A 59,669-nucleotide genomic window follows, 5' to 3' on the forward strand; every position below is an offset into this window, starting at 1 on the left:
ATCGGTCTTCAAGATGGCCTTTTAGGTTTGCTACTAGTGATCTCTTTGCTACTCTTTTGTCTCTTCCTTTTTTTTCCATTGACTTTTCCAACAATGATTAACTGGAAATTGTGTCTCCGCATGATACATCCAAAATATTACATTGCCTGGATCATTACTGTTTCCTGTGAGAATGACAGAGGATTTGTTCTGTGGCCCATGTGTTTGTTTTCCTGGTTGCGTCTCTAGCGCCAAAGTTCAATTGCTCGTTCTGTCTTGTTTCTTCAACGTTGCAGCTTTCACGTCCATACAATCTGACAGGGGGAAAAAAACCATGTTGCCTGAACCGTTCTGAACTTCACTGGTGTTGGAAGAAATGTCCATCTGGGTTCAGTTCCAAGTGGGGAGAAAGACACTTGGTTTAATGATGAAGCAGGATCATATGGTTTGAGGTTTTTGACACTGCTGCGCATGCAAAGGACAGCTGATCATCACGCGCACATGCGCACCAGAAACCCAGAAAACAAACAGGCAAGGCCGTGTGTGCCGGGCGGCATGCCTTCGCGTGCCACTTTGGCCACTCATGCGATAGGTTCACCATCACAGCTCTAAGCTATGCAGTAGAACAGAGGTCTCCAACCGTGGCAACTTTAAGACTTGTGGACTTCGATTCCCAGAATTCCTCAGCCAGCTGGCTAAGGAATTCTGGGAATTGAAATCTACAAGTCTTAAAGGTTCCAAGGTTGGAGACCCCTGCACCAGAACAGGGGTCTCCAACATTTGCAAGTTTAAGACTTGTGGACTTCAACTCCCAGAGTTCCTCATCCAGCTTTGCTGTTTGAGGAACTCTGGGAGTTGAAGTCCACAAATCTTAAACTTGCCACAGTTGGAGACCCCTGCACTAGAAAATACCCAATTACTGCTCCCATTCCAAGCTGTGACAGTTGCAGGCCCACTTTCTCCAAACATTAAACCACCATTTTGTTATACAGCATCATTTTTTAGAAAACAAAACCTCCACCAGGTTGTAGGAAATGCTTGAATTGGGATTCCGGGTTTTACAAATTGCCATCTTGAAATTTCTTTCCTGCTGAACAAATGCTGATTGGTTGGCTGAGTTCCATCTGCTCAAGAATCCTATCCTTCTTACTACTATCAGAAAAGCCAAGATAACCATCTTATCTGACCATTGCCACAAAAGATCCAAGGTCTTCCACTCCTGGATTCCATTGACCCTTATCAAGCACTAACTTAGTGCTGTTCCTTGCTTAGATTCCTATAGCAATAGCACTTAGACTTATATCCTGCTTTACAATGCTTTATAGCCCTCTCTCAGTGGTTTAAAGAGTCAGAATATTTGGGACCTCATCTTACCCACCTCAGAAGGATGGAAGGTGGAGTCAACCTTGAACCTGGTGAGATTTGAATTCCTACCCTCAAAACAACGCTACAGAGCACTGCACATCAGAACAACTAGACACAAGAACAGTTTTTCCCCGAAGGCCATTACTCTGCTAAACAAATAATTCCCTCAACACTGTCAAACTATTTACTAAATCTGCACTACTATTAATCTTCTCATCGTTCCCATCACCAATCTCTTTCCACTTATGACTGTATGACTGTAACTTTGTTGCTGGCAATCCTTATGATTTATATTGATATATTGACCATCATTTGTGTTGTAAATGTTGTACCTTGATGAAGGTATCTTCTTTTATGTACACTGAGAGCATATGCACCAAGACAAATTCCTTGTGTGTCCAATCACACTTGGCCAATAAAAAATTCTATTCTATTCTATTCTATTCTATTCTATTCTATTCTATTCTATTCTATTCTATTCTAAATTGCAGGCAGCTGGCAGTCAGCAGAAGGAGCCTGCAGTACTGCAGTCTAACCACTGCTCCACTGCGGCTTGTATAGGCTTGACTAATAAATCTTTCTGAAATGCTACTTAGCCTGTGGTACTGATCTTTTGTGACTGACACCCTATGTCTAATTAGAGTGAGTGAGTGTGTATGTGTTTCCAAAATGTGTGATTAAAAATAAACAATATTGGAAGATCCCTACTGTGGCTGGATGATCCAAAAGTAGCATTTGCCATTTCTTGTTTCCCACAGTGGGACTTGATCATTAGATCTTGGATCTAATCGCTTAACGGGGTGGGGTCTCTTTAGAAGACCATACAACTCTATTTCTTCATATAGGAATCCAACTCTGCTTCATTTGGTAGTTGAACTCCTAACATCTGCCTCAAAGTTCAGCTGTGGTACCTTTCTTCTTCTTCTTCTTCTTCTCCTTCTTCTCCTTCTCCTTCTTCTTCTTCTTCATCATCTTCATCTTCGTCTTCTCTTCTTTTTCCACCTCCTCCTCCTTCTCCTCTTCCACTTCTTCTTCCTCCTCCTCCTCCTCCCTCTCCCCTTTCCCTTCCCCTTCCCCTTCTTCTTCTTCTTCTTCTTCTTCTTCTTCTTCTTCTTCTTCTTCTTCTTCTTCTCCTCCTCCTCCTCCTCCTTCTCCACCCTCCACCACCACCACCTTCTCCTCCTCCTCCTCCTCCTCCTCCTCCTCTTCCTCTTCCTCCTCCTCCTCCTCCTCCTCCTCCTCCTCCTCCTCCTCCTCCTCTCCTTTTTCTTCCTCCTCCTCCTCCTCCCTAGGCAGGGTTTGTTTTCTGTAGTGTTCCTGATTGCAGGAAACTAGACGAAGGCTTCCATGAACTTGTTCAGAAAAGTTATGGAAGTTCTTTTGAAACTCATTTGTCATCCTCAGTGTCGAAAGACTCATTTTCCCTCTAGATGTGCATCTGTGGCTCATCTGCGAGAAGTGGAGAATGACAGATGATCTCAAATCCTCATCCATCTTGACCTGGTGTGCTGGAGTACCTTATTGTTGCTTGAGTTCCCTTGCCCATAATCACATCCATCTCTGACCTGTCTTCAATTTGTTCCTTTTTTAACTGGATGTCAGGCATCTTCAGATTAAAAGTATTTAATCAAGTCTTACCACTATGGCTAGTTCAAGGCAAAACGGGGCATCAACGAAAGCTGTCCAAGGCAGAGGTGGGTTTCAGCAGGTTCTGACCAGTTCTGGAGAACCGGTAGCGGAAATTTTGAGTAGTTCGGAGAACCGGTAGTAAAAATTCTGACTGGCCCTGCCCCCATCTAGTCTCTGCCTCCTGATTCCCAGCTGATGGGGAGGAAATGGGAATTTTACAGTATCCTTCCCCTGCCATGCCCACCAAGCCACGCCCACCAAGCCATGCCACACCCACCAAGCCACACCCACAGAACTGAGACTAAAAAAATTTGAAACCCACCACTGGTCCAAGGGCAGGGATATGGAAGTACGGTTTTCCATGTTCCTCCTCAACCAGCAAACACCCGTTAAACACGCAATACATTTGTTTAGATCTCACTTTATCGAACACAATCCTAATGTAGCTTTGAAGACAAAGCATCATCAATCTATAAAGGGGTGTGTGTGTGTGTGCCCCAAACTCATAGTTATAGGGGATAGCGGGGAAATCATCACAGTTCTCTATTGCACACATTTCTGAACATATGAAAACGGCGGGAATAATCAGAGTCGGTTTTCCTCAGCCTGTGCCAATATGACATATCCAATAAACTTATTCTTTGAGGAATCTACCTGCTTCAGAGTTTTGTCTGCTACGGGTCTGTTACTTGGACAGCTGCATTCTAACCACTGCACCACCGGGGATCCAAGCTACATGCCAAGCCATATGCTGTATGCAGTGGTGGAATTCAATTTTTTTTACTACCAGTTCTGTGGTCGTGGTGGGCAAGGCAGGGAAAGGATACTGCAAAATCCCTATTCCTACCCCACTCCAGGGGAAGAACACTGCAAATCTATAATCCCTCCCCACTCCAGGGGGAAGGATATTGCAAAACCTCCATTCCCACGCCACTCCTGGGGCCAGCCAGAGATAGTATTTGCCGGTTCTCCAAACTACTCAAAATTTCTGCTACCGGTTCTCCAGAACCTGTCAGAACCTGCTGAATAGCACCCCAGGCTGTATGTCAAGCTTTATGCTGGCCAAGCTGTAGGAAAAATCCCCATGCTACTGAGCTCTGACCCCACTCAACTTCAGACAGGAACCTTCCCCAAGCTAGTGCCCATAATCATCGGTCTGATGGGCAGAGGAAACCAAAGCTTCTTGGTTTATTAGCCCCATTACTCTCAAATTCCAGTGGATGTATTCCCTTTTGCTGCCATACAGGTATCCCAATGAGTCTTGAAATCTCTTTTTTTGCCATTGCCTTTCAACCAAGACTGTTTATGTCTTACCCACAACAGATTTCTCCAGCCTCTCTCAGTTGACATCATAAACAACTATATATTTTGAGATACAGCATTATCCAAAGGCGTAAAGACATTGAAGTAATTGTTTAAATAAAACTTAAGTAAAGGGAAAGGTTCCGCTCGCACATATGTGCTAGTCGTTCCCAATTCTAGGGGGCGGTGCTCATCATTTCAAAGCCAAAGAGCCAGTGCTGTCTGATGACAATTCCGTGTCCTATAGCCAGCATGACTAAATGCCAAAGGCACACAGAACGCTGTTACCTTCCCACCAAAGGTGGTTCCTATTTTTCTACTTGCATTTTTTACGTGCTTTCGAATTCGGAGCCTCCAGAGACAGACAGCAGAGACGCAGAGGAACAGGAGGAGCCTGTTCCTAGTGCGCGCATGCAAAGAGCTGCCAGAAGGCAAGAGCAGCTAAAGCAAAAAAGATGACTTAGGAGTAAAGCCAGGAGATGATTGGCCATAAGGCTTAAAAGAGCAGCAACGACTCTTGGGTTCTTTATAGGAAAGCAACGTTGCTACAATTGTTTCTTGTCAGCATCTCCTGTTTCTGAACTTCATGGGGTTCTTGCCAAGAAAAGCCTTTGCCAGAGAAGATAAAAGTTGGTGATAAGGCTGAAGGACTTTTTCTGAAGGACTTTGTTTTGGACTTAATTCGGACTAAGCTGAGAATGAAATAATTCTCAACTGTTCTAATAAAATACGTTTGTTTAGGGCTGATTGTATCTGGTAATAACTACTTGGGCCTGGGTCACAACACTGGGTTCTTCGTGTGCAAGCTATGTTTTAACCCCTTCAGTGGTAGCTCCTGGATAGGTGTTGTAATGTTCCATGGGTATCACAAGCGCTTGGATTGAATCGGAGCATTTGTATGTCTGAAGATTCCAGGTGCTCAGGAGCAGTTCTACAGCTTTTATCTCTCGGCTCTTCATCTCTCACCAGTCCCGTTATTGAGCAAGAGTCCTCAAGGGGGAAGAATGAAAAGATGACATCTTTGTTGCTTCGGTTGCCTTGGACAAAGCCATTGTTGCAGTAGAGACTTACGCTCTGGGCCCTGCAACTACCTGGTGTGAAATCTTTCTGGCAATTTTTTTGTTCTGTTGGAGAGCTATGATTATGGGGCCAGTCCACCACAAACAGAGAAATGCTGGGGCCATCTTCTAAATGAAAGACGGATCTTGAAACAGGAAACTTGTGTAGAAATATCTGCAACAGACAGATGGATCAGCAGTCAATTAGAGGGTCTACAAAGCAACTTGCTACCAAATAGAGCTGGCTGGACTTTAATGATTTCATTTAAAGTCCTTCTTTAAGACAAACACAGACTTCAGAGGATAATTAGAACTGCAGAAAAAACAATAGCTACCAAGCTGCCTTCCGTTGAGGATCTGTATATTGCATGAGTCAAAAAGAGGGCAGTGAAAATATTGACAGACCCCTCGCATCCTGGACATAAACTGTTTCAACTCCTACCCTCAAAACGACGCTATAGGGCACTGCACACCAGAACAATTAGACACAAGGCCAGTTTTTTCCCAAACGCCATCACTCTTTTTTTTATTATTATTTTATTTGCATTTATATCCCGCCCTTCTCCGAAGACTCAGGGCGGCTTACACTATGTTAGCAATAGTCTTCATCCTATTTGTATATTTATATACAAAGTCAACTTATTGCCCCCAACAATCTGGGTCCTCATTTTACCTACCTTATAAAGGATGGAAGGCTGAGTCAACCTTGGGCCTGGTGGGACTAGAACCTGCAGTAATTGCAGACAGCTGTATTAATAACAGACTGTCTTACCAGTTTGAGCCACAGAGGCCCTCTGCTAAACAAATAAACAAATAATCAGCGTGCCTACCATTCCTGTCCTAATGTTCTCTTTGATTGTATCCAATTCGTATGGTTATTTCATGCTCATACTTATATATACTCTTGTGTTTGACAAATAAATAAATAAAAACACTGTCAAACTATTCACTAAGTCTGCACTACTATTATTCTTCTCATCGATCCTATCACCTTTCTCCTCCCACTTATGACTGTATAATTGTAACCTTGTTGTTTGTATCCTTACGATTTATATTGACTGTTTCCTAATATGATTTGATTGCTTATTTGTACCCTATGACTATCATTAAGTGTTGCTCCTTATGATTCTTGACAAATGTAACTTTTCTTTTTATGTACACTTTTTTTTTTTGTTTACATTTATACCCCGCCCTTCTCCGAAGACTCAGGGCGGCTTACAGTGTATAAGGCAATAGTCTCATTCTATTTGTATATTTTTACAAAGTCAACTTATTGCCCCCCCAACAATCTGGGTCCTCATTTTACCTACCTTATAAAGGATGGAAGGCTGAGTCAACCTTGGGCCGGGCTCGAACCTGCAGTAATTGCAGGCTTTGTGTTCTTAATAACAGGCCTTACCAGCCTGAGCTAAACCGGCCCTGAGAGCACTCAGGCACACTGAGAGCATATGAACCAAATTCCATGTGTGTCCAATCACACTTGGCCAATAAAGAATTCTATGCTATGCTATGCTATAGATATACAGGTAGTCCTTGACTAACAGTCATGATTAGGACCGGAATTTCAGTTGTTAAGTGATGTGATAATTAAGTAAGTCATCACATAACTGGACTCAATTTCACAACCATTAAAATTGTGGTCATTAAGAGAATCCTGCTTCCTCCTTGATTTTACTTGTCGAAAGCCAAGACGTGTGAAGCCAGAAGTCACAAATGGTGACTATATATGACCACAAGATGCTACAACCACCATTGTAAATTTGAGCTGGTTTCCAAGCACCCAAATTGCAATCACATGACTGTGAGGGTTGGGCAATGATTGTAAGTCATGTTTTCTGAGGCCATTGCAACTTCGATTGTCATGAAACGAATGGGTTACGTTGAGAATTACTTACGCTCCATGGCTTAGGACCGGGTTACTTACGGGACCGCCTACTGCCGGCCTCTATCTCCCAGCGTCCGGTGCGTTCCCACAGAGAGGGACTCCTCAGGGTGCCGTCAGCCGAACAATGTCGACTGGCGGCCCCCAGGGGGAGGGCCTTCTCTGTGGGGGGCTCCTACCCTGTGGAACGAGCTTCCCCTCGGGCTTCGACAACTACCTGACCTTAGGACCTTTCGACGCGAACTTAAAACCTATTTATTTCATATGGCTGGACTGGCCTGATTCTTAAATTTTTAAATTTTAATTGTGGGTTTTAAATTGTTGTAATTTGTATGGGGTGTAATGTTATTTTAAATTTTTTGGCATATTTGAGTTAGTTTTTTAAGGGTTGTTTTAATTATGATGTATATTTCTGTTTTGTATTTTACTTGTCTGTTCACCGCCCTGAGTCCTTCGGGAGAAGGGCGGTATACAAATTAAAACATTATTAAAACATTATTATTATTATTATTATTATTATTATTATTATTATTATTATTATTATTATTATTATTATTATTATTATTATTATACCAGGGGTCTCCAACCTTGGGGACTTTAAGACTTGTGGACTTCAACTCCCAGAATTCCTCAAGTCTTAAAGTTGCCAAGGTTGGAGACCCCTGACTAGGGATGAAATGCTACCGGTTTGCTCCAGTTCGGGCAAACAGGTAGTGATAAAAACTGCAGGTTCGGGTGAACCAGTAGTAAAAAAAAATGCTTTAAAAAGTAAAAAAAAAGAGATTCTGACGATCACAGCTGTGCCGCGTAATCATCAGAACCTTTTTTTAAAAAAACTTTTTTAAAGCATTTTTTTTACTACCTATTCGCCTGAACCGGTAGTAACAAAAATGCTTTAAAAAGTTTTTTAAAAGGTTCCGACGATTGCACGGCACAACTGTAATCATCGGAACCTTTTTTTTTTTTTTTTACTTTTTAAAAGCATTTTTTTTACTACTGGTTTGGGCGAATAGATAGTAAAAAATGCTTTAAAAAGTAAAAAAAAAAGTTGACCACACCCACCCAGTCACATGACCCCCACCACCACCAAGCCACACCCACCAAGCCACACCCACAGCACCGGTAGGAAAAAATATAAGAGGCCAACTGTCATGCAGGCACTTCCTATAGGGTTCTCATTGGTTGAAAGGGCCATGGTGGTGGAGTGGTTAGTGTTCTCCAAATCACGAAACAGACTCCTTGTCCTGAAAAAAAACCCCTTTTTATTTGGCTAATGTGAATTCCTAGCATTCATATCCAGCAACGTCCCGGCAAACAGTCTTCCAAGGGTAAATTGCAAACACAGATCTTATTAGTCTTTGCAGAGTTGCCGGGCTGACAGGTTCCAGGCGCAATGCTGTACAAGGACATACTTGGCAAGGAGTCTCTCAGATAAACAAATCTTCACAACAGTGAGCTAATTGTCACCTGCAAACACCACTTCCCATTCACTCCTATTTATTTCCTACGGGAGGGGCCACTCAGCGCCCTCTTGTGCTTTTCCTCCCGAGTCGACCTCTGTTCCTTAATTGTTCCCTTCTCCTGACAGCTCTGCGCATGCACACATTGGGAACAGGCTCCAGCTGTTCTTCAGCCCCACTTATCTCCGACTCCAAAGATAGCTGATAACTGTCGGACGGCCCTGGCCCCCTCTCTGCCTCTGATGCAGAGCGCTCGTTGGAGCCTTCCTCAGACTCCAGGACTGGCCCATGTTCCTCTCCAACCTCCTCACTGTTCGAGTCTACTGCCAGCTCCACTGGCCACTGGCCACAACAGTTAGAATGCAGTCTTGCAGGCTAACTCTATTGCCAGCTGTTCAATTCTGAGCGGCTCAAGATTGACTCAGCCTTCCATCCTTCCAAGGTCAGTAAAATGAGGACCCAGATTGTTGGGGGGCAATAGGATGATTCTGTAAACCGCTTAGAGAGGGCTGTCAATCACTGTGAAACGGTATATAAGTCTAGGTGCTATTGCTGTTGATGCTTAGATTGAACAAAACAATCAACTTTCACTCACCAGTGACTTGGGGATGTCCACTCCTTTAGAACCTGTGTAGAGGTAGGATTTAAGGAAAGCTATCCCAATCAGAGACAACATGATGACCCCGAACAGTGCCACAACGGCAACAACAAAAATACTCCAGTAGTTACCTGAAAAAGGGAGAAAACAAGGGAATGGATTGGGTTGAAGAAGGTTGAGAAGAAAAGCTATATCTCTATAGCAGGGGTGTCCAAACTTGGTCCCTTTAAGACTTGTGGACTTCAACTCCCAGAGTCCCTCAGCCAGCAAAGCTGGCTGAGGAACTCTGGGAGTTGAAGTCCACAAGTCTTAAAGGGACCAAGTTTGGACACCCCTGCTCTATAGTGTCTTATCCCAAAATTGAGGACAAGGAGCTTTCCCCCCCAAAAAAAAAATATCTCTAGGCCATCTGCACCATGCCCTTCCACCAGTAATTCTTGGAGCTTCACCACCAACCATCTACTCTTTATTTGGAGAACACTTTAGGGGTAGTTACATCAGCGGTGAAATCCTCTGAAGTCTGCTACCGGTTCTGTGAGTCTGCTACCAAGCGCGTGCTTTGAGCGTACATGAGCATCTGGGGCACGTCCATGCAGTGCTAAAAAAGGAACATTTCAAAGCCTTCCGAGTCTGCAAAGGTAAGTAGGACAGCGAGGGGGGGAATCCGCTGTGCCACATGATTTAGATTAGCTAGAAAGCAGGAAATCCGACGATTCCAGCTAATATAAATTGCACGTCACAGCTGATGGTCGCCCAGCGGATCGTCAGAAGTACCGGTTGCATTTTTTTACTACCAGTTCGGGAGAACTGGTCTGAACCGGTAGCATTTCACCCCAAGTTACATTTACATGATTTTATTGTTGTTACTAACTTGTGTCCCAGTCTTTCATAGGCCAGGAACTTTGAGGGTGCAAGTGACAAACCACTCATTTCAAATGTCGCAATCAAGTTCAAAAGGAAAGATCCGTCCTAATAGGATAACGGGATGGATCTGAACGATGGGAATCTATCTCAAAGCACACGAGTTGCATTTTTCAAACAAGAGTCCATAATTTATTCCCCTCCCCAACTGGTTTGGGCTTGAGGAAGAGAATTCAGGAAGAGACCCTCAAGCATTCTTACTTGGTGAACTTCCTGGCGTTAGGATACATTGTGTAGCCTTCTTGGCTGAATGGCTGACCACTTCCGCTTCAACACAATAGTTGGCATTTGGCTTCATGTTGTCAAAGGTGTTCTCCAAACTCATTGTGGGTTCCTTAGCCCTCTTGGGGAAATAAACCTGTCAACACAGACATCCACATTTAGAAATACCATTCAACAAGAGATCGACACTACTTCTAGTGTCAATATCCAGTTTAAGAATCCAAATAAAAGTCCAGGATCATTCCCCTCACTGTTTATTGAATATACAGCATGGTAATGTCAAAGAAAAACTAACTCTGAAGTTCTCAATTGTCAGTCCATAGAATAAAGTCCAAGGAGCTGCTGATCCAGTTCTACAGAGGAATGATTGAGTCTGTCATCTGCACCTCCATAACTGTCTGGTTTGGTTCTGCAACCCAACAAGACAGACACAGACTTCAGAGGATAATTAGAACTGCAGAAAAAACAATGGCTACCAACCTGCCTTCCATGGAGGACCTGTATACTGCATGAATCAAAAAGAGGGCTGTGAAAATATTTACAGATCCTTGACATAATTGTTTCAACTCCTACCCTCAAAACAACGCTATAGAGCAGGGGTCTCCAACCTTGGTCCCTTTAAGGCTTGTGAACTTCAACTCCCAGAGTTCCTCAGCCAGCTTTGCTAGCTGAGGGACTCTGGGAGTTGAAGTCCACAAGTCTTAAAGGGACCAAGGTTGGAGACCCTAGCTATAGAGCACTGCATAGCAGAAGAACTAGACACAAGAACAGTTTTTCCTGAATGCCATCACTCTGCTAAACAAATAATTCCCTCAACACTGTCAAATTATTTACTAAATCTGCACTACTATTAATCTTCTCATCATTCCCATCACCCATCTCCTCCCACTTATGACTGTAACTTTGTTGCTTGTATCCTTACGATTTATACTGATATTGATTGTTTCCTGATTGCTTATTTGTAGCCTATGACTATCATTAAGTGTTGTATCATTAAGTGTTAAATTTGTACCCTATGACTATCATTAAGTGTTGTAAGTATTGTACCTTGATGAAGGTATCCTTTCTTTTTATGTACACTGAGAGCATATGCACTAAGACAAATTCCTTGTGTGTCCAATCACACTTGGCCAATAAAAAAATTCTATTCTTTTCTATTCTATTGTCAGTGCACAACATATGTACAATGAGGTTGGTTGACTTTAATGCGTGATTTAAGCATTCTTTGATTAAGGAGTGCTTAGATAGGCTGATTTGCAATTGACATTGTTTTTAGCCAACATATTGGTAAAAAGTTAAAGGTAAAAAGGGCCGTGGTGGCTCAGGCTGTAAGATAGCCTGTTATTAAAACACAGCAGCCTGCAATTACTGCAGGCTCGAATCCCACCAGGCCCAAGGTTGACTCAGCCTTCCATCCTTTATAAGGTAGATAAAATGAGGACCCAGATTGTTGGGGGGGCAATAAGTTGACTTTGTAAATATACAAATAGAATGAGACTATTGCCTTACACACTGTAAGCTGCCCTGAGTCTTCGGAGAAGGGCGGGATATAAATGTAAATTTAAAAAAAAAGTTGATGGGTTTTTTATTAAAACACACCAAGAAGGAACCAGATCAAGGAACAGTGGTTCAGAATGTTAATCTCATAAACTAAAAAGTCCCAAGAACTGGAAAGCATGGTTCATGTTGGACCAAGACTGCAGAGGACCACTTCAAGTCCTCCTGGATCCACAAAGTTTAGAGAGTGATTTAGGGTCAATTGCTATATGTTGGCTCATTCTGCCCTAGCGGGTTGTCACTCCAGGGACAAACTTGAGGAAGGAATGCTAGATTGGGCTTTTGGAGGAGAGGCAGTTTAAATATCTAAAGAATAAATTAACAGATTAACAGAGTTGGGAGGGACCTTGTAGGTCATCTAGTCCAACCCCCTGCCCAAGGAGGAGACCCTATCCCATTGCTGACAGATAGCAGTCCAGTCTCTTCTTGAAAGCTTCCAGGGATGAAGCTCCCACAACTTCCGAAGGCAACTTCTGCTCCATGGATTGATTGTTCTCACTGTCAGAAAATTTCTCCTTATTTCCAGGTTGAATCTTTCCTTGTTCAGCTTCCATCCATTATTCCTTGTCTGGCCTTCGGGTGCTCTGGAAAATAGTTTGATCCCCTCCTCTCTGTGGCAGCCCCTCAAATATTGGAAGACTGCTATCCTGTCTCCCCTGGTCCTTCTCTTCCCTAGACTAGCCGTGCCCAGTTCCTGCAACCGTTCGTCGTTTGTTGTAGCTTCCGATCCCCTAATCATCAATCAATCAATAAAATAACTCAGCATCTTCATTGCTTGTGAGCCAAAGAGATGTCAACTCAAAGCAACGGAGACAATAGTCCAAGCACAACTCCACATGGTTTTGATTTGGGGTACTGTATCTTAACGCACTCTTACTCTTTGGGTGTCTCCATCTTCTCCCCGGAGGGTGAGCAGGACTTGCAAGAGAGAAAAGATCATAGAAAAGTCCTTTTTCTTCAGTGGAGTTGGAGGCAAAGAAATCGACACACTAAGAGTATCTTCTGCTGTAGCCAGAGAAAGAACGAGGGGACCAATGACAGCTGTGAAACAGGAAGAAGATATAGAAAGATGCAGTTAGCATGATTTATTTTCATCCATCACTATCTTTCGAAGACAAGTGGCTGAAGAGGTTGTAGAAAAAATGCTTTTAAAAGGCTCTGACGATCCCAGCTGAGCCACACGATCATCAAAGCCTTTTTTTAACTTTTAAAAGCATTTTTTCAACCAAAGAAAAAATGCTTTTAAAAGTAAAAAACGAAACAAAAAACCTCTGATGATCGCGCGGCTCAACTGGGCATTGGGGGAGGGGGAGCAATTTTTTTTTAAATTTGCATTTATATCCCGCCCTTCTCCGAAGACTCAGGGCGGCTTACACTATGTCAAGCAATAGTCTTCATCCATTTGTATATTATATACAAAGTCAGCTTATTGCCCCCAACAATCTGGGTCCTCATTTTACCTACCTTATAAAGGATGGAAGGCTGAGTCAACCTTGGGCCTGGTGGGGCTTGAACCTGCAGTAATTGCAAGCAGCTGCTGTTAATAACAGACTGTCTTACCAGTCTGAGCCACAGAGGCCCTTTTTTTTTTTTTTGCTACCGGGTCTCCGAACCACCCGCCACCATCGCTACCAGATTGGGCGATCCGGTCCAAATCGGGAGCATTTCACCCCTGCATTAAATGTGTCTGGGTTTGAAAAAGTAGAGTGGGAGGGAAGACTCGACTAGAACTGAGATTGCAGGAGATAAGAAATCTAAGACCGGTTGATGGTAGTCACATCTGTCCAACTCAAACTAAGAGGAAGACCAGAGTTAATTGTCTGTAGAGCATGTATGTCAGGGTTCCAAGCCTCATGCCAGATTTCAAAAGAAATCCAGTTATTTATTAGGAGCTTCATGTCAGCAGGGACCAAACTCTGACCTCACTTAATTTACGTCCCAGCTCTGACCCTGTTTCCCCCCTCTCCCCCAAAGTGTGTCATCAGTCACATTAAAGCAATGAGGGTTGTAGAGATCACTCCCCTCTGGCCTATGTGGGTTTCCGTGGAGATGACCTCAGCTTATCAGTTGGAATGTGCTTTTGTTTTGATGCAGCTGCGAAGTTGTTTTCCCAATCCCCCTTGCCTATGGCAATTCAAGAGCAAGCCAGGGATGCTTTTCGAGTTGACAATGTAATTTAAATGAAGAATGAATAAAAACTTCCTTTGGTTTGCATCATGTTCCCCTTCACTACAACAGTTTCCTAAGAGAAAGAGCTGAATAGACTACCGTATTTTTCAGAGTATAAGACACACCTTTTCCCCCCCTAAAAGGGGGTGAAAATTTAGGTGCATCTTATACATCGAATGTAGCCCTGTCCACCCACTGGCCTCCACCCTTTGGCCTCTGCCTCCCTCCAATTTACCTCCTTGCAGCAAGCAGCAAGAAGAAACAGCCCATTTCAGCTTCAGCACAGCCTGATTAGCACAAGTTGATTGTCAGTTGGATCAGGCCTCCCGACTCTCAGCTGTTTCAGGCTGCAGGGATTGCCATGGCCTATTGCTGCGCGGGCCTCTGCTGCTTGCTGCAAGGAGGTAAATTGCTGGGAGCTTGTGCTAATCAAGCGATGCTGAAAACGAAAATGAAAGTAAAGCAGGCTGTTTGCTGTTTGCTGCAACGAGGGAAAAATTGCTGGGAGGCAGAGGCAGATTTCTTTTTCTTGTTTTCCTCACCAAAAAAGGTAGGTGCGTCTTATAGACAGGAGCGTCTTATACTTCGAAAAATATGGTAATTAGAAATCTCCCAAAACAACTTTCCCCATTGTGTTTCCACAAGCTGCTTAACTAGGCAGTGAAAGATCTAGCAGCTGAACCTCCATGCTTGTACAGCTTGATTAGTTAGCTATGGTTAATGTGGGGAAAGCTTTTTTGTGACTCAACGAATTGTACCAACCTAACCCATTTCTGTTAGTTTAGGTTTCGGTGTATTGCACACACCCAGGAACTAGTTACTTAAATAATTTGTCAGGCTTCACCCAGATTTCTAGAAGGCAGAAATTCAAAGATAAAAACTCTTGATAAACTGGTTTTTATTACAGGTTCCAGAAAACCAGAATACCAACAACTGCAGAACTCAAACCATATAGATAGCATTAGCAAAATAGTATCACGTTTCCCCAAAAATAAGACCTACCCCGAAAATAACCCGTAGTGCTTATTTTGGGGTAGAAAAGAAAATAAGTAACAGCCCGAATTTTGAAATCAAAATTCCAAGGCCACAGGCTTCCTCAAAGTATAGAATTATTAAGCATGTCATATTGGCACAGCTGGTGAAAACCTGACATCTCCCTGGGTTTTCCCCACCCAATTCAAAACAGAAAGTTCTTCCCCCTACTACATAAACCATCATATGCCCCAATCAGGTCACCCTCCAAAATCTGGATGGCTCTCGTCCATGCCCCTCCAGGTGCTGGTGAGAATGTCCTTGATTCCCAAAAGAAAGAATGTTGTTTTGGCTACAAGTTCCCCCCAACTATCTCTATGCCCCCCTTCCCTTTCCCACAGCGCTATCCAGCCTCGCTGGGGCAAACCTGAAGACATTCCAAAATGGCACCAGGGTTGACAATAAGACCGGGTCTTATTTTTGGGGAAACATGTTAGCTCTGTCTCTCTCTGCCACCTGGGTATCTACTGATTTTTCTTTTGAGACATGCTTGACCCAGTGGTAAAATGCAAATATTTTTTCTACCAGTTCTGTGGGTGTGGCTTGGTGGGCATGGCTTGGTGGGCATGGCTTGGTGGGGGTCATGTGTCTGGGTGGGTGTAGCCAAGTTTTTTTTTACTTTTTAAACCATTTTTTACTACCTATTTGCCGGAAATAGTAGTAAAAAAATGCTTTTAAAAAGTAAAACAAAAAAAAGGTTCTGATGATCGCATGGCACAACTGTGATCGTCAGAACCTTTTTTTTTTTTTTACTTTTTACTACCGGTTCACCCTAACTGGTAGTTTTTATCAATACCGGTTCGCCGAAACCGTAGCAAACCAGTAGCATTTCACCCCTGGCTTGACCTCTGAGTAATTTTATTGTAATAGACCTCTTTGATCCCAGGCTTCCTGATTCTATCTTTGCCTACTCCAGCCTTCCCATAGCCACCTTAAGCATGTTGGATGGATGTGACCTATGAATATTCATATATCTTATCTTTCCCCTCCTTTACATATTTGTGCCTTCATATACTTTCTTTTCAATCTCTTCTATTTTTTTTTATTTCAGTCCTCAAGTAAAAGAGATTCCTTACTGTGTTTGTAGGGTTGCAACTCATTTGACCTGGTCCATTTGGAAAGCATGGATCCGTCTCGGGCTCGCACCCTGGCATGGTAAATGCTGAAAAGTTGTGGCAGGTGAAGCTGGCAGCTCTGAGTCTCATTTTTATTATTTCCCTTACACGATGCCTTTTTGATCCACTTAGGAAAAGTTTGGTTACTAGAAGGAGGACGTAAAAATGCAATGAGATTTCTGTCTTTTTTTAAAAAACAACTTTAAAGAGGCCAGTTTTGCATTTGGATGGAGGATGGCATAGAAGGAGTTAAAGATTATGTAGACCAGTGGTAGTCAACCTGGTCCCTACCGCCCACTAGTGGGCGTTCCAGCTTTCATGGTGGGTGGTAGGGGTTTTGTCCGATACTGAAGCACTTTCCTTTTTTTTTAATTTAACTGACTTTTTAAAAAATTCTCATAGCATTATTTAAAAACATTTTCATTAGGTTTTCATAAAATTCCCCATGACAATTTAAATTTCTGAAAATATACTATTTGTATCGCCTGCGCATACAGTTTAGTTCACGTTACGTAAGTGAAACTAAACGGTAAGTAATTATTATTATATGCTTTAACTTGCTGTAACTCTGCCTTATAAATTTTATAAAGTAAAGTTACTTCCCTACTTTATAAATCACCATTACTGTTGTCCTGTCTCCTTCCCCACTTCAGACCCACGAGCTGGCCTTCAGCCAGTGGATTCACAGCTCTTATCAGTCCTGGCAGAGAAATCGCAGCTGCCTGCCAAAGTTCAAACAAATGACTCACGAAGCAAGACTTTCAGCTTTTTTTGAAATGGTTCGGCTAAACTTTTGCTTCCTGTGGAGTGAGAGCAGTCCCAAAGCTCCTTATATATCCTGTGGGGTGAGGCTCCTGCCCCACCCTTCCTTTGGATGACGCCGCCTCTCTAATCTTCTGAAGCGCGGGTCAAACCAAGCTTGATTATTATTATCAGCTGGGTCTGAAGGCGTAGCCTGGGGAAGGGAGGAATCAGGGGATGACGGCCTCATTACGTCCTCCAACTGGTCTGGTTCTGGCTCCTGGAGCCGAACCACAGGAATCGGTGCTCCCAAGATAAGCCTTACCGTCCCTTCCCCCTCACTTACTGAGTCACTTTCAGGCATGGGGCCAGGTTCGGGGGCTGGAGTCACAACAACTGTGGAAACGGTGGGCGGTTAGAAAATTTTACAACTAACAGAGATACATAAGTGGGTGGTAGGTATAAAAAGGTTGACTACCCCTGATGTAGACACTAAAGCTGCCAAACAAAAACACAAGCATTTATCTGCTTTACAGAGATCCAAAAAGAGATGTGTCAATTTCATTCATCTGCTATTGACATAACAAAGAGGCTCATCAATTTCTTTCATTCAATTCTTAAGCATGCCCAATTGACTGAATTGAGCTGATGGGACCATTGTTTTACAGAAAGGTGTTTAAAATGTTTACACAAAGTAAGGGGGAAAAGTAGGGAAAAGTAAGGAAAGCTGAGTGTCAAAGAATTGAGGCCTATAAACTAGGGTGCTGGAGAAGATTCCTGCCAAGTCCCTTGAACTGCAAGGCGATCCAACCAGTCAGTCCTAGAGGAGATCAACCCTGACTGCTCTTTAGAAGGCCAGATCCTGAAAAGGAAACTCAGATACTTCGGCCACCTAATGAGAAGGAAGGACTCACTGGAGAAGAGCCTAATGCTGGGAAAGATTGAGGGCAAAAGAAGAAGGGGACAACAGAAAATGAGGTGGCTGGATGGAGTCACTGAAACAATCAGCCTGAGCTTAAATGGTCTCCGGGGAATGGTAGAGGACAGGAAGGCCTGGAGGAAAGTTGTCCATAGGGTTGCGATGTTTCGGACACGACTTTGCAACTAACAACAACAACAAGGATGAAAAAGCTGCTATCCGTGAGCTATTGCTGGACTTTAGCGTCTACCAAACTCATCCAAAATGGCCAACAAAGTCATGGAAAATGATTTGATAGATCAAGTACATCTGGAGTGACACAATTCTCCACTGCTGAAAAAGAGACAAACACACACACAGAGAGAGAGAGAACTCTATACCTGTTTCTCCTCTCCACTTCATACTGAATACTGTCTGAAATATTTGGGCTTGGCTGCCATGTTAAGCGAGGATAAAAGTTCTCCGAAATTAGCCTGACATTCCATGGTGGAAGAAGCAGATTCCCTTAGAATGAAAGAGAAATGAATTGAGGCCTCTGGAAAAAGAAAAATTCTCCAGCCCATTTGCTGTTTTCATGTAGAAAAACCCAAGGAATTCATGACACAACATTTGAAACATCTGCTATCTTTAATTTGTTGCATGTGAATATTGAATTTTGGATATGTTGCCAGCGGAAGTTGGGACCCCCAACATAAAAGTGTAATAAAATGACTTTACGTGATCATTTGGGAATTATGTTTTGAATTTTCATTACTGCTCCATGCAGTCTAGAACAGGGGTCTCCAACCTCGGCAACTTTAAGACTTGTGGACTTCCCAGACTTCCTCAGCCAGCTGTGCTTTGCCGGCTGAGGAATTCTGGGAGTTGAAGTCCCCAGTCTTAAAGTTGCCAAGGTTGGAGACCCCTGGTCTAGAGAAAAAACATCTCCTTCCTATGCAGACCCTGAGATCAAGTTTTTACATCAGCAAAAATTAGGACAAGAAGCTCCTGCTTTAGACTTTGAAGAGATGCTACTAATAGTCTCTCCTGGCTCTCCCCAGAATGTTGGACTACAAATTCCATCACTCTTATGAAGCACAACCTCTGGTCACATTGCTGGGGATAAGAGTAACTGTAGCTCAGTCTCTCTGAAGAGCATTAGGGGAGAGCTAGTGGAAAAACCCTGAGGAACATTCAATCTGGAGTCCATACATGGTCCTGAAATTCTTTTAGTAGCCTGCATAGGAATTCCCTCCTCAACAACACTGCCAACATTCTTTAAGGTTCTCACAACACTCTTAATAATTTCCCTCAACACTGTCAAACTATTTACTAAATCTGCAACTATTAATCTTCTCATCGTTCCCGTCACCCATCTCCTTCCACTTATGACTGTATGACTGTAATCTTGTTGCTTGTATCCTTATGATTTATATTGATATTGATTGTTTCCTGATTGCTTATTTGTACCCTATGACTATCATTAAGTACCTTATGATTCTTGATGGACGTATCTTTTCTTCTATGTACACTGAGAGCATATGTACCAAAAACAAATTCCTTGTGTGTCCAATCACACTTGGCCAATAAAAAAATTCTATTCTATTCTATTCTATTCTATTCTATTCTATTCTATTCTATTCTATTCTATTCGAATATTCTATTCTATTCTATTCGAATATTCTATTCTATTCTATTCTATTCTATTCTATTCTATTCTGTATGTGCATATATATTTGCGTATGTATCTATATCTATTTAGTCGAGTGGTTCTCAACCTTTATAATGCTGCGACCCCTTTAATACAATTCCCCACGATGTGGCGACCCAACCGTAAAATTATTTTTGTTTTGAATTTATCGCGCCTGAAGCCGTGTTGGCTAGCGATCTGAACTGCTTGCGATTGCCTTGAGGACGGAGGCATTAAAGTGGAGACTCCTCCCCTATTAAGTTTATCGCGCCTGAAGCCAGATTAGGCTAATGATTGGGAGTGATTGCAGCTGGCTTGAGAGGGAGACATCAGAGCAAAGATTTCTTTTTTAATTCATCGCGCCTGAAGCCGAATTCAGCTAGCGACTTGAAGAGCCTGCAGCTGGCTTGTGGAGTCAACCATTGGAGCGCGATTCTTCAACTCGCAAGTATATTTCCCATATTTCCGATGGTCTTAGGCAACCCCTGGCAAATCGTCATTCAACCCCCAACGGGGTCGCGACCCACAGGTTGAGAACCGCTGATTTAGTCTAAAAGCTAAAGCACTTTAGTCTGGATGTGTGTGTATGCGTGTGTTTGTGTGTGGGTGCATATATATTTGTGCGTTTGTGTTCTTGATGAACATATTTTTTTCTTTTATGTACACTGAGAGTATATGCACCAAGACAAATTCCTTGTGTGTCCAATCACACTTGGCTAACAAAAAAATTCTATTCTATTCTATTCTTCTATTCTATTCTATTCTATTCTATTCTATTCTATTCTATTCTATTCTATTCTATTCTATTCTATTCTACCCAGGCCAGGTAAAGATCTTGCATCTGTATTCATAGAACATGCAACCCTTGCTTAGTTTTACCCTTGATTCGTTATTTCCGGCTTATGGTACTGTGAAACCTCTTCAGTTAGTTTTTTGACTCGGTATATTATGCAAACCTAGGGATAAAAGTCTGATTCAGCAACTAAGGAAAATGTTTAGTGTGATGGTTATTATTTTTGTGAAAAAATAATTCTTAATATTATCCCAAACACCTCTTCTCTAAGTAGGAGAAAATGACAAAGTAGCCGTTTCCCCTCTCTGCATGACACTTAAACAGGATCCTCTTCATATTGCAAGAAGGGACTAAAGATTTTAACCTGAATCCTTGTTATTAAAAAAAAAAAACCTGCTCTCTTCCAGATTAAAGTAGGACTTTCTGTTATCAAATCAACTCCTTCCATGCTGAGTTATAAGCACATCCTAGTCCTATTCCTATTAAAAACATCATCCTAAAAGGACAACAAAGACTATTCTTTCTGCGCCAACTCAGAAAGCTCAAACTGCCCAAGGAGCTGGTGATTCAGTTCTACAGAGGAATTATTGAGTCTGTCATTTGCACCTCTATAACTGTCTGGTTCGGTTCTGCAACCCAACAGCGGGTGTTTGTATGTAGATCTTTGGTTATTCGGGTTTTCTCCCGCGTAAAATTGGAAGTGTCTTGGTGCGACTGAAACAATCTGGAACGGAACACACTCAAAACCGTAGAAATGGTGGTAGACTTTAGGAGAAACCCTTCCATACTTCCACCTCTCACAATACTAGAAAACACAGTATCAACAGTAGAAACCTTTAAATTTCTAGGTTCTACCATATTGCAAGATCTAAAATGGACAGCTAACATCAAAAACATCATCAAAAAACGACAACAAAGAATGTTCTTTCTGCGCCAACTCAGTAAGCTCAAACTGCCCAAGGAGTTGCTGATTCAGTTCTACACAGGAATTATTGAGTCTGTCATTTGCACCTCTATAACTGTCTGGTTCGGTTCTGCAACTGTCGTGTCCCACTCCTCCGCTGACGGCTGGGTCCGGGAAATCCGAATCAGGCTTGCCTCTGCAGCTCTGCCCAAAGTCCTAGCAAAGTCCTCAGAGCAGGCAGGAGACCAGTAAGTGACTTCAGCAAGATAAGTTTGACTTTTGCCTGACTCAGAGACTGCCAGAAAGTAGCTCCTTTATATAGGCCATGGGGTGTGGCTCCATGACTCAGCACTCATTAAGGCCTGCCCCTCCCTTCCCTCTGTTGCCTCCGCCTCTCCAATCTTCTGATGCGAGGGTCACTCCAATCAGCTGTTCTTGGGAGTAAACCCTCCTCAGGCTCACCTGCTGTGGATGAGGGGGAGGGGTCTAGCTGCTCCGTTTGCCTGGGCATGGAGTCAGGGCTGGGGCAGGGAGATGCTCCTTCTTCTGCAGTTTGTGGGGGCATGGAGCCAGGACTTGGGCCGGAAGGCATACATTCCTCAGTGTTGGGGAGCAGGTAAGAAGGCCCCGGCTGCTCTGAGGGCGGGCAAGACACAACAGCAACCCAACAAGAAAGACACAGACTTCAGAGGATAATTAGAACTGCAGAAAAAATAATTGCTACCAATCTGCCTTCCATTGAGGACCTGTATACTGCACGAATCAAGAAGAGGGCTGTGAAAATATTTACAGATCCCTCACATCCTGGACATAAATTGTTTCAACTCCTACCCTCAAAACAACGCTATAGAGCACTGCACACCAGAACAACTAGACAGAAGAACATTTTTTTCCTGAAGGCCATCACTCTGCTAAACAAATAATTCCCTCAACACTGTCAAACTATTTACTAAATCTGCACTACTATTAATCTTCTCATCGTTCCCATCACCAATCTCTTTCCACTTATGACTGTATGACTGTAACTTTGTTGCTGGTAATCCTTATGATTTATATTGATATACTGACCATCATTTGTGTTGTAAATGTACCTTGATGAAGGTATCTTTTCTTTTATGTACACTGAGAGCATATGCACCAAGACAAATTCCTTGTGTGTCCAATCACACTTGGCCAATAAAAAAAGTTCTATTCTATTCTATTCTATTCTATTCTACTACTTGATGACATTTAAATATTAAGCCGCAAAATGGGCAGCAAATATATTTGATAAATAAACCAGATGTTTATTCTTCCAAGCCTTTGGACCTTTCCAGACTATATTATACATCCCATTGCACACATTCTGGAACAGAATGGGGCTCATCCTCCATTCTGTTCTATTCAGAAATTCCCTGAGGATGGGTTCCAGCATGAGTCCCAAAGCTCTGAAGAATAAATCTCTGGTCCCAGTAACTGACTCTGATTGGATCTTGCAACATTATCCTAGGAATGTATATTTGCCTTCATTCGCAAATCGATTTTATTGTAAGGGAGAGGGGGGAAAAAGAGAAATATAGCTTTTGGTTATAAATAAAGGTAAAGGTTCCCCTCGCACATATGTGCTAGTCGTTCCCGACTCTAGGGGGCGGTGCTCATCTCTGTTTCAAAGCTGAAGAGCCAGCGCTGTCCGAAGACGTCTCCGTGGTCATGTGGCCAGCATGACTCAACACCAAAGGCGCACGGAACGCTGTTCCCTTCCCACCAAAGGTGGTCCCTATTTTTCTACTTGCATTTTTTACGTGCTTTCGAACTGCCCGGTTGGCAGAAGCTGGGAGAAGTAACGGGAGCTCACCCCGTTACACGGCACTAGGGATTCGAACCGCTGAACTGCCGACCTTTCGATTGACAAGCTCAGCGTCTTAGCCACTAAGCCACCACGTCCCTCTTGGTTATAACTAGAATGCTAATAATAGAATTTTTATTGGTCAATAGCGTCTTACCCACTAAACCACCGCATCCCATCCGCTTATACTTATATATATTATCTAATACATACTTGACAAATAAATAAATAAATTAAATAAATAAATTAAATAAATCATAAACCCTTTTTTCCTGCATTCACAAGAGTTTGTGGAATAAGGGAAGCATAGTTCCAAACACTGAGAAATCAGCATATTAGGCAACTAGCAAAACCACCAGTTTCAACCAAGGTGGTAAGAAAACAGAATGGAATTCTTTTCCAAGTACCCTGGCCAGGTTTTCCAGCTAAATGAAAAAAATAAAATAGAGACTTACCTTCTTGGAGAGAGAGATCCAAAAGAAGCAAAAATACAATCCATAGCACAACAGCCATCGGTTCAGTATGACTTTATTTTATCTCCGGCTTCCACTTTTAAATCATCAGCAGGAAAAGAAATAAATACGGAAGGCACTAAACAACTCCTCCAGAGGAGTTACTCCCCATGGCAGTGATTTATGTTAAGGATTAGTAATTTTTTTCCCTACATGCACGTAAAATAGGGTGTGTGTGTGTGTGTGTGTGTGTGTGTGTGTATGAACGCACAGCTTTTGTTGTTTAGGAAAAAGCAGGATAAAAGAAAAGAATGAGCTTACTTTTGGTAAGAGAAAATAATTTTTTTTCTTTGAATGAGCTTTTTTTAAAATCAAATGATAATTGTGTAATTGTATTTGTATTTGCTACAAAGGAAATTGGAAGGTCCTGTCTTTCTTAGTTTCTTAGTTTTTATGTTCTTTATAAAACTATCTATCTATTTTATTTATTTATTTATTTATTCGTATTTTTATACCGCCCTTCTCCGAAGACTCAGGGCGGTGTACAGCCAATAAAACGACAAAAATCCCAACAAATTTAAAATACACTATCAAATTTAAAAAACTGATTCAATCGCTGTAACTTAAAATATTAGCTAAAATTTATCAAAACTAAAACCTTGGTAAAAACCCTATTAAAACCCACTAAAACCCCCATACTAAAATCAATCAGGCCAGCCCCGCTTGGTGAAAAAAGAAAGTCTTGAGCTCGCGCTTAAAGGTCCGGAGATCAGGGAGGAGACAGAGTCCCACCGGCAGCTCATTCCATAAAGCCGGGGCCCCAACAGAGAATGCCCTTCCCCTGGGGGCCGCCAGCCGACACTGACTAGCCGACGGCACCCTAAGAAGACCCTCCCTGTGGGCGCGCACTGGACGTATCGGACAATGGGAGGTAACTGTCGGCAGCAGGCGGTCCCGTAAATATCCCGGTCCAATGCCATGGAGCGCTTTAAAGGTGATAACCAACACCTTGAAGCACACCCGGAAGACCACCGGCAATCAATCAATCTATCTATCTATCTATCTATCTATCTATCTATCTATCTATCTATCTATCTATCCCTATACCAATGGGGGGGGGAAGGAGAGATGAAGATAGATGATAGATAGATAGATAGATAGATAGATAGATAGATAGATAGATAGATAGATAGATAGATAGATAGATAGATAGATAGATAGATGAGCAATACGAGAGAGATGATAGCGAGAGATATAGGCGATAGATAGATAGATAGATAGATAGATAGATAGATAGATAGATAGATAGATAGATAGATATAGATAGATGAGCAATACGAGAGAGAGAGATGATAGCGAGAGATATAGGCGATAGATAGATAGATAGATAGATAGATAGATAGATAGATAGATAGATAGATAGATAGATATAGATAGATGAGCAATACGAGAGAGAGAGATGATAGCGAGAGATATAGGCGATAGATAGATAGATAGATAGATAGATAGATAGATAGATAGATAGATAGATAGATAGATAGATATAGATAGATGAGCAATACGAGAGAGAGAGATGATAGCGAGAGATATAGGCGATAGATAGATAGATAGATAGATAGATAGATAGATAGATAGATAGATAGATAGATAAGATAGATAGATAAAGAGAGAGAGAGAGAGAGAGAGAGAGATACGATAGAGACAGACAGACAGAGATGATAGAGATAGGAGTCAACATGTAACAGGCCATCTTTTTGGGGGAACTGAGCCCAATCCTTGGGATGGAAAACCAATCTCTGGTTATATTCTCATCTAACATAAACCCACTCCAAATCTCAAATCTGCTAGTTCAGAGTTTAAAGGAGGCTTTGAACTTCTAAAACAGACCGCTTTTCTCCAAACAAATATTTAAGGTATAACTCATGCTTAAAGCAAAACGTTCACTAGGTTCCTCGAGTCTGCAAGGTTCTGGAGATGAGGCCCACCAGCCTCAGAAGCCCTGACTGAACGACCATTAAACCTACTGTCCATTCAACAGTCCCGTTGAAAAGCTTTTCTGGTTCAAGAAAGCTTGGCTGAAGCTTGGAGGACCTTCTGAAGCTATTGATCACCTGGTGGACTTGGCTGAATAAATAACTCCCCCCCCCCCTCGCCCTGGCTCCGTCATCTATTTGCATGCCTTTGTGCTGTCTGGGTTTAAATTATCGCAGACTTCCTGAACGGTAGGTGCCCAAGGGTAGGGCGTCTGAACAATGGCCTTGAGCTGACTAAACTTGTCTGGCTCAGGAGGCAAGCATGATTAAATGGCATAGGTTTTGAAGTTCCGGGTTCAATTTACAACTATGACGGAGCTCAACCTTTTCATTGCTAAACAAGACAGTTAAGAGAACGTCACTGTTCTGACCTAGGCTTCCCCAGCAGCACAAAGCCGAGTCCTTGTCCCGATAAACCCCTTTTAATTTTACGGTGAATTCCTCTCCAGCAAAGTCTTTCCTCTCCCACAGTCTTTCAAGATAGTTCACAAATACTGACCTTTATCAGGCTTGGAGAGCGGCCAGGCCGATATCTTTCAGCCCCAGCAATATTTGGCAAGAATGCAGAAATAGACTAATTGTCTCCTGCAAACTCCACTCCCCTGTAGCTCCTTTTATTCCCTCTGGGAGGGGCCCTTCATCATCCACCTGTGGCCTTACCCCCCAAGTTGACCCTTGTTCCTTAGCTGTTCCCTTCGTCTGGCAACTCTGCGCATGCGCACAACTGGGAACAGGCTCCAGCTGTTCGTCTGCCTCACTGATGTCTGACTCCGAAGGCAGTTGATACCTGTCATAGGACCCTGGCCCCCTCTCTGCCTCTGACACAGAGCCCTTGTCAGAGCCTTCCCCAGACTCCAGGACTGGCCCATGTTCCTCCACAACCTCCTCACTGTTCGAATCTGCTGCCAGCTCCGCGGGCCACAACAGTCGCTCCATTTCCTGCCAGCGTTGTTAAGTGGATCACTGCAGTTGTTAAGTTAGCTAACAAGGCGGTTAATTGGATCTGGTTTCCCCATGGTCAGAACATCGCAAAAGGTGATCCCATGATCCCGGGATACTTCAACTGTCATAAATACATGTTTGTGGCTAAGGATGTGAATTTTGATCATGGAGGAATGCTGGAACGATCATGTGACAACTGGTGTCAAGTCAATTTTTTTTTTCAGTTGCTGCTCTAACTTTGTTCACTAAACGGACGGTTGATAAGTCAAGGACAACTGTGAAACACTGAGAGTTGAAGAGCAACTATCTGCCAATATCTCTCCGTGGGCTTAGGATTCTGCATCAGATGAAGGGCCTCTGGTGGCTCAGCAGACTAAGTCTGTCTGTTATTAACAGCAGCTGCCTGCAATTACTGCAAGTTCAAGTCCCACCAGGCCCAAGGTTGACTCAGCCTTCCATCCTTTATAAGGTAGGTAAAATGTGGACCCAGATTGTTGGGGGCAATAAAAGTTGACCTTGTATATAATATACAAATGGATGAAGACTATTGCTTAACACAGTGTAAGCCGCCCTGAGTCTTCGGAGAAGGGCGGGATATAAATTCAAATTAAAAAAAAAAGAGTATCACAGCTAGGAAATCTACTTGGTTTAGTCTATGGGCAGAAGAAAGCACACAGCTGGATTTGCTCTGCCCTTCCCTCCCTGAAACTTGAAACCAGCATGGTCTCTTTCTTTAGGTCAGATGTATTGTTACACCAAGAGTGCAGAGAAAGATAACAACGGTTCAAAGTGAATTTAAAAAAAAAATCAACAAGACTACAGATCTCCAGGGTCAGGTAATACATTCATTACATTATATTGATTTGTCAGGACAGCAATACATATTTCACCCTAGTGGCCCCACAAAAATCAAGTGGCGGGACCACCGTTTTCCACCGCAGGCACCCCAATCCAAAAAGTGGTGCGTGCAACACAGTTAAGGATCAACCATCAAACAGGATAAAGTCCTTTTGCCGACATAAAGCATGACTTGGACTCCTGGTTCTATGGACGTTCGTCTGATTGCTACAGAAGAAGGAGGAGGAGGAGGTGCCTAAGGCAGAAACGCTGAGAAAACATCAGACTATACCAGAGGTTTTCTTGAGCCCATCAACACGTCTTTCATTGGGCTTGAAAGGTTCTTCTCCCATTGACGTCATCAACATTGACCTCCATGTTGAGTAGAAGTCCATGAAGAGGTAAAGCAAAGCCAAGGTCCCAGGGCTTTTTCTCGGTGCAAATCGAGAAGGGAACCATGGTTTCTCTTGTTCTTTCTATCGGAGGAATGCAAGATCTCTCTTGGTCTAAAATTATTTTCTAAGCAGCCCCCCACAAAAAGGAAACAGCAGCAGGGGACACCCAAGTCCTACTCTACCAACCAAGGGCAAAAAGGGTTCGCCTTACAACATCCATCATTTGCTCCCAGCCTTCCTTTGCTCTGAGACATTCTCCTCCTCCTCCTCCTCCTCCTCCTCCTCCTCCCACAAATCTAGCAAGGAAGTCAAAGAGAAGAGCCAGTTGACTCCTCCGCCACTTCGGCTTTGCGGGTAAACGACCCAACCTGGCGGACACAATCATGGCCCCATGTCTATTCCCTCGGGTTGTCGAGGAAAAGTGACACGGCCCTTCAGAGACCTCAAGCCCAGACACCTAGCTCTAGATTTCACAGACGGGGGATAGATAGCGTTCTTCTTCTTTGGTCTCCAGGTCCCGGGGTAGAGGGTGGGGGAGGGGGAAACTTGTGTTAGGATTGGCCAGGGGGAACCCAGCCACCGAAGGCCTTCTCCAAATATTGTGCCACGGCCAAGGTCAAGTGGTCCTTATGGGGTCCTGCCACCACTTGGATGCCCAAAGGGAGTCCGTCCTTGCTCAAGCCAAGAGGACACTGCGTCACCGGTAAGCCCAGAATGTTGAAGATGGCTGAAAGAGAAAAAAGAGACAACAGAAAGGTCAAAGGTTTGGAGCACTTTTTCCTGTAAAACCAGAACCAGGCGTTTGAAGAGGAATCTTTCAGAGTGAGCGAAGCTTCCAAAGGGATTCCAAAGAGATTCTCCGGGATTATGAGATTAGAGTGGGCCTTAAAGGGGAGAAAAGCATATGATCGTTCTTTAGACATGAGGGTGTGATGCAATTAGTTGGAAGATTCCAGCCTTATTGTTGGACTTCTCTATAGCAATGTTCTGAACCTACGCTCCCTTAACAAGCAGGAGGCAGGAATTGCTGGCAAAACCTCTTTTGTTTCCTATGGGAGGGGCCAATCACCTCCAAGGTGTGGCTTTACTGCTGAGTCAACCCTGCTTTCTGAGTTGTTCTTGTCTTCTGGCAGCTCTGCGCATGCACACACTGGGAATGGGCTCCAGCTGTTCGTCTGCCTCGCTGCTGTCTACCTCCCTCTCTGCCTCCGATGCAGAGCCCTTGTCCGAGTTTTCCCCAGCCCCCAGGACTGGCCCATGTTCCACCCCAACTCCTCACTGTCTGACTCTGCTGCCAGCTCCGCTCGCCGCAACAAGCAAGAATGCAAGGAATAAACCAGAGGAAATCTACGTCTGCTTCTAAAAGGGCAACACTGCTAGAAAGGGTCAAATTCTGCCCTGGTGTAAATAATAATAATGCAACGATGCCTTTAACACTTCCACACCTGCCTATCCCAGGGCCTTGGGAAGGACTTGACAGGTGGATAAAAATGTCAAATCCAATCCACCTGGAGGATTACGCGACTAACCATAGTAATAATAATTTTATATGTTGCCCAACTCCTAGCAACCCTGGGCAGTTTTCAAATTGTTCAAAACATGGAAATCAGAAAGCAACATACATACACACACAGAAAGAGAGAGACAGAGTGAGTCAGCCACAGAATCAGCGAGACAGAGAGTGAGTCAGAGAGAGAGACGGACAGAGAGTGAGTCAGAGAGAGACGGAGAGGGAGAGGGAGGGAGGGAGAGAGAGAGGGAGGGAGGGAGGGAGAGCTGCCAGGGGTGAATGGGGCAGGGAATGGGCTCCCGGAGGAGGAGGGGATCCAGTCTCCCCCACTGGGATAGAGAAGCGCGCGCTGGAAATGTGTGTTGGGCCGACTGAAGATAAGGGCGACAGCTAGGTAGAGCCGAAATTCTCCTCATTGAATTTCATTTTGTTAGATAGGGCCCAGTGTTCAAGTCTGACAAGATTCATCTGGATCTTGAGCCCATTGACTATTCCTGCCAGTTTAGTATCATCCACAAATTTGGTAAGTCCCCCTTCTATTCCCTCGTTGAGGTCACTTATGGAGGCATTGAATATATCTTGTTTATAGAAAGCCGTCTTAAAATACCCCCTTATAGCTAGAGTGGTTGCTACACCCTAACTAGGAAGATAGTTAATCATTAAAGCAGCCACTTCTTTTCCCAGGGTTCTGCACAGCCTTAAAAAAGGAGTTGCTTTAATGAGCCAACTTCTCAAAGCAGCATCTTTTAAGCTCAGCAGAAGCTCGAAGCAGGACATAGCTGCTTTTATGAGCAGCAGAGAAATAGCAATAGCAATAGCACTTAGACTTATATACCGCTTCACAGTGCTTTGACACCCCTCTCTAAGCGGTTTGCAGAGTCGGCCTATTGCCCGCAACAATTTGGGTCCTCATTTTACCCACCTGGGAAGGTTGGAAGGCTGAGTCAACCTTGAGCCTGGTGAGATTCGATCTGCCAAACTGCTGGCAGACGGCGATCAGCAGAAGTAGCCTGCAGTACTGCACTCTAACCACTGCGCCACCGCAGGTCGTGCTTAGAAAAGCACTTCTCCCACAGGTCGGGAGCAACCGCAATTCCCACACTCTTTCCAATCAGGTATAGCTACATTAAAATCCCTACTGTAGCAACATTCCTTGCTTCTGCCAACTATTCCCAGCCAATTTCCCAACGGTAGCATGTTAAGACTTTGAGGTCTTCAGAGCAGGAAAACCGGTCTCTTCTAATCTGCAGCATCCAGAAATAGTGTTACATCAATCGCAGCGGTCCAAACAAGGGCGGGAGTTCCTTACCTGTGTAGGCAAAATTGAAGGGCATGCCCAGAGGCGCGTGATGCTTGGGAGCTAGCACAGGGTGTGAAGGGTATAAGAAGATACCGTTCTCTCCTAGTAATTCCACCATCTCTGCTTGAAGGCTCTGTGCCATGCTTGCTACCTTGGCTTTCGCCTTGGAATTGTATTTCGTGAAGTTCTCCGTTATTCCTAGTGCTGGTGAGGAAAAACATATTGAGACCGACCAATTCACGACAAAAACGGTTTGTCCCACATGTTTAAATACAGCAGTGGCCAAAATTGTGGAAACCTTTTGGGGAAAAGTGTATTTTTGAGGTTTGATGGCTAATAACAACACTTTTTTTTGGGGGGGGGGGGACTTTCAAGATAATCCTATGCCACTGCTGGAATGTCCTGGGAATAGCCCAGACCTTCACCCAATTGAAAATCTATGGAGCCGACTAAAGAAACTTGTTAGTCAGAAGCGACCCAGTAATAAAACCCGGATAATAGAAGCCATCATTCAATTAATATTGGTTTCACATTATAACAGCTGCAGAACTAAAAGACTTGGTTCACTCTATGGGAAGATGTTGTAAGACCATAATTCATGCTAAAGGTTACCCAATGAAGTATGAACTGACATGGGGATAATTTTTGTATATCTCGTTTTTTGTGCAGTGATCATTTTTGTATATCTCGTATTTTGTACAGTGATCATTTTTGTATATCTCGTATTTTCTACGTGTTTCCGTTTTCTTCTTTATACTGTAACTGCTATTCTAATAGCAAATCCTTTATAAAAGTTATCACTTTACATTCTTGATTAAATTATCTTTCTGTTGATATATAATTTTATAGTACTACTCGGAAAAAAAAGTGGTGTTATTAGCTAGTTTTAGAAAATACACTTTTCCCAAAAGGTTTCTACTATTTTGGCCACTACTATAGACTGTGCTACGCCATGCATCATGGATATGTGGCTTTCTTGATTTTGGGGATATGCAGGTCCCACTGGGAATTCCACCAGACCAGGGGTCTCCAACCTTGGAAACTTTAAGACTTGTGAATTCAGCCATAGCTGGCTAAAGAATTCTGGGAGTTGGAGTTCACAAGTCTTAAAAGTTCTTGATGTTAGAGACCTCTGCACTAGACAGATGAGTAGAGTCCCATGATGTAGAATCATAGAATTCTAGTCTTAGAAAGAATGATGGAAGTCTCCTGGTCCAATCAACATCCTGCCTAGAGCAAATCTTTAGATTTTAAAAAATGGAAGCGGCAAAGTACAAATATAAAGAATTGCCCCAGATCTTGAGTTCTTACCAATGGCTGGAAGTGTGTGAGAAGAAAGTCTCATCATCCATTTTACCAGTTCCCATGATGGCCATACTGGTTTTCCGTGGTCTCCAAGCAAATCAATGAAGGTTTGATTTTCCTACAGATGACATGGACAAAGAAACACAGATGGAGATGGAGAGAAGAGACATTTGGTCCATCTCTTCATTCTTAGTATCATTTTTATGGAAAGTTGTGTTGTGGCCTGCCAGTGGATCTGGCAGCACATTCACAGTGAGGAGGTTGGGGAGGAACATGGGCCAGTCCTGGAATCTGGGGAAGGCTCTGACGAGGGCTCTGCCTCAGAGGTAGAGATGGGGCCAGGGCCGTCAGCTACCTTCAGAGTCAAATATCAGTGAGGCCGAAGAACAGCTGGATCCTGTTCCCAGTGTGCGCATGCACAGAACTGCCAGTAGAAGGGAACAGCTAAGGAACAAGGGTCGACTCAGGAGTAAAGCCACAGGTGGATGGTGAATAGCCCCTCCCATAGGGAATAATAAGGAGCAAAGGGGAGGAGAGTTTGCAGGAGACAATTAGTTCAATTCATGAGAGCAAAGATCTGTTCCTGACTTCTTGCCAAGCATTGTCTACTCCAGCTTGGCATTTGGAAGATATCAACCTGGCAACTCTCCAAGCCTGTTAAAGGTCTGTAGTTGTGAAATCTCTGGAAAGACTCTTGTCCAGGACTTTGCTGGAGAGGAATGCCCTTTAAACTAAATAAAAGGGGTTTTATCGGGACAAGGAGTCTACTTCATGCTCTTGGGAAGCCTAGGTCAGAACAAGTTGCAGCTGTATTTTAGAGGACAATTAATGTTGCAGGATCCAATCTGGGTTGGTCACTAGGACCAGAGATTTAGTCTTTTGGACATGTGCTAGAGCTCGTCTTCGGGGAACGTTTCTCTACCAGAATGTCTGCTTCTAATGCATCGTATTTGTGGCTGGTTGGGTGTGGCTTCCTATTGGTTGATTCAGGGGTTGATGGCCAGCTATTAAGTTGTTCCTTGTGTTGTCAAGCCCTTGGTAAGCTGGTGGTAAGTCAGCACTCCTGGGCTCCTTTCCCATGCGTCAATCATTTCCCTGGCTGTTTTTGTACCTGCTCAGCCAACAATCTTGTGTTTTTGCAATCTGGTAGTTATCTCCCTCCCCGTCTGTCCTAGTCACATGGGCAGTCCATGCATACCAGATTTCCTGCATGGCTTGCCTCTAAGGTTATGTAGGATAGACAGGGAGAGAGGGAGCTAACCCCCAGACTGCAAGAGAACAAATAAGCGGTCAGGAGAGGAGACCCGAACTCATTGGTAGCCTCACATTGCATTCGATTTCACAGCTAGTAAGATTGTTGGCTGAGCAGGATTGGATTGGATCCTGCAACATTATCCTGGGACACTTATATTTTGCTTCATTTGTACCTATCGTATTTTTCGGAAAATACACACTTCCCCGCCGCCAAAAGAGGCTGAAAATTTGGGTGCATCTTATACTCTGAATGTAAACCCCACCCACCCACCGGCCCCCACCCTTTGGCCTCCGCACATCCTCTTCCTGGCTTGCCACCAACAATGGCTTGTGTTTTGGGGCTCCACGCGTCACATTTTCAGCCTCCAAACACTCCGTTTGAGAGCCCTTCAGACAGCGGTGAAATCTGGACAGATCTATCCAGCTCGCGCAAACTGGTAGCAACGGCAGCCGGAGGCTCCGCCCACCCACCAGGACATCATTACGTCCCTTTTTTGACTCCCTGCGCATGCGCAGAAGGCTCTGCACATAAAAAGCGACACATGGTGCCCAAAATGGCTACCCGGAACGGCTTCTGCCTTCTCTTACCCCTTCCGTGCTTTGCCTGCTTTTCTAATTGCTGCTCCCTCCGACGATCAGCTGTGCTTTAGAAGCTGTTTTTCAGCCCCAATGCGGTGCTTGCGACCAAAGTGATCTTCCGCACTTTGCCTGCTTTTCTCATTGCTGTTCCCTACGATGATCAGCTGTGCTTTAGAAGCTGTTTTTAGCCCCAACCAGCCCCAACTTCAAAACCACGTTTTGAGCGAACTAATGTGCTGATGCTGACCAGGCTAAGGACGCTAACCAGATGAATACCTGGTAGGCAGAATTTGCCCCCCTCCCCCGTTTTCCTCCCCAAAAACTAAGATGCGTCTTATACTCCAAAAAATACAGTAACAAGCACCTAAAAAGGACAGCAGACCAAGTTCTTTTTTGAAGCCTATTCCAGTAAACCTCAGAAAAGTTACAAAATCTACTCAGGAGACTATGCGGAAGCTGCAGTTGTGATCCTACACAACAGCTTCCATGTTGACAGGTATGAGCTGCTCTGTAGAAATAATAGCTTTGTTAGAACCTACACACTGGTTGAACAAAAGCTTTTCAGCTGTCTCCAATAGATTTCCCATCCTTGGGGGAGGGGGGAGGGAAGATTTGCCTTTGACATACCTGTTTATTACTGCTCTTGGAAGACATCATAACCGACCAGATCTGGAAGGAATATTTCATTTTGCGGATGGACACATTCTCCACCTTCACCCCCAGGTCCGTCTCTAAGTGTGCCACAATCTTTAGGACAGCAAAGAGAAGGAGAAAGACAAAAGAGCCGTCAGCTTCTGTCTCAACCTTTGACATGAAATATTAACTAATTAATTAATTAAGTTTGTCAAACATGTACAAGTTAGCGGGTATGAATCTGAACATGGATATGAAGACAGGAAATGAGTACAAATAAATGGGGACAGTAGGACAGGGATGGTAGGCATGCTGGTGTGCTTATGCACGCCCCCTCTTTACGGACCTCTTAGGAATGGGGTGAGGTCAACAGCAGACAGTCTAAGGTTAAAGCTATGGGGGTTTGAGGAAGTAACAAGGGAGTCGGGTAGAGCATTCCAGGCGTTGACCACTCTGTTGCTGAAGTTGTATTTGCTGCATTCGAGTTTGGAGCGGTGTACCTTGAGTTTGTATTGATTGTTTGCCCGTGTATTATTGAGGTTGAAGCTGAAGAAGTCATTGACAGGTAGGACGTTGTAGGAGACAATTTTGTGTACTCTGCTGAGGTCAGACCAAAGGCGGCGCAGTTCTAGGTTGTCCAAGCCCAAAATTTCAAGTCTGGTGGCATAAGGGATTCTACTGTGAGCAGAGAAGTGGAGGACTCTTCTCGTGAAATGCCTCTGGACTCGTTCAATTGTATTAATGTCCGATATACAGTGGCAGATGATATTCCAGGCAGATGAGCTGTATTCGAGAATTGGTCTGGCAAAGGTTTTGTAAGCCTTAGTTTGTAGTACAATGTTACTGGAGAAGAAGCTTCGCAAAATTAGATCAACAACTCTCAGTGCCTTTTTGGCGATGCTGTTACAGTGAGCTCTGGGGCTTAGATCGTTTGAGATTAGTACTCCTAAATCCTTGACAGAGTGAGGGTCGTCTATGAGGTCGTATCCGCCCAGCTTGTATTTGGTGTTCTGATTTTTTTTGCCAATGCATAAGACAGAGTTAGGGTTAGTTAATATTAGTTAATATTAATTGAAGGAGGAGGAACTCTGACAATCAAAGGGCTGCCCTGCAATCTGAAAGAATAAAGGTTTTTGAGCAAAACAAAAAAACCACATACGAATACATTGATTTGCTGAAGGACCAGAGTGTTCACTTAATGACAGCTGCAAAAAAAATTCCATAAAATTGGGACCGGTCACTTGGGTGCTTCGATTTACAACCGTTGTGATTTACAATGGGAATTCTGGTCTCTATTATTGTCGTATGTCGAGAACTTCCTGTACAGTGACTTTCCCAGTCTCAACCCAGCTTGTCTTTCTACTCCTTCTTTGGGAGATGCCTGGATTTGAACCCAGGATGTTCTGCATACAAAACTGATGACTCAACATGTTGAGTTACAGGCCTTTTTTATGATTCTCAACAAGACAAGGTCCAGATCTCATGAGCTGCAAGAGAGAACTAACCAACGAAATTCGTCCCAGGTGACAACACTGCCATGGATGGGTAGTCCTCGACTTACGACTGCAATGGAGCCCAAATTTTCTGTTGTTAAATGAATGAGGTGTTAAGTGAGCATTGCCCCATTTTACGACCATTCTTGCCACAGTTGTTAAGTGAATCGTTGCCGGTGATAACTCAGTAGCCCGGTTGTTAAGTGAATCCGGCTTCCCCATTGACTTCGCTTGTCAGAAGGTCGCAAAAAGGGGATCACGTGACTCTAGGGACAGAGCAACGGTCATAAGTTTGAACCAGTTGCCAAATATGAGCCGCAGTGGCGCAGTGGTTAGAGTGCAGTACTGCAGGCTGCTACTGCTGATCACCAGCTGCTAGGAGTTTGGCAGATCGAATCTCAGCAGGCTCAAGGTTGACTCAGCCTTCCATCCTTCCCAGGTGGGTAAAATGAGGACCCAGATACTGCTATCTCTCTCTCTCATCCTATCTTTTTTTTTTTTTTGCATTTATATCCCGCCCTTCTCCGAAGACTCAGGGTGGCTTACACTATGTCAAGCAATAGTCTTCATCCATTTGTATATTATATACAAAGTCAACTTATTGCCCCCAACAATCTGGGTCCTCATTTTACCTACCTATCTTATCTATCTATCTCTATCTCTTACATCCTATCTATCTATCTATCTATCTATCTATCTATCTATCTATCTATCTATCTATCTATCTCTATCATCCTATCTATCTCTATCTCTATCATCCTATCTATCTATCTATCTATCTATCTATCTATCTATCTATCTATCTATCTATCTCTATCATCCTATCTATCTATCTCTATCTCTATCATCCTATCTATCTATCTATCATCTATCTATCTATCTATCTATCTATCTATCTATCTATCTCTATCATCCTATCTATCTATCTCTATCTCTATCATCCTATCTATCTATCTATTTATCTATCTATCTATCTATCTATCTATCTATCTATCTATCTATCTATCTCTATCATCCTATCTATCTCTATCTCTATCATCCTATCTATCTATCTATCTATCTATCTATCTATCTATCTATCTATCTATCTATCTATCTCTATCATTCTATCTATCTATCTCTATCATTCTATCTATCTCTATCTCTATCATCCTATCTATCTATCTATCTATCTATCTATCTATCTATCTATCTATCTATCTATCTCTATCATCCTATCTATCTATCTATCTATCATCTATCTATCTATCTATCTATCTATCTATCTATCTATCTATCTATCTATCTATCTATCTATCTCTATCATCCTATCTATCTATCTATCTATCTATCTATCCATCCATCCATCCATCCATCCATCCATCCATCCATCCATCCATCCATCCCACCAGGTTCAAGGTTGTCTCAGCCTTCCATCCTTCTGAGGTGGATAAAATGAGGACCCAGATTGTTTGAGAGCCATAGGCTGACTCTGTAAACTGATTAGAGAGGGCTGTAAAAGCACTGTGAAGCTGTATATAAGTCTAAGAAGTGCTATTGCTCTCTGAATTTTGATCACATGATCATGGGGATGCTGCAAAGGTCGTAGGTGTGAAAAATTGGTTACTTTTTTCAGCGCCGTTGTAACTTTGAACGGTCGCTAAATGAACTGTTGTAAGTCGAGGACCACCTCTATTCAAGCTGCCATCCGATTTCTGCAACAGCGCTCCAAGCTTCGAAGCAACCAAAAACAACAACTTCTTACTTTCCGATGAGCTTGGAGAATCTCTTTATCGACCGGTAAAAGGAAAATGGAGCCTCCATCGTGTTCCATGGAATAAAACTTTATGTTCTGCAAAGATACCGGATCATCCAGCTTCAGTCTGTCAAAGAAAGGATGGAATAAGATGGAAAAGGCAGCCATGAAGAACAATGGAAGAACATCCAACGGACATAGTGCAGGCTGGATTTGGTTTAGTCCAGCTCCTTGATGATATAATTTACTAGATCAAGGGTGTCAAACTCGATTTCATTGAGGGCTGCATCAAGGTTGTGTTTGACCTTGGAGGGCGTGGGGGGCGTGGGCATGGTGGGCACGGCCATCGTGGCCGTGGCATGGGACTCGTGTCGGGGGGGGGCACCTGTGGTGGCCAAGTGCTAAGGCAGGACTTTCCCGACACCCTCCCTCGCTCTCACTATAATCTCCTTCCTTCCTTCCTTCCTTCCTTCCTTCCTTCCTTCCTTCCTTCCTTCCTTCTTTCTCTCCCCTCCTTCCTTCCCTTTCTCCCCACTTCCTCCCTGCCTCTTTTCCTTCCTTCCTTCCTTCCTTCCCTTTCCTTCCCTTTTTTCGTTCCCTCTTCCTTCTTTCTTCTTCCTTCCCCTCTTCCCTTATGTTCTTTCTGCGCCAACTCAGTAAGCTCAAACTGCCCAAGGAGCTGCTGATCCAATTCTACAGAGGAATTATTGAGTCTGTCATTTGCACCTCTATAACTGTCTGGTTCGGTTCTGCAACCCAACAAGAAAGACACAGACTTCAGAGGATAATTAGAACTGCAGAAAAAACAATTGCTACCAACCTGCCTTCCATTGAGGACCTGTATACTGCACGAATCAAGAAGAGGGCTGTGAAAATATTTGCAGATCCCTCGCATCCTGGACATAAACTGTTTCAACTCCTACCCTCAAAACGACGCTATAGAGCACTGCACACCAGAAGAACTAGACACAAGAACAGTTTTTTCCCGAAGGCCATCACTCTGCTAAACAAATAATTCCCTCAACACTGTCAGATTATTTACTGAATCTGCACTACTATTAATCGTTTCATAGTTCCCATCACCAATCTCTTTCCACTTATGACTGTATGACTATAACTTGTTGCTGGCAATCCTTATGATTTATATTGATATATTGATCATCAATTGTGTTGTAAATGTTGTACCTTGATGAACGTATCTTTTCTTTTATGTACACTGAGAGCATATGCACCAAGACAAATTCCTTGTGTGTCCAATCACACTTGGCCAATAAAATTCTATTCTATTCTATTTTCCCTTCCTTGCTCTCTTCCCATCTTCTGCTTTGTCTTTCGTCTTTTCCCTTCCTCCTTTCCTGTCCCTTCTCAAAGGCAGAAGGGGAAACATTTCTCCTCTTGTTTTAAGTTCGTTTTGCTAGCCCTCTGCCAGTGAAACCAGGAGGCGCAGAGCCCATGCACGCGCCCACGCTCCCCATTTTTGCTAGCAGAGGCACCGTGGGCTGGTCCTTTGCTAATTCCAAGCCGGCTCCGTGAGACAGATCTAAGCACCCCACGGGTCGGATGCGGCCCATGGGCCTTGAGTTTGACACCCTTGTACTAGATGCTCTGAGACCTGTTGGGTCATCCTTTGACAAGAAGGTAATACAGCTCGAGGGCGATCACAATTAGCATTAAATTTTAGGCTAATCATCTGCAAGGACAGTCCCACAATCCTCTAAGGAGAGTACATACCATTAATAAAAAATGATATCGGCAAATGAACTTTAATAATAAGTCAATACTTACGTTGTAACCAAGGCCCAAGTAGTGATTACTAAACCAATTCAGTCCTCAACAAACTTATTTTATTAAAATAGCTGAGAATTAATTCATTCTCAGCTTTGTCCAGAACAAAATTCTTAATAACCAGGCCATCCGGCCATATCACCAACCTTTGATGTCTTTGGCAACCTGCCAAAGGCTTTTATTGGCAAACCCCCCACAAAATTCAAGAGATGCTGACAAGAAGCAATGGAAATCAACGTTGCTTTCCTACAAAGAACCCAAGAGACCTTGTTGCTCTTTTAAGCCTTATGGGAGGGGCCAATCATCTTCTGGCCTTACTTTTTGCTTCAGCTGCTCTTGTCTTCTGGCAGCTCTTCGCATGTGTGCACTAAGAACAGGCTCCTCCTGTTCCTCTGCCTCTCTGCTGTCCGCCTCTGGAGGCTCCGAAGTCCGTGCAGTGCTCCCAGATGGCCCTGGCCCCATCTCTGCCTCCGACACAGAGCCCTCGTCCGGGCCTTCCCCTGACTCCAGGACTGGCCCATTGTCCTCCCCAGCTTCCTCACTGTCTGACTCCATTGCCAGATCCACCGGCTGCTGGCGGACCACAACAACTTAGTTACATAAACAGAGAAACATAATGACTAGGCAAAGGAGGCAGTGGTGGTAGGGATGACTTTTGACTTCCAGCTGGCTTCCCCATTGACACTGGGAAACTGGCAGGGAGCGTCATATGTCCCAGGGACGCTGCAACCATCATGAATCTATGCCTGTGATCAAACTCCTGAATATTGATCACATGTGTGATCAATATTCGCTTCCCTTCCCAGTAGGCTACTTTTCTTGTTGTAACTTCGAACAGTTGCTAAACAAATGGTTCTAAGCCAAGGACTACCTCTACTACAAATCAAGAAACGCCACCTACTTGGAAATGTTTGATCCAGCCATGACTCTCAACAGGAGTTCCATGTCTTCCGCATAGCGACACATAGGTCCGGTGCACAGGAAGTTTGTACGATTGCCAACCGCATCAGGAAACTGGCCGTCATTGGGCACCACACCTACAGAAACCCACAGAAGCAGAGTTCAGTCGTGCACAACAAGCCACCTCTCTCCTAGTCTGGCATTTGAAGTTGCTGCTTCCTTTCATAGGTTGCCCTCAACTAGCAATGACTTGTTTAGTAACAAGTCGGGCTCAAGGTTGACTCAGCCTTCTTGTCAGGCCTGGAAACCCTACTAGGCCTTAGGTTTCCAGACGCTGCCACATTTCTCGCCTGAGGGGAAGAAGGGGGGTTGAGGGATATGCTAACATTCTTCAAGCGGTCAAGGTCGGATGGTGTTCACATCTGCAGGAGGAGTGTCGAGAAGATATTCAAATGAACTGGGAGAACGTGGGACCATATGACCAGCAAAGGGGTTAGGGGGGTGGGACTCTTGGGGTTTGTATAACTGGGGAAAGAATCCGGAAGTTTCAGTTTTGGAATTTCACTCATCGTGTGCCAGTTTCCTTATGCTAGTAAAGAACTTTGAAAGACAATGGCTTCTGAGTTTCTTTCATGCAGAGGAGGTTTTTCTGGAACCTTGACACTTCCACCCTTCCGAAGCTGATAAAATGAGGAGCTAAACTGTTGGGGCCAATAGGCTAAGATTTGTAAACCCGCTCAAGAGAATGCAGTAAAGCACTATGGAGTGGTATATAAATCTAAGTCCTATTGCTAATCACAAACATGTAGTTAGAGCTGCTTCTAGGGAGGGCTAACCAGGCAATACCTGTGGTGGGCTTGTGTCCAAAGATCCCATTGAAGAAGGCGGGCATACGGATGCTGCCCCCGATGTCTGAGCCGATGCCCATCACAGAACCAGCAGCTGCTAAGATGGAACCTTCACCTCCTGCGTGAAAAACAAACACCAGATTGACCAGTCAGATTATCGTACAAGCCTGGAAAATCTGTTCTGGAAAGAGCAGTTATGCTACTCTGGCATTGATAACTTCAGAGATAATTTTTTGATTTATCTCCAAAAAATATGCATATCCAGGGCCACAGCTGAGTTATAAGCAGGTTTTACGTGCACCCGGCTGATAAAAGTTATTTAGGTCAGTGTTTCTATTTTATACACACACACACACACAATTTCATTAAAGACATTTCTAAAAGAATAAAATATATATATTGGGAAAAAAGGTCACTAAAAAACTAATAAGTAAGTGAAAAAAGGAAGGGAAGGGAAAGTGGAAGGGAAGGGAAGGGATGGGATGGGAAGGGAAGGGAAGGGAAGGGAAGGTTATAAATATCTTCTTAAAAGCAGTGACAAGTGTATTTATTTTATCTTCTCTGTAAGGTTACTACATAATTTTCTACTTTCCATAGTTTACACTTTCTAATCATCAAACCCATTAGCAAAAAGTCCATAAAAGGTTTCCCGGTTTAATAAATGTAATTGTCTTTTGTCAAACAAATCATTTAGGCCAATGTTTCTCAAACGTGGCAACTTTCAAGATGTCTGGACTTCCATTCTCAGAATCTATATCCAGCTGGGGAATTCTAGAAGCTGAAGTCCAGCATTTTCAAAGCTGCCAAGTTGGAGAAGCCCTGACTTAGATGGGGGCCAACTCCCTAGCCCAATCCACTTAACTGAGTGGGCTCCTGCATTACATTCAACCATGCCTTGTTTTAGGAGTGCAGCTTACCAAATAAACTCCAATGGTGGATTTGCACAACCCACACCGACAAAACCAAGAAAATCTGATTATAGTTTAGCACACTGTGTGAACCAGGACTCTCTCAAAATCAGTTCGAGAAGAAACCCTGGGTTTTCTAGCAACTTCAAACTCAATAAGTGTTTTTCTGGTGAGACCGGTCTATCAGGGCAACCTGATCTACCCAACTATGGGAAGGAGCATATTGCTTCTGCTTTCGTCCTTTCAGCCCTAATCCAGGAGCTTTTCTATTTCTTTGTCGGTACATTTACATTTAACACTTCAAACTTAATAACGATTTCCAGTGGTGAAATTCATTTATTTTTTTACTATAGGTTCTGTGGGCGTGGCTTGGTGGGCGTGGCAGGGGAAGAAGACTGCAAAATCCCCATTCCCTCCCCACTCCAGGGAAAGGATATTGCAAAATCTCCATTCTTTCCTCACTCCAGGGAAAGGATCCTGCAAAATCCCCATTCCCTCCCCACTCCAGGGGAAGGATCCTGCAAAATCCCCATTCCCTCCCCACTCTAGGGAAAGGATATTGCAAAATTCCCATTCTTTCCCTAGTCCAGGGAAAGGATATTGCAAAATTTCCATTCCCTTCCCACTCAAGGGGAAGGATCCTGCAAAATCCCCATTCCCTCCCCACTCCAGGGGAAGGTTACTGCAAAATCCCCATTTCCTCCCAATCAGCTGGGACTCGGGAGGCAGAGAACAGATGGGGGCGGGGCCAGTCAGAGGTGGTATTTACCCGTTCTCCGAACTACTCAAAATTTCCGCTATTGGTTCTCCAGAACTGGTCAGAACCTGCTGAATCCCACTCTGCTACCCAAATATGGGATGGAGCATACTGCTTCCACTTTTCAGCCCCAATCCAGGAGTTTTTGCAGGCAGTCGCTTCCGCGATGAACTATTTTTACGTTAAATTTCTATTTCTTTGTCGGTGCATTTACATTTAACGCTTCAAACTTAATTGCGATCTCTGCTAGGGAGTTCTCGCCTTAACTTGGTAGTGAAGAATGCCAGTTACATCCAAGTTCAATCCAGAATGGGGTGATCACGCTCTACTAACCCAACGGTAGTCAACCTGGTCCCTACCGCCCACTAGTGGGCATTCTAGCTTTCATAGTGGGCGGTAGGGGTTTTGTCCGATACTGAAGCACTTTCCTTTTTTTTTAATTTAATTGACTTTTTTAAAAATTTTCATAGCATTATTTAAAAACATTTTCATTAGATTTTCATAAAATTACCATGACAATTTAAATTTCTGAAAATATACTATTCGTATCGCCCGCACATAAGTTTAGTTCATGTTACATAAGTGAAACTAAATGGCGCTATAGTGTGACCACAAACAAAAGAGCCTTGTCCCAGAATAGCTCGCGCATCTCCCCCCACACCACCCAGCTGTAGCAGGCAAGCAGAGCTGGTAGCTGGCACCCCCCCAAACCCAATCCACGATGCGTGAGAGGCATGCGCAGACGATGATACACGGCGCATTACTGTGGAACCGGTGGGTGGTTAGAAAATTTTACTACTAACAGAGATACTAAAGTGGGCGGTAGGTATAAAAAGGTTGACTAGGCCTGTACTAACCTGAGCTGCCTCCTACAATGCAGTCGAGGTTATAGGGGTTGTTAGATCGGCCGTAGACACGGTTGCTTGATTCGAACCACATGCACAGCTCGCTGCAGTTGGTCACCCCCAGGGGAATCGCCCCTGCTTGCTTCAACCGGGATACCACAATAGCGTCCGTGGTGGAGATCAGGTTGCGTCGGTTAACCAGCCCAGAGGAATTGGGCATCCCTACCAAGATGCAGAAATAAAGACATGAAAGAGGTCAGAATTTCATCTTGTCCTTGTCCGAGAACCCACACATAAGGAAAAGTGGGGAAAGGACCAACAAGACGGTTCTTCAAAGGGCAACATGGCTCTTGAAACTGCACAGTGGCATCGCAATGAAGGATACACTTATGTGATAACGACGTACACAAGGGAATTGTGCAGTTGTTTCTTTTTTTAATTACGCTTTCCTATAGACAAAAATATTGCAGATTTGAGAGCATTTAACAGCAAATTTATGTTGTGGCCTGCCAGCAGCCAGCAGAAATGGCAACAGATTCGGACAGTGAAGAGGTTGGGGAGGAACATCGGCCAGTCCTGGAGTCTGGGGAAGGCTCTGATGAGGGCTCTGCGTCAGAGGCAGAGAGGGGGCCAGGGCCGAATACCAGTTGTCAGCTGCCTTCAGAATCAGACATCAGTGAGGCAGACAAACAGCTGGAGCCTGTTCCCAGTGTGTGCATGCGCAGAGTTGCCAGATGAAGGGAATAGCTAAAGAACAAGGGTTGACTTGGGAGTAAGGCCACAGGTAGACGGTGAATGGCCCCTCCCAGAGGGAATAAAAGAGGAGCGAAAGGGAGTGGAGTTTGCAGGAGATGGTTGGTTCATGACTCTCCGAGACTCTTTGTCAAGATTTGAAGATATCGACCTGGCAGCTCTCCAAGCCAGAGAAGGTCTGTGACTGTAAATTCTCCCTTGAAAGACTTTGCTGGGTGTGAATGAGAGGAATTCATAGTAACTTAATAAAAAGGAGTTTTTGTTGGGACAAGGAGTATTAAGTTACTATGCTTCATGCTTTTGGGAAGCCTAGATCAGAAAAATTTATTCGATATATCCCTTGAACTGCTAAGGAGGGTCTGCCCCTTGCCCTTCTTCTCCATACCCAAAATTCCAAACTTATAGATAATATCATAATCAAAAAAAAAAATTGACAGATGCTGAGGTTAGAGGAGTGGATTTATGTGAAATATGGACTACATGAGAAAGACAAACCGATGAGTAAATATTTTGAGGGTTATATAAACGATACTGTAATGGAAGATAGTATACTTTCAATAACAATTGATATTATCGCATATATGTTTATATATTTACATATGATTATAATGATTATGATGATGTTTATATGTTAACACTTTGGACACCTAGAAAACATACTTTTCAACATAGAAATAGAATATGTGATATAAAACAAAACAAAAAATAAAAAAAATATCCAAACTTTGCTGTCTCTTTGCTGCAGTGGTGGGTTTCTAAGCGGTTCACACCGGTTCGTGCGAACCGGCAGTGGCGGTGGTAGGAGGCTCCATCCACCCGCACGGACGTCATCACTGACATTCTGTGCATGCACAGAAGGTTCTGCGCATGCGCAGAATTGCCACACATGAGGAAAGCATGCACACACACGCTCACAGTTCCAAACCGATAGTGGTACCCATTACTGCTTTGCTCCCTGGAAAAGACACACAGACACACAGACACACAGACACCGACACACACCCTTGCAATTCTGGACTGCATTCCACCACATCTTAGACTGAAGACTGGTTGAAAAACAATGGAAAGAAACAACCCAAAATCCAGCTACGCACCATATAACGCAAAGGCTTCTTTGACAGTGACAGGAACGCCCAGCAAGGGGAATTTTTTCTGGAGTGATTCTTCATCTTCTTGTCCGTCAGACAGCAGCTGATCAACAACCTTTGCCTCCTGCAGGGCAGCCTCAAACCTGAGCAAATGGGTAAGCAAAGAGCAGGGAGGTAAAAAAAAAACACAAAAAAACACAACCCAGCTCTCTAGCTGATGTTTTAGGGGACTGGAGGTGAAAACATATAAAGAACAGTTGCTGGAATTGGGTACATCTAGTTTAATGACAAAAAGGCCACACTTGGAACACTGCATCCAGTTTTGGTCGCCACGATGTAAAAAAGATGTGGAGACACTAGAAAGAGCGCAGAGAAGAGCAACAAAGATGATTAGGGGACTGGAAGCTAAAATATATGAAGAACGGTTGCAGGAAGTGGGTATGTCTAGTTTAATGAAAAGAAGGACTAGGGGTGACATGACAGCAGTCTTCCAATATCTCAGGGGCTACCCCAAAGAAGAGGGAGTCAAGCTATTCTCCAAAGCACCTGAGGGCAGGACAAGAAGCAATGGGTGGAAACTCATCAAGGAGAGAAGAAACTTAGAACTAAGGAGAAATTTCCTGACAGTTAGAACAATTAATCGGTGGAACAACTTGCCTCCAGAAGTTGTAAATGCTCCAACACTGGAAGTTTTTAAGAAGAGGTTGGACAACCATCTTAATAGGCTTTCTCACAACTCTTCCACCTTTTTAATCCCTGTTTTCCTATCAAATCAGAGTTGGTGGGGAAAAAAATCTGAACAACCCCAAGATGTCAGCTAATAGCTAAACTCTTTCCTCCCTCCCTCCCTAATAAACTGTGGAATTCTACAACCCAGATATGGAAACCCTGCTCTGTCTACAAACAAGACTGCAGGAAAAAAAATTGGGTCAAGGCATTGAGAAATTGAAGTAAATATAGCCTTCTTTAAAAGGAAGGCTGTTCCGACTGTGAGATGCTTCAGATCAAAATTGCTGAGCAGGATGTTCTTATCCCAACGAAGCCTTCCTCCTCCCTTTGTCCTATCTTCTTATCTTGAATTCAGGATGTACAAGGTCAGAGAAATGGTGAGAAAAAGGCTTGGAAGGGGAAAAGGTTGCCAAAAAAAAATTACTTTTGCTAGGCCTGTGTAGCAAATCCCTAGAAGATGATGTTTGGAAGAATTCTCAAGGCACAGCCCCAATAGAGGCGGGAGGAAAACAACAGCAAGAATTTGAAACAGGGAAGAGCTTCCTCCAGCAAGCCATACCTGCCTGCTTTTACCTCCCCAAATAATAAGATAATAACCAGATAATAAGATAATAACCCAGATAATAAGATAATAATCCAGAATAACTCCCCAGATAATAACCCAGAACCTGTTGGACAGAAAGTCAAAGTTTTCCCGGCTTACCTGTCTTTAACAATCGCATTGATGAGTGGGTTCACCTGCTTGATCCTCTCAATGTAGGCTTCAAGAAGATCAATGCACTTCAACTGCAGGGATGAGAACAAATTTTAATTATATCAATTATTTCCTGGCTGGGTTTTACAGCAAGTACCAATCATTGGCAACCAGGACGCTAGTTTTTGGTCTCTAAAGATGACTTTCTGGTTCCCCAATCTACATCGAGCAGCTCAGCATTTATTTATTTGATTTGTTTATTTTGCCAAGCATGTATTAGATAACAGATATAAGTATAAACATGATACATGAGCACACAATAGATTCAAACCTAAAGTGAACCGCTCCAATCTCGATTGCAGAAAATATGACTTCAGGAATAGAGTTGTTAATGCCTGGAATGCACTACCTGACTCCGTGGTCTCTTCCCAAAATCTTTAACCAAAGACTATCTACTATTGACCTCACCCCATTCCTAAGAGCTCCATGGCATAGGGCCGGGCTATTTACGGGACCGCCTACTGCTACCGAATACCTCTCACCGACCCGTGCGCTCTCACAGAGAGGGACTCCTCAGGGTGCTGTCAGCTAGGCAATGTCATCTGGCGACACCCAGGGGAAGGGCCTTCTCTGTGGGGGCTCCCACCCTCTGGAACGAACTCCCTCCAGGACTTCGTCAACTTCCGGACCTCCGAACCTTTCGTCGCGAGCTTAAAACACACTTATTCATCTGCGCGGGACTGGATTAGATTTTAAATTTACTGGTTTTAAATGGGTTTTTTAGTATTTATACTGTTTTTTAATAATTCGGCTATAGAATAAGTTTTTTAATTGTCATTTTAGTTTGTATTTATATGTATTTTTAATTGCCTGTGAACCGCCCTGAGTCCCTAGGGAGATAGGGCGGTATATAAATATGAAAAATAAATAAATAAATAAATAAATAAATAAAAATAAGAGGTCTGTAAGGGGCGTGCATAAGAGCACCAGCGTGCCTACCGTCCCTGTCCTAATGTTCCCTTTAATTGTATTCGTTTTATGTATTCAATTCATGCTTATACTTATATATATTATTTAATATGTATTTGACAAAATAAATAAATAAATAAATGATTATGAATACAGGAAATGGATACGAATAAATGGGGACAGTAGGACAGGGACGGCAGGCACGGCGGTGCGCTTATGCAGGCCCCCTTAGGGACCTCTTAGGAATGGGGTGAGGTCAACAGTAGACAGTCTAAGATTAAAGTTATGGGGGTTTGGGGATGAAACCACAGGTAGTGCATTCCAGGAATTGACCACTCTGTTGCTAGTCGTATTTTCTGCAATCAAGTTTGGAGCAGTTTACCTTGAGTTTGCATCTATTGTGTGCTCATGTATTATTGCGGTTGAAGCTGAAGTAGTCGTTGTAGCAGATAATTTTGTGTCCTACGCTTAGGTCAGATCGAAGGTGGTGTAGTTTTAGATTGTCCAAGCCCAAAATTTCAAGCCTGGTGGCATAAGGGATTCTGTTGAGAGCAGAGGAGTGGAGGACTTTTCTCATGAAATACCTCTGGACTCGCTGAATTGTATTAATGTCCGATATGCAGTGCAGGTTCCAGACAGATGAGCTGTATTCGCGAATTGGTCTAGCAAAGGCTTTGTATGCCCTAATTTGCAGTACAATATTACCGGAGAAAAAGCTTTGAAGATTAGGTTAAGATTAGGTTAATTCCAGGATACATCCTGGAAGAAGATGGAATACAAAGTGAGGAAGGATGCAGACCTGGTTGAAGGACACCTTGTAGCTTCTATTTAGCCGTAAAAGGGTTGCCAGACATATGATAGTGCTCTGGCAATCCATGTTCAACAGCAGCTTAGTCCGCCTCCAGTTTGGACTGATGCAATTTAGGTATAATACCAGACAGTTATGACAAAGGGACTATGTATTAAATGTTACGTATATTGACAGCAGTGAGAATTGTATTTGCACAATATTGAAAAAATGAGAACACCCCACCATTTGAAAATATAATCCGGAAAATATTGGATTGTGCAGAGATGGCTAGATTGGCATTGAAAACAAAAGATAAAGGAGACACAGAACACTATTTAACGTGGAATAGGTTTTATCAATGGTTAGAGATAAGATCAACAGAGTTGGAAGGGACCTTATAGGTCATCTAGTCCAACCCCCCGCTCAGGCAGGAGACCCTACACCATTTCTGACAGATGGCAATCCAGTCTCTTCTTCAAAGCTTCCAGTGATGAAGATTCCACAACTTCTGAAGGCAACTTCTGTTCCATGGGTTCTCACTGTCAGAAAATACCTCCTTATTTCAGGTTAAAACTCTCCTTGATTAGTTTCCATCCATTATTCCTTATCTGGCCTTCAGGTACTTTGGAAAATAGCTTGACCCCCTCCTCTCTGTGGCAGCCCCTCAAATATTGGAAGACAGCTATCCTGTCTCCCCTGGTCCTTCTCTTCACTAGACTAGCCATGCCCAGTTCCTGTAACCGTTCATTGTATGTTTTAGTCTCCGGTCCCCTAATCAACCTGGTTGCTCTTCTCTGCACTTTTTCTAGAGTTTTCAACATCTTTTTTATAGGGTGGTGACCAAAACTGGATGCAGTACTCTAGGTGTGGCCTTACTAAGGCTTTGTAGAGTGGTATTAGCACCTCCCTTGATCCCTCTGTTGATGCAATTTAGGATTCACTAAGCCTAGGATTAGACTAGATTGACTAGCCTAGGATTAGAGATTGCGTTTTCCTGCTCCTTGGGGTAAGAAGCTATTGGAAAAATTGCTAAATAAATCAGTGGAATATAGGTAAGTCCTCAACTTACGACCACAATTGAGCCCAAAATCTCTGTTGTTCAGTAAGACATTTGTTCAGCTGAGTTTTGTCCCATTTTAGGATCTTTCATGCCACCGTTGTTAAGCAAATCGCGGACGTTTTTGAGTTAGTAACACAGTTAAGTGAATCGGGTTTCCCGCACTGACTTTGCTCATCCAAAGGTTGCAAAATGCGACCTTGGCATACAGTAATGGTCAATAAGTATGAACCGGTTGCCAAGCACCTGAATTTTGATGACACGATCATGGGGAGGCTACAAAGGCTACAACAGTGGAAAACAGTCCTAAGTCACATTTTTTCAGTGCTGTCGTAACGTCGAATGGTCACTAAATGAACTGTTGTAAATCAAGGATTACCTGTTTTGATGTAGGGGCAAAGGTTTGGACCTTCCAGCCAGGGGTGAAATGCTTCCGGTTCAGACCGGATCGCCCGATCCAGTAGCGATGGCGGCGAGTGGTTCGGAGGACCGGTAGCAAAAATCTCTGCCCCCCGCCCTCCCAGCCCAGCTGAGCCACGCAATCATCAGAAGGGTTTTTTTTTTTACTTTAAAAAGCATTTTTTCTTCGGCCAAAAAAATGCTTTTAAAAGTAAAAAAAAAAAGCCTCTGATGATCACGCGGCTCAGCTGGGATCGTCAGAGGCTTTTAAAACCTCTTCGACCAAAGAGGTTGTAGAAAAAATGCTTTTAAAAGGCTCTTCTGATGATCCCAGCTGAGTTGCCTGATCGTCAGAAGCTTTTTTTTTCTTTTAAAGGCCAAAAAAAAAATGCTTTTAAAAGAAAAGAAAATCCTCCGACGATCAGGCAACTCAGCTGGGATCGTCAGAACCCTTTAAAAGCATTTTTTTTCAGCCGAAGGGGTTGTAGAAAAAATGCTTTTAAAAGTTAAAAAAAAAAAGTTGGCCATGCCCACCTAGTCACATTACCATCCCCCCACCAAGCCACGCCCCCAGAACCGGTAGTAACAAATTTTACATTTCACCCCTGCTTCCAGCATGTTTAAAGAGGAGAAAAGGCCACACCATTTACAATCCGGTTTCATTCTTTTTCACCCAGCTGATGTAAAATGCCCTCGAACGGAAAACACTCCAAGTAAATTAGTAAGGACTCAACATTATTTTAGGTAACGCAAACGTGCCACAAGTCTCCCTGAAAAATCAGGCCAATCATAGCCAAATTGTTGTTTATAGTTTTCCAGGCTTCCCTAAATAAACAAAGGATAATCTGTTTAATGAAACACCAAACTGGAAACGCAGCGTTCGGAGGCGACAGGAAGCGCACCCAGGAAAACGCTTAGGAATCTTGACTTAGTAATTTCAGAAAATTTATGCCTGGTGTTTACAAACCTACGCATGTAAATTAAATTAAATGAATTAAATTAATGTAAATTAAATTAGGTAGCTCAAAGTCTTTGCTCGTGGTTTATGGCGGAATAAGGTGAGCCAAACCCCAGAGGGTTGTCTGTCGACACCTATACAGGCAGCGTTCTGATCTAGGCTTCCCCAAAAGGCACGAAGCTGATCCCGACAAAACCTCATTTATTAAACGAACTAGTGAATTCTTCTCATTCACCTTCAGCAAAGTCTTTCAAGGGAGAATTTACAGTCACAGACCTTCTCTGGCTTGGGGAGCTGACAGGCCCGATATCTTCAAAACTTGGCAAGGAGACTCGGAGAGTCACGAACCAATCAGACAAACTAATTGTCTCCTGCAAACTCCACTCGCCTTTCAGTCCTCTTTTATTCCCTCTGGGAGGGGCCATTCATCGTCCACCTGTGGCCTTACTCCCTAGTCGACCCTTGTTCTTTAGCTGTTCCCTTCGTCTGCCAATTCTGCGCATGCGCACACTGGGAACAGGCTCCAGCTCTTCGTCTGCCTCACTGACTCCAAAGGCTGCTGACAGCTGGCATGCGACCTGGCCCTCTCTCTGCCTCTGACGCAGAGCCTCAACAGAGCCTTCCCCAGACTCCAGGACTCGCCCATGTTTCTCCCCAACCTCCTCACTGTCCGAATCTGCCACCAGCTCCATTGACCGCTGGCGGGCCACAATAGGCAGTTCTCGGCTTACAACAGTTTGTTCAGTGACTATTCCAAGTTACAACGGCACAGGAAAAAGTGATTTAGGACCATTTTTCACACTTACGACCGCATCCATGATCACATGATCACAATTCAGACCAAGTGGTTCATATCTATGACCGTTGCTGTGTCCCAAGGTCACGTGATCCCCTCTTGTGACCTCCTGGCAAGCCAAGTCAACAGGGAAGCCGGATTTGCTTAACAACCGTGTCAGTAACTTACCAAACGCAGCGATTCACTTAACAACTGCGGCAAGAGAGCTCGCACAATGGGGCAAAGCTCACTCAGCAAACGTCTCACTTAACCAACAGAAACGTTGAGCTCCATTGGGGTCGTATGTCGAGGACTACCTGTATAAGGTAAAATAAAACCTGTGAGGGACAGAATATTTATTTTATAATAATAATAATAATAATAATAATAATAAAACCTGTGAGGGACAGAATATTTATTTTAAAAAGTCTGTGCGTATTGAAGAAGAAGATAAAGTTCCTGCCACAATTTTTCCTTTTGGGAATCATAACGGATTGTACAGGGATTGAGACTAAACTGATTCTGAACTTAATAACAGCAGCAAGACTGTTGATTGGACAATACTGGAAGAAAGAAGAGATACCTACAATAGAAGAATGGATACTGAAAGTCATTAATTTGGCTGAGATGGCTAAAATCTCAGCTTTTTTAAAAGACAATACGCAGGAAAGATATTTAATTGAATGGAAAAAATGGATTGATTATATACAAAACAGATATCAGATTAAGAGATATCAGATTGCCTTTGAATAATTAGAAAGTTATTTTATTTAATGGGGAGGGGGTTGGGAGATGAAAAGCTTTGGATGAGGTTAATTGGATTGGAAGGGAAAATTTTATTCTATGTTTGGTTTATGTATAACAATACCTTGTGATTGACCTGGGAAGCCGGGGGGGGGGGGGAAGAGAGGGGGGAAGGAGGTTTTTTTGGGAGGGAGGGGGGGAAAAAGGGGCGAAAATGTCTTTGTTTTTTTTTAAACTTTTTCAATTAAAAAAAAAAAGTCTGTGCGTGTGGAAGCGGGGGCGGGGGGAGGAATAGAAGATTTAAGTCCCACATCTTGATCCCTTGGTTAGTCTCAATAGTAATGAGTTTTGCCACTAGGAAAACTTCTTGCAAACTATAATCTTCCTTATAAGCTTGCAGGCTCCCGTAAATTAAAATCCCACCTGGATTTTAAGATGCTATTGACACGAACGCCTCGTTACCTTCCTTGTAATGCTTCACAGACTAGAAAAAGAGATCAACTTAAATTCCTTAACCCCAAGATTCAATTTCCAGAAACCAAACCTCAGCAGGATTAGAATAGCGCTATCTTATTTTTAGAATGCAGAATGTTTGTTTCCCTCCCCAACTCAGGTATTTTCTGTAAAGGAAGCTAAGCATTTTGAGCTTGGCCTTCTTATCAGCGGGGGAAACTTACATTAGGAGCCCTTTGTAAGGCATTTGTATTCCCTGTTTCCCCACGCGGAAATGAAGAAAGCAATTTCCCCTCGCACATATGTGCTAGTCGTTCCCGACTCTAGGGGGCGGTGCTCATCTCCGTTTCAAAGCCGAAGAGTCAGCGCTGTCCGAAGATGTCTCCGTGGTCATGTGGCTGGCATGACTCAATGCCAAAGGCGCACGGAACGCTGTTCCCTTCCCACCAAAGGTGGTCCCTATTTTTTCTACTTGCATTTTTTACCTGCTTTTGAACTGCTAGGTTGGCAGAAGCTGGGACAAATAACAGGAGCTCACCCCGTTACGCGGCACTAGGGATTCGAACCACTGAACTGCCCGACCTTTCTGATCGATAAGCTCAGGGTCTTAGCCACTGAGCCACCGCGTCCCTAAGTTAGACTAGGACAGTGTTGTTTCTGGTTGCAACTTCACCACTGCCTTTCTCCTCTGACAGTTATGCAAAATCAGATATTTTTTTCAGCCCAAGGCCAGAAACTAAAGTTTTAGAGGGAGAGGTTTGTGGGGGTTCAAGGCAAAGAATTAACTCCATTGCTTTAGGTCATTCTCCAGATGTGTAGCTGTCCTTTAGAACACCACTCTCGAGCAACAGCAGGTTAACTATGGCACCTTTACGACCTGTGGACTTCAACCCCCAGAATTCCCGAGTCCAGCAATTCTGGGAGTTGAAGTCCACCGTTGTAAAGATGCCAGAGTTGCCCACTTCTCATCTAGAGAGCATTTCAGGTGGATCTGACACAGGGGTCTGCAAACTTGGCTCTTTTAAGACTTGTGGATTTCAACTCCCAGAGTTCAACTCTGGGAGTTGAAGTCCACAAGTCTTAAAAGAACCAAGTTTGCAGACCCCTGATCTGACAGGATTGGGAAAACTGACCTGTGCATCAGAGAACAAACAACGGCTGTTGTTTTTTTTTAAATTCCAGATGTCCTATATGGAATTTTTGCTAAAAGAAAGGGGGAAAAAATTAATTGAAGTTTTATGTATTGGAAGGCTAAGAAAGCCGAGGACTAAAGAAAATAAAGGGCAAAGAGATTTCTAAAATATGTGAGAGGGAGGAGGGAGAATAAGAATGGTATGTTAAGAAGAAGGTCAGAAGTCATAAATATATTCCTTAACTTTGTTTTTTTTTTTTCCTGTTTTTCTGGGTTTTTTTTAATTTTAGTTTGTTATAGTATTATAAGATAGAGATGAATCAAAAGTTGGAATTAAGATTGCCGGGAGAAATATCAGCAACCTCAGATATGCAGATGATACCAGTCTTAATGGCAGAAAGTGAAGAGGAACTATAGAGCCTCTTGATGCAGGTGAAGGAGGAGCGTGCAAAAGTTGGCTTGAAACTCAACATTAAAAAAACTCAGATCATGGCATCCGGCCCTCTCAATTCCTGGCAAATAGATGGGGAAGAAATGGAGGTAGTGACAGATTTTATTTTCCTGGGCTCCAAGATCACCGCAGAAGGGGATTGGAGCCAAGAAATTAAAAGACGTTGCTCCTGGGGAGGAAAGCTATGGTAAATCTAGACAGTATACTAAAGAGCAGAGACATCACCCTCCCAACAAAAGTGTGTATAGTCAAGGCTCTGTTTTTCTCAGTTGCAATGTATGGCTGTGAAAGTTGGACCATAAGGAAGGCTGAGCATCAAAGAATTGAGGCCTTTGAACTCTGGTGCTGGAGAAGACTCCTGCGAGTCCCTTGGACTGCAAGGCGATCCAACCGGTCGGTCCTAGAGGAGATCAACCCTGACTGCTCTTTAGAAGGCCAGATCCTGAAGATGAAACTCAAATCCTCTGGCCACCTAAGGAGAAGGAAGGACTCACTGGAGAAGAGCCTAATGCTAAGAACGATTGAGGGCAAAAAAAGAAGGGGACGGCAGAGAAGGAGGTGGCTGGATGGAGTCACTGAAGCAGTTGGCGTGACCTTAAATGGATTCCAGAAGATGGTAGAGGACAGGAAGGCCTGGAGGAATGTTGTCCATGGGATCGCGATGGGTCGGACAACTTTGCAATTAACTTCGCAACTAAGAACAAGTTAGAGATAAAGGAGAATATTTGTAGCTCAGGGTTGAAATGAAGAGTCCTTGGTACTCTGAGCTTAGTTGTTTTCCTGCAGAAGTTTTGTCACTCAACTAGGTAATGTCATCTGTCCTAGCACTGATGACGTTATCTAGTTTGGTAATGAAACGTCTGCAAGACAACAACCAAGCTCACAGAGCACCAAAAACTCCTCGGTACTTCATGGCAATTTTCAATCAATATTAAAAATAGGAGAGAATATTTCAGGGGAGAGAATGCTATTGCAGATAGGAGGATCAAGATATAAAAAATAAGACTTCCATAAACATGTACAACATCCCTCTAAAGGCAAATAATAATAATAATAATAATAACAACAACAACAACAACAACAACAACAACAACAACAACAACAACAACAACAACACAGAAGTCAAAATTTATAAAAAGAATCTCAGAGCCCAGATTTGCCGTATTGGTGAGGTGGCCAGCATATAAATTTAATAAACAGACAAACATGCAAACTTTGGGGGGGGGGGGAGAGAAATCAACACAAATACGCCACCATCTATATTTATGGCAGGATTTCCTGAGGAGGTTTTTGAGACTCGCTCAGTCTCTCTTATCTCTTCAGGATTGGAAAATCTCTTAATTTATAAAAAACGGGGGATCTTTTCTTTTTAATCCCAGATTAGGGATTTTTATTTAGAGGGAGGTTTTTAAAAAGAAAAAAGGAAAGGAAAAAAAAAAAGAATGAAAGATAAAAGTCCTAGTTAAATGTATCCTCATGGATTTGGGTTTAATGTAGACCTCCATTCATTGATTCCAGATGTAGAGTGGGAGGCAGAAATATTATTATTTAATACGAACATTTAAACTCTCTTGTCTCGTGGCCGTCTTTAGCCAATTTTCAGGCACCCCAGTACATTGTGGGGCCATTTGGAAGTGGCCGATTGCAAGTGGGATCACTGCTTGGTGACCTATCCGGGCTGGGCAAAAGGCATTACTCAAAAACACTATTGGATCTCCTCTCTGGTCGCCACTAAACCTGCTTGCCAAGTGATGTAGTCCGGCTCAAAGAGGACCGTCTGCAATAAACCCTCCAGAACGCAGTAAATTGTTCAGCTAAAAACAATAACGGCAGCAAATAAATAAATAGAATAAGCACACCCTCTTTTCTTCTTTCCAACCGAGATGGGGCATAGGGAAGCAGGGGAGAATGCGACCTCCAAGTTCAAATTCATGGAGGATCACTTGGGGGGGGGGTGCTATTCTGTCTGAGCCCCAACCTACCGCCCATGGATGAAATAGGAGTGGGAGGAGGCTCTTGAAAGAGCTTTCAAGGGGATGAATAAAGGCACACATTCATTATTATTTCTTCTTCTCCTCCTCCTCCTCCTCCTCCTCCCTACCTTTCCCCTTTGGAGTTTTCCCATTTGCAAAACTCCTAGCAAACCTAAACAAAGTCTTTTTTTTTTCTTTCCTTCTGCTTTTCTCCTTTTTCCTATCTTTCCCCTTCATTTTGACTTTCCTTTTTGCAAAATCCCAGAAGCATAAATAAAGACGCCCATCTGCTTGCTTGCTTGCTTGTTTTCTTCTTTCTTTCTTTCTTTCTTTCTTTTTCTTTCTTTCTTTCTCTGTCTGTTTGCTTGTTTGTTTGTTTCTTTCTCTGTCTTTATGTTTCTATCTTTCTTTCTTTCTTTCTTTTTCTCCCTCTCTCTCTCTCTCTTTCTTTCTCCTCCTTCTCTCCCCCCCCCCCCATTTGTTCCTCCCAATGGGGCTTTTCCCCCCTTCGCAAAACTCTTAGCAAACCTACATCTACTTATATATCGTACAGTTATTTCATGCTCACGCTTATATATACTGTTGTGACAAATAAATAAATAAAAATAAATAAATAAATAAAATGTAAAACAAAAACGCGCACGTTCTTTCTTTCTTTCCTTGAACTTTGTCGCTCTTTCTTCTTCTTCTTCTTCCTGTTTCTCACGCTTTGACTTTCCCCGCTTGCAAAACTCTTAGCAAATCAATCAATCAAGAAACAATGTCTCTCTCCTCCCCCTCCCCCCAGAGACCCCTGGAGGAAGAGTGGGGTGTGGGGAGGGGCTCTCCTTCCCCTCCCTTACCTCCCTACGGCGGATGCGCCTGGCCAGCTCCCCGGCGGAAAGGAGCAGCAGCGGCTGGCCGGGCGGCGGGACGGTGCGCCGCGCAGGGCGAGATCCTCGGGCTCCCGGGGCTTTCCAGGGCAGCAGGGCGGAGACGCGCAGCGCCAGGCTGAGCAGCGCCAGGAAGGCGCGCGAGAAGCAGCGCAGCACCTGCACCAGGCAGCGCTCGGCGCGGGTCAAAGCCATCGAGCCCGGCGTTGCTGCAAAAAAACCCGCTGGGGAAGCAAAAGCCAGCCAGCCAGCCAGCCAGGAGCAACCCGGCGGGCAGGGCAGGAGGGCGGGCAGGGAAGCTGCGGGGAGAAGGAGGGCGGGGATGAGCCACCTCCGCGGAAGGCTGGCACCCGGTTAACCCTTGCAAGCGAAGCGCCGGCCGGCAGATGGAGAAACGCCGGCATCGCGCATCGAAATCCAGCTGCGGGGATTCTGAGCGGCTGCCCCTTTAAGAGACGGGGGTGGGGTGGTGGGGGAACTACAAGTCCCAGGATTCAACTGGGAACGGGGCATGCTGGGAGTTGAAGTCCGTTCTTCTTAAAGGGGCCACGGTTGAAAAAGTAGAATACGAGAATACACGGATACAAAGGCAGGGATGAGATTCCAGCATTAGGCATCGGGAATTCTGAGCAGCTCCTTATTCATAATAGAATAGAATAGAATAGAATAGAATTTTTATTGGCCAAGTGTGATTGGACACACAAGGAATTTGTCTTGGTGCAGATGCTCTCAGTGTACATAAAAGAAAAGATACCTTCATCAAGGTACAACATTTACAACACAATTGATGGTCAATATATCAATATAAATCATAAGGATTGCCAGCAACAAGTTATAGTCATACAGTCATAAATGGAAAGAGATGGGTGATGGGAACTATGAGAAGATTAATAGTAGTGCAATCATAAGGCAATCCTTATGATTTATATTGATATATTGACCATCAATTGTGTTGTAAATGTTGTACCTTGATGAACGTATCTTTTCTTTTATGTACACTGAGAGCATATGCACCAAGACAAATTCTTTGTGTGTCCAATCACACTTGGCCAATAAAAGTTCTATTCTATTCTATTCTATTCTATTCTATTCTATTCTATTCTATTCTATTCTATTAAGAGGGGTGGGGGATGGACTTCAAGTCCCAGGATTCAACTGGGAACAGGGCATGCTGGGAGTTGAAGTCCACCCTTCTTAAAGGGCCCACGGTTGAAAAAGAATACGAGAATGCACCGACACAAAAGCAGGGATAAACTCAAGCATTAGGCATCAAGTCAAGCCCAGGGATTCTGAGCGGCTGCCTCTTTAAGAGGGGTGGGGGGGTGGACTTCAAGTCCCAGGATTCAACTGGGAATGGGGTATTCTGGGAGTTGAAGTCTCCACACCCATTTGCACCACTCAGGTGACCCTGAAGACACAGATAAACCCCCAAGTGCTTCAACTCTAAAAGGATACAAATGACCAGCTGTCTGCAAGGAGTATAAATCCTTCCATTCCCCACCATCCAGTCAGAGCTGAAGAAGCTTCTTGGATGAGAAGCAAAAATCAAAAGAAAAATCAGAAAGTCTTGAAAAAAAAGCCCCTTTGGGACAACCATGAGCTGGATCAGGGGTCTCCAACCTTGGCAACTTTAAGACTTGTGGACTTCAACTCCTTCAACTCTGGGAGTTGAAGTCCGCAAGTCTTAAAGTTGCCAAGGTTGGAGACCCCTGACCTGGATGACTGAGAATCTCCATAGACACACCAACACAAAGGCCGAGGTAGACTCCAGCATCACTTATCAAGCCTGGGGAATATGAGCAGCTGCATCTTTAAGAGGGGGTGGACTTCAACTCACAGGATTCAACAGCCCAGAGTCCTGGCTGGGGTATTCTGAGAGTTGAAGTCGGCCCTTCTTAAAGGGCCCGTGGTTGAGAAAGAAGGATAAGAGAATACACCAATACAAAAGCAGGGGTAGATCCCAGGATCCTTCTGGCATCTCGCATCGAGTGTGGATTCTGAGCTGCCGCATCTTGAAGAGGGGTGGGTTTCAACTCCCAGGATTCAACTGAGGGAGAGTTGGCTGGGACATTCTGGGAGTTGAAGTCTTCTCTTCTTAAAGGCCACAGTTGAGAAAGCAGAATAACAGAGATGAAAGGGACTTTGGAGGCCTTCTTTCTAGTTCCAACACCTTGCTCAGGA

General features: G+C 43.6%; 2 protein-coding genes across 5 annotated transcripts; both read right to left on the reverse strand.

The window, feature by feature from the left end:
- Positions 1-4,022: 4,022 nt before the first annotated feature.
- On the reverse strand, positions 4,023-27,255 carry LOC131204922 (interferon lambda receptor 1-like). 4 transcript variants are annotated; one of them, XM_058196568.1, is made up of 7 exons: positions 25,617-27,255; positions 18,330-18,453; positions 16,251-16,435; positions 12,851-13,014; positions 10,396-10,552; positions 9,271-9,404; positions 4,023-5,508 (listed from the first exon to the last, which is right to left on the reverse strand). In XM_058196568.1, exons 1-7 carry the CDS (start codon positions 25,621-25,623, stop codon positions 5,098-5,100), a joined length of 1,182 nt encoding a protein of 393 aa, XP_058052551.1. In that variant the 5' UTR covers positions 25,624-27,255; the 3' UTR covers positions 4,023-5,097. The 4 variants fall into 4 exon arrangements, with proteins under 4 accessions (XP_058052551.1, XP_058052550.1, XP_058052552.1 ...); XM_058196567.1 differs by lacking the exon at positions 25,617-27,255 and adding an exon at positions 23,596-24,662; XM_058196569.1 differs by lacking the exons at positions 16,251-16,435; positions 18,330-18,453; positions 25,617-27,255 and adding an exon at positions 23,596-24,662.
- Positions 27,256-27,392: 137 nt separating this feature from the next.
- FAAH2 (fatty acid amide hydrolase 2) lies at positions 27,393-57,909 on the reverse strand. Its single transcript, XM_058196563.1, has 11 exons — positions 57,459-57,909; positions 46,925-47,007; positions 45,499-45,635; positions 43,664-43,873; positions 41,140-41,259; positions 40,295-40,430; positions 37,618-37,735; positions 34,375-34,494; positions 31,921-32,032; positions 30,619-30,813; positions 27,393-28,526 (listed from the first exon to the last, which is right to left on the reverse strand). Exons 1-11 carry the CDS (start codon positions 57,681-57,683, stop codon positions 28,351-28,353), a joined length of 1,632 nt encoding a protein of 543 aa, XP_058052546.1. The 5' UTR covers positions 57,684-57,909; the 3' UTR covers positions 27,393-28,350.
- Positions 57,910-59,669: the final 1,760 nt, after the last annotated feature.

Source organism: Ahaetulla prasina, chromosome 11 (assembly GCF_028640845.1).
Source record: "Ahaetulla prasina isolate Xishuangbanna chromosome 11, ASM2864084v1, whole genome shotgun sequence".
Classification (NCBI taxonomy): domain Eukaryota; kingdom Metazoa; phylum Chordata; class Lepidosauria; order Squamata; family Colubridae; genus Ahaetulla; species Ahaetulla prasina.

Bases quoted from the DNA above. Each gene is read 5' to 3' on its own strand.
- FAAH2 (XM_058196563.1), bottom strand. From the start codon at position 57,683: ATGGCTTTGACCCGCGCCGAGCGCTGCCTGGTGCAGGTGCTGCGCTGC. The intron at 40,431-41,139 runs GTATTGCCTGGT...GGGTTTCTGTAG, and splicing joins TGGACACAAGCCCACCACAG to GTGTGGTGCCCAATGACGGC. The intron at 37,736-40,294 runs GTAGGTGGCGTT...TTTCTTTGACAG, and splicing joins GCTGGATCAAACATTTCCAA to ACTGAAGCTGGATGATCCGG.
- LOC131204922 (XM_058196567.1), bottom strand. From the start codon at position 23,653: ATGGCTGTTGTGCTATGGATTGTATTTTTGCTTCTTTTGGATCTCTCT. The intron at 10,553-12,850 runs GTAAGAGTGCGT...CTGTGTTGACAG, and splicing joins AAGATGGAGACACCCAAAGA to GTTTATTTCCCCAAGAGGGC. The intron at 9,405-10,395 runs GTAAGAATGCTT...TCCCTTTTTCAG, and splicing joins AACGCCAGGAAGTTCACCAA to GTAACTACTGGAGTATTTTT.